The following is a 69,815-nucleotide window of genomic DNA, read 5'->3' as shown; positions in this document are numbered from 1 at the left end:
TATGTTACAGCCTTAAAATTGATTAAATAAATAAAAGTCCTCATCAATCTACACACACCACCCCATAATGACAAAGCGAAAACAGTTTTTTGTACATTTTTGCAAATGTATTAAAAATATAAAACAGAAATACCTTACTTACATAAATGATCAGACCATTTGCTAAGAGACTCGAAATTTGAGCTCTGGTGCATCCTGCTTACATTGATCATGCTTGAGACGCTTTTACAACTTGATTGGAGTCCACCTGTGGTAAAATCAATTGATTGGACATGATTTGGAAAGGCACACACCTATCTATATAAGTTCCCACTTGAGGTCGAAAGGAATTGTCCATAGAGCTCCGAGACAGGATTGTGTCGAGGCACAGATCTGGGGAAGGGTACCAAAAAGTGTCTGCAACATTGAAGGTCCTCAAGAACACAGTGGCCTCCAACATTCTTAAATGGAAGAAGTTTGGAACCACCAAGTCTCTTCCGAGAGCTGTCCGCCAGGCCAACCTGAGCAATCGGGGGAGAAGGGCCTTGGTCAGGGAGGTGACCAAGAACTCAATGGTCACTCTGACAGAGCTCCAGAGTTCCTCTGTGGAGATGGGAGAACCTGACAGAAGGACAACCATCTCTGCAGCACCTTTATGGTAGAGTGACCAGACGGAAGCCACTCCTCAGTAAAAGGGACATGACAGCCCGCTTGGAGTTTGCCAAAAGGCACCTAAAGGACTCCCAGACCATGAGAAACAAGATTATCTGGTCTGATGAAACCAAGATTGAACTCTTTGACCTGAATGCAATGCGTCACATCTGGAGAAAACCAGGCACCACTCATCACCTGGCCAATACCATCCTTATGGTGAAGCATGGTGGTGGCAGCATCATGCTGTGGGGATGTTTTTCATTAGCGGGGACTGGAGGACTAGTCAGGATCGAGGGAAATATGAACGGAGCAAACTACAGAAAGAAGTAAAGGTGATATTTCCATTTTTTGCAAAAATGTCTAAAAACTGTTTTTGTCATTATGGGGTAGTGTGTAGATTGATGAGGGGGGAAAACAATTGAATCCACTTTTGAATATGGCTGTAACGTAACAAAATGTGTAAAAAGTCAAGTGGTCTGAATACTGTAAATGTAGATATTACGACAATTATATGTGCAATGTTAAATGTTGTGCTGCAAAGCTTCTCTCTTTCCCCATGTCACTCTATCCTCCCACATGACTTTGCCTCCCTCCACCCACTATCCACCCTGTCTTAATCACTCCTTCCATCCATCACTCTTCCTCTCCTACCTTGAAGAGTTCGAAGCCTCCCAGCCAGATGCGAGGGCTTTTGGCGTTGTTCTTCATCACCACGCAAAACAGGTTGGCGTTGGCTTGACTGTTATGCACCGACACCAGGTGGCCACCGGGGGCAGCAGACCTGCACTGTGTCTGAGAAGGATGAGAGAGAGAAGAGGAGAATTAGGTGGTGGGAAGAGAAAGAGTGAATTAGTGAGAGAGAAAGAGAGAGTGGGAGGAAGGAGAAAGAGAGAGAGCGAGTAAGCAGGTGCTGACGTAGTGATTTGGAGCCCAAGGCAGAGGCCAGTCAGAGGCCACTCTTATGCACATGCACCATTTCCTTTTCATGGGTAATTAACTCTAAAAATGCATTACCTTTTAATGTGCCATGAACACAACCAATCATGATGTTTTATCTGATTGTTAATTAAACAAATCACTTCAAAAAGAAGGTTACCTTCGCACGTTTATCCAAAATAATTCCAGCGCCTGAGCTGTGCACCTGCCAAATGTCCTTCAATTCGCAAGTGGCCGAAACTATCTCACCGGAGAAGGCATCCAAGCAAGCGAAACAGCGCCACTGTCTTGCTATAATAACCCATGTATGACATGTCATACCAGCATCAGTTATGGGCTACACACATAGATGTCCTCTGCCTCGACGACGATGGCAGTATTATCAGCAGCACCTATCGTTTTACTAAAGTAATGTGAATTGTATCCCCTTCGAGTCAAAAGGCCTCGTCGAAAACCAGGCGTCCCTGGGGAGTGAGGCCTAAGAGGGTTTAATGAATAAGCATCAACCAGTGGGTCTTGCGACAGGTGTACAGAGACAACCAGTTCAGAGAGGAGTATAGAGTGCAGTAACCTATAAGGAGCATTGGTGGAAAATCTGATAGCCTCATGGTAAAGAACATCTAGCCGCGAGAGCACCCTTACTTGCCGTTCTATAAATCTGAATCAGGGTTAGTTTGGCAGCTGGGGTGAAAGACGAGCGATTACGATAGAGGAAACCAAGTCTAGATTTAACTTTAGTCTGCAGCTTTGATATGAGAGATGGACAGTGTACAGTCTAGCTATACTCTCAAGTACTTGTATGAGGTGACTACCTCAAGCTCTAAACCCTCAGAGGTAGTAATCACACCTGTTGGAAGAAGGGAATTCTTCTTACCAAACCACAATACCTTTGTTTTGGATGTGTTCAGAACAAGGCAAAGGGCAGAGAAAGCTTGTTGGACACAAAGAAAGCTTTGTTGTAGAAAGTTTAACACAAAATCTGTGGAGGGGCCAGCTGAGTATAAGACTGTATCATCTGCATATAAATGGATGAGAGAGCTTCCAACTGCCTGAGCTATGTTGTTGATGTAAATTGAGAAGAGTGTGGGGCCTTGGATCGAGCCTTGTGGTACTACTTTGGTGAAGGGCAGTGGCAGAGACAGCAGATGTTCTGACTTTATACACAGCACTCTTTGAGAGAGGTAGTTAGCAAACCAGGCCAAAGACCCCTCAGAGACACCAATACTCCTTAGCCGGCCCACAAGAATGGAATGGTCTAGCGTATCAAAAGCTTTGGCTAAGTTAATAAAAATCGCAGCACAACATTGCTTAGAATCAAGGGCAATGGTGACATCATTGAGGACCTTTAAGGTTGCAGTGACACATCCATAACCTGAGCGGAAGCCAGATGTCAGAGAGAATCCAACCGACATCAAGAAAGCCAGTCAGTTGATTATTTACAAAGTTTTTTCAACACTTTTGATAAAGAGGCCAAAATAGAAATAGGCCTATAGCAGTTAGGATCAGCTTGATCTACCCCTTTAAATAAAGGATGCACTGTGGCTGCCTCCCAAGCAACGGGAACCTCCCCAGAGAGGAGAGACAGGTTAAAAAGGTCAGATGTTGATGATCAAAATAAGTTGATGCATGTCGATTTTGTGTATAGACTTCTGACAAATCAGAATTGCGTTTTTCCTCCAGGTTCTGAAATTTTAAGTATCTGTAATCTGATTACAATATTTTAGCTGGTAACGTAATGGATTACAGTTACTGTTTTTTTTGTAATCTGTTACTCCACAACCCTGGAGGTCGTGACAGCGACTTGATTTGGACGTATGACAACGCGAGATTACTACTAAGCTAACATATGGAATTGTTTTAAGATGGTCATACCAAGGATAATTTAGATATTTGATTTAGAATTTTAGGACCCCTGTAGGTATAATTTTTGGGGTGTTGTTATAATTTGCATTTGGCCTTACTGCTATTAGCCCATAGAAATGCATTGAATAACACATTCATACATGGAAAAACAGATAGTCAACATTAAATTAAAATGAAGATCTGAGAGATATAGGACTAAGAAAGCTCAGGAAAAAATGCTAATCTTTTTTACCATGTTACCGTTTACCGAGTCCCGTGACACTTGTGGGGGGACGAACAGTAGAGCAACCGAAACACCATCGTGTTCGTGAAGCTTTTATGTTTCCATAGAGGGGTCATATACATTTTCTAGGCCAAACCGTTTGGACGCTACAGATGTTTTTGTGAGAAGACCAATTTTCGAGATGTCTCCTGTAGCTTTACCTCAGCCACCTTCCACTGCCGGTGTAGAAGGACAATGTCAGTGGATGAGGTGGATTGAGACAAAGGCAATGCAAAAACACAGAAAGCTCTCGTTTAGACACATTTTGATGCACATTTTGTTATTTACTTTTTTATTTATTATGCCTCAAACAAAGCATGGGGGGGGCCTCAGCGAAGGAATATTTATATATTTTTTATTTTAATTATGCCCAGGTCATGAGGCTTCTTGATTTTTATTTTATTTAACCTTTATTTAACTAGGCAAGTCAGCTAAGAACAAATTCTTATTTACAATGACGGCCTACAAATGATGTGAGGCCTGAGGCAATTGCCTCTTCTGCATAATGGTAAGTCCGCCAGTGGGAGTAAGATGAATACATTAGAAGACACCTCTAATTAACACATTGGATTTAACCTTCACTTCACTGTATTGCCATTGTATTGGAATGAACAGGCTGACTGACTCCAGGTAGAGCAGTAACATGCTTTGATTCATGTTATAATGTCGTTCTCCTGTTATATAGAATGTTGTTTACCTCCGCTTCGGTGAAGTTGAGGGCAGCCTTGAAGTACTTGATGCAGTAGGAGCCCAGCCTGTACCAGTCTTCATAATTCTTCAGGTCACAGGCTTTGGGCATGTCACACGCTGCAGTCTCATCCTGGAGAAACACTGGAGCATCATCGCCACCTAGGGGACAATAATAGAATAACTATTCTCCTGGGACCTTATGCACTGAGAAAACAGCCACAAGCTGAACATTCCGATGACACTCACAGGCCTCAAACAGAACTCTCCCATTCCATAATTCACTAAACTGATCAATGTGCACACCATATAGCCCAGGGGCCTAAGAAATGCCTACCTAAGACCTCTTATTTAACCAGGCAAATCAGTTAAGAACAAATTCTCATTGACAATGACGGCCTAGGAACAGTGTGGTTAACTGCCTTGTTCAGGGGCAGATCAACAGATTTTCACCTTGTTAGCTCAGGCATGGGTTCTAGCAACTTTCGGTTACTGGCCCAACTCTCTAACCACTAGACTGCTACCTGCTGCCTCAATATTGTCATTGTACTATTATTGTTTAGTATATATTGCATATTTTAACATTGTATTATGTTAAAAGTATTGTGTTAGTTTAGGCTTTTACTATTTGATCATAATCTATCATTGTAAATGGGTGTGACATTCAGTCTATGACTGCTAATAACCAATAACATCTACCGCAACAAAAAATACTGTAAGTTACTACATTTGTGTAAAGAATGCATCTCATTTTCATTTGGACATGAAAGAGGAAAGCACATTTTCAGGTTTAAAACAGATGATTTTTTAGAACTTGATAATCACCATGAAAAATGTAAATAAAACTTTCAGCACTATCATCAAAACCAGGGGTGCAACTTTCACTGGGGACGGGGGGGGGGGGGGACGGGGACCCCCCCCCGTCTCCAGTTTTATAATTGGAATGTGATACAAAATGAGGCAACGGTTTGCTTTAGGACCATACGGACACCTCCGAGCTGTCGGGTAGGCTGTTTGGAGTGTTTATCTGACTGTATTTTATTAAAAGTAATGTCTCCCCAAAAGTAATGTCTCCCCACTTCTAAAATCTAAATTGTGCCCCTGATCAAAACACATACTGTAATCAATGCAACTCTCTTACCGGTACTTCTGTGGAATGTCAAAGCCATTTTTGTCCCAAGTAGTGACATCATCACAATCAGGCTGACAAACTTCATCTTGGCTTCCTCTGATTCTGCGTTTCTTTAAAACAAACAACTCAATCAGTTAACGGTTTCCTTTAAATAAATGCATTTATAAATAAATCAATTGTATTGACCTTTATTTCACCAGGTAAATTATCTGAGATCATAGTCTATAGCACTATGCTGTGAATGACATTAAAACAAATCTCTTGTTCTCAAATCGACTGTGTCTGGCGATTTATAAGTACCGAGCCCTGACGGTTTGTTAATTTGAGTGGCTCCGCGCGCTAACCGATTGTAACGTGCCACAGCCTCTGGAACAATCAGCTGTCCCATTTGACAACAAAAGTCCGTCGTTTGGATGGATGCACTATTAGAATGCAATTTTGTGTGCCCCAATAAATAAATATTGTGAAACACTATCATTCCACTATTACCGTAGATGTATTAAAGACATTTTCTGAAATGACAATGCAACAATGATATGTATATAATGTATAGCTCCTTTTAAAAAATGAATGCAAAGGCACAAAAAAAGGAACATTTGCACAATGGAATCTGAAAAATAACCTTACCAGTGTGTGGACTAGGTTGCTTCTCCCTCGCTCTCTCTCCCGCTCTCTCTCTCTCTCTCCCGCTCTCTCTCTCTCTCTCTCTCTCTCTCTCTCTCTCTCTCTCTCTCTCTCTCTCTCTCTCTCTCTCTCTCTCTCTCTCTCTCTCTCTCTCTCTCTCTCTCTCTCTCTCTCTCTCTCTCTCTCTCTCTCTCTCTCTCTCTCTCTCTCTCTCTCTCTCTCTCTCTCTCTCTCTCTCTCTCTCTCTCTCTCTCATTTGGTATTCCCTTCTTTTTTATAGCAAATGTAATCTCACCTCCTCCCTGTAATTCTCACCCCGTCCTTGCAGATACAGATACCCACCCCTCTACTCCTGCGTCCCAAATGGCACCCTATTCCTGTGGGTTGTGGTCCAAAGTAGAGCCCTATATAGGGACTACGGTGCAATTTGAGATGCAGACTTCCTGTTAACACTCTGTTGTTGTGTGGTGACACTAGTACAGTGAAATGCTTACTTTCTAGCACAATGAACTACAGTTAAATTAACGCTGTCTCAGAAGCTGGCTACTGAAAGGTGTTGAAAACTCCCCAACACCTCATAGTAGTCAGATCTCTCACTTCTGACGACCCTCTATCATTTCACCATGCAACACCACATACAGTGGGGCAAAAAAGTATTTAGTCAACCACCAATTGTGCAAATTCTCCCACTTAAAAGTGATTAAAAGTGTTGGTAAGACACTCAATATAGCAGGAGAATAATTTGATCAAAGATATGTCTGCTTATTTCATTACTGTGTGCAGTTGCAGTGTTATCGCTTACACACCTAAAACTGTAAATACCAAAGTTGTAGGGGCTAGGACCTAGAGGTAGGGTGCAGGTTGGGCATAGAGGTAGGGTGCAGGTAGGGCCTAGAGGTAGGGTGCAGGTAGGGCCTAGAGGTAGGATGCAGGTAGGGCTTAGAGGTAGGGTGCAGGTAGGGCCTAGAGGTAGGGTGCAGGTAGGGGCTTGAGGTAGGGTGCAGGTAGGGGCTAGAGGTAGGGTGCAGGTAGGGGCTAGTAGAGGGAGATAGGGGTTACTATTTGATCACCAAGACCTAGTTCTCTTCACTATTTAATTTTCCTCTTGGTTTTGTCTCTCAGGACTGTCATGAACTTGGACAGAGGAGGCTTGGGACTTGAATCAGGCTTTCTGCTGCTTTCAGTGGTCTGAGAGAGAGAGAGAGAGAGAGAGAGAGAGAGAGAGAGAGAGAGAGAGAGAGAGAGAGAGAGAGAGAGAGAGAGAGAGAGAGAGAGAGAGAGAGAGATCCATTTTGAAATCTTTGGAGGACTGAAGTGGTCTCTGCCAATAGCTAGGTTCCCATCCAATTGGCGTCAGATTTCCATGTGAATATTCTAAAATCCGCCTAAAAACAATTTTCCCACCAGAGATGTTTCATTCAAATGGACTTGTTGTGGATAAAAAGCTGTGCGTGATGACATAGTTCACATAAAATAAGTTGTAGTTAAATGCGTTTCCATCGCCTTTTCAACTCCACTGGCGGTTTTGTGAAAACACTTCTTGCTGTATAGTGAATGTGCCCACTCTGGTTTTGGCACGTGCTCTCTAGCCAACAGTTAGATACAGATACAGTGCTGGTTTAGCATACATTATGAGATTATTATGGACAAAAAGAACCAGATTATTTTGATTTGTCAAACCAGGATCAAGCTCATCACTGTGCACTTTCCCCACCAAGTAAAGTTCATCATAATTTATTTCATCCGTAGCCTAATAAACTGCATGTTTTCCCGAGTCATAGTGGGAGGACCACACCACATATCACCTGAATCCAAGTTCACTTTGATATGATGGTTATTATATCAATATCTGCACATAAAGGTGTATTTATTGTCACATGCACAAGTACAGTGAAATGCTTACTTGCTCGTTCAATGAACTACAGTTAAATGAACGCCGTTTCAGAGGCTGGCTACTGAAAAGTGTTGAAAACTCCCCAACACCTCATAATAGTCAGATCTCTCACTTCTTATGACCCTCAATCATTTCACCATACGATACCATATACTTGTACTTTAATTAATCAATTTATTCAAATCTTACAGAATCTCATTCATAGTGAGAGATAAATTGTATTTGTGATTAAAAGTGTTGGTAGACACTCAATATAGCAAGAGAATAATTTGATCAAAGATATGTCTGCTTATTTCATTACTGTGTGCAGCTGCAGCGTTTTCGTTTACACACCTAAAACTGTAAACACCAAATATGTAGGGGCTAGGACCTAGAGGTAGGGTGCAGGTTGGGCCTAGAGGTAGGGTGCAGGTTGGGCCTAGAGGTAGGGTGCAGGTTGGGCCTAGAGGTAGGGTGCAGGTTGGGCCTAGAGGTAGGGTGCAGGTTGGACCTAGAGGTAGGGTGCAGGTTGGGCCTAGAGGTAGGGTGCAGGTTGGGCCTAGAGGTAGGGTGCAGGTTGGGCCTAGAGGTAGGGTGCAGGTTGGGCCTAGAGGTAGGGTGCAAGTAGTGTTTAGAGGTAGGGGCATGAGGTAGGGTGCAGGTAGGGGCTAGAGGTAGGGTGCAGGTAGGGGCTACAGGTAGGGCGCAGGTAGTGTTTAGAGGTAGGGGATAGAGGTGGTCCTTCTGTAGCTCAGTTGGTAGAGCATGGCGCTTGTAACGCCAGGGTAGTGGGTTCGATTCCCGGGACCACCCATACGTAGAATGTATGCACACATGACTGTAAGTTGCTTTGGATAAAAGCGTCTGCTAAATGGCATATATTATATTATTATTATTAGAGGTAGGGTGCAGGTAGGGTGCAGGTAGAGCTTAGAGGTAGGGTGCAGGTAGAGTTTAGAGGTAGGGTACAGGTAGTGTTTAGAGGTAGGGGCTAGAGGTAGGGTGCAGGCAGGGGCTATAGGTAGGGTGCAGGTAGTGTTTAGAGGTAGGGTGCAGGTAGTGTCTAGAGGTAGGGTGCAGGTAGTGTTTAGAGGTAGGGGCTAGAAGTAGGGTGCAGGTAGGGGATAGAGGTAGGGTGCAGGTAGTGCCTAGAGGTAGGGGATAGAGGTAGGGTGCGGGTAGGGGCTAGAGGTAGGGGCTAGAGGTAGGGTGCAGGTATGGGCTAGAGGTATGGGTGCAGGTAGTGCCTATAGGTTGGGTGCAGGTAGTGCCTAGAGGTAGGGTGCCGGTAGTGTTTAGAGGTAGGGGCTAAAGGTAGGGTGCAGGCAGGGGCTAGAGGTAGGGTGCAGGTAGATCCTAGAGGTAGGGGCTAGAGGTAGGGTGCAGGTAGGGGCTAGAGGTATGGGTGCAGGTAGTGCCTATAGGTTGGGTGCAGGTAGTGCCTAGAGGTAGGGGCTAGAGGTAAGGTGCAGGTAGTGTTTTGAGGTAGGGACTAGAGGTAGGGTTCAGGTAGGGGCTAGAGGTAGGGGATAGTGGTAGGGTGCAGGTAGTGCCTAGAGGTAGGGGATAGAGGTAGGGTGCAGGCAGGGACTAGAGGTAGGGTGCAGGTAGGGGCTAGAGGTAGGGTGCAGGTAGGGAATAGAGGTAGTGTGCAGGCAGGGACTAAAGATAGAGGTAGGGTTCAGGTAGGGGCTAGAGGTAGGGTGCAGGCAGTGTTTAGAGGTAGGGGCTAGAGGTAGGGTGCAGGTAGGGGCAAGAGGTAGGGTGCAGGTAGGGGCAAGAGGTAGGGTGCAGGTAGGGGATAGAGGTAGGGTGCAGGAAGGGGATAGAGGTAGGGTGCAGGTAGGGGCTAGAGGTAGGGTGCAGGTAGTGTTTAGAGGTAGGGGCTAGAGGTAGGGTGCAGGTAGGGGCAAGAGGTAGGGTGCAGGTAGGGGATAGAGGTAGGGTGCAAGTAGGGGCTAGAGGTAGGGTGCAGGTAGGGGATAGAGGTAGATTGCAGGTAGGGGATAGAGGTAGGGTGCAGGTAGATCCTAGAGGTAGGGTGCAGGGAGGGGCAAGAGGTAGGGTACAGATAGTGCCTAGAGGTAGGGTGCAGGTAGGGGCTAGAGGTAGGGTGTAGGTAGGGCATAGAGGTAGGGTGCAGGTAGGGCCTAGAGGTAGGATGCAGATAGGACCTAGAGGTAGTGTGCAGGTAGAGCTTAGAGGTAGGGTGCAGGTAGGGGCTAGAGGTAGGGTGCAGGTAGGGGCTAGAGGTAGGGTGCAGGTAGGGCCTAGAGGCAGGGTGCAGGTAGGGGCTAGAGGTAGGGTGCAGGTAGGGGCTAGAGGTAGGGTGCAGGTAGGGCCTAGAGGTAGGGTGCAAGTAGAGCTTAGAGGTAGGGTGCAGGTAGGGCCTAGAGGTAGGGTGCAGGTAGGGGCAAGTAGAAGGAGCTATGGGTTACTATTACACCAAGACCTAGTTCTCTTCACTATTGAATCTTCTTCTTGGTTTTGTCTCTCAGGACTGTCATGAACTTGGACAGAGGCGGCTTAGGACTTGAATCAGGCTTTCTGCTGCATTCAGTGGTCTGAGAGAGAGAGAAGAGAGAGAGAAGAGAGAGAGGGAACCATTTTGAAATCTTTGGAGGACTGAAGTGGTCTCTGCCAATAGCTAGGTTTCCATCCAATTGGTGACAGATGTTCATCTGTTGAAAAATGCTAGAATCTGCATAAAAACAATTTAAGCATTTTCCCACCAGAGATGTTTCATTCATATGGACTTGTTGTGGATAAAAAGCTGTGCGTGATGACATAGTTCACATAAAAATAAGTTGTGGTTAAATGCGTTTCCATCGCCTTTTCAACTCCACTGGCGGTTTTGTGAAAACAGTTCTTGCATTAGACTGTATAGTGAATGTGCCCACTCTGGTTTTGGCACGTGCTCTCTAGCCAACAGTTAGATACAGATACAGTGCTGGTTTAGCATACATTATGAGATTATTATGGACAAAAAGAACCAGATTATTTTGATTTGTCAAACCAGGATCAAGCTCATCACTGTGCACTTTCCCCACCAAGTAAAGTTCATCATAATTTATTTCATCCGTAGCCTAATAAACTGCATGTTTTCCCGAGTCATAGTGGGAGGACCACACCACATATCACCTGAATCCAAGTTCACTTTGATATGATGGTTATTATATCAATATCTGCACATAAAGGTGTATTTATTGTCACATGCACAAGTACAGTGAAATGCTTACTTGCTCGTTCAATGAACTACAGTTAAATGAACGCTGTTTCAGAGGCTGGCTACTGAAAAGTGTTGAAAACTCCCCAACACCTCATAATAGTCAGATCTCTCACTTCTTATGACCCTCAATCATTTCACCATACGATACCATATACTTGTACTTTAATTAATCAATTTATTCAAATCTTACAGAATCTCATTCATAGTGAGCGATAAATTGTATTTGTGATTAAAAGTGTTGGTAGACACTCAATATAGCAAGAGAATAATTTGATCAAAGATATGTCTGCTTATTTCATTACTGTGTGCAGCTGCAGCGTTTTCGTTTACACACCTAAAACTGTAAACACCAAATATGTAGGGGCTAGGACCTAGAGGTAGGGTGCAGGTTGGACCTAGAGGTAGGGTGCAGGTTGGGCCTAGAGGTAGGGTGCAGGTTGGGCCTAGAGGTAGGGTGCAGGTTGGGCCTAGAGGTAGGGTGCAGGTTGGGCCTAGAGGTAGGGTGCAGGTTGGGCCTAGGGGTAGGGTGCAGGTTGGGCCTAGGGGTAGGGTGCAGGTTGGGCCTAGAGGTAGGGTGCAGGTTGGGCCTAGAGGTAGGGTGCAAGTAGTGTTTAGAGGTAGGGGCATGAGGTAGGGTGCAGGTAGGGGCTAGAGGTAGGGTGCAGGTAGGGGCTACAGGTAGGGCGCAGGTAGTGTTTAGAGGTAGGGGATAGAGGTAGGGTGCAGATAGAGCTTAGAGGTAGGGTGCAGGTAGGGGCTAGAGGTAGGGTGCAGGTAGGGGCTACAGGTAGGGTGCAGGTAGTGTTTAGAGGTAGGGGCTAGAGGTAGGGTGCAGGTAGGGGCTAGAGGTAGGGTGCAGGTAGGGGCTAGAGGTAGGGTGCAGGTAGTGTTTAGAGGTAGGGGCTAGAGGTAGGGTGCAGGTAGAGTTTAGAGGTAGGGTGCAGGTAGTGTTTAGAGGTAGGGGCTAGAGGTAGGGTGCAGGCAGGGGCTATAGGTAGGGTGCAGGTAGTGTTTAGAGGTAGGGTGCAGGTAGTGTCTAGAGGTAGGGTGCAGGTAGTGTTTAGAGGTAGGGGCTAGAGGTAGGGTGCAGGTAGGGGATAGAGGTAGGGTGCAGGTAGTGCCTAGAGGTAGGGGATAGAGGTAGGGTGCAGGTAGGGGCTAGAGGTAGGGTGCAGGTATGGGCTAGAGGTAGGGTGCAGGTAGTGTTTAGAGGTAGGGACTAAAGGTAGGGTGCAGGCAGGGGCTAGAGGTAGGGTGCAGGTAGATCCTAGAGGTAGGGGCTAGAGGTAGGGTGCAGGTAGGGGCTAGAGGTATGGGTGTAGGTAGTGCCTATAGGTTGGGTGCAGGTAGTGCCTAGAGGTAGGGGCTAGAGGTAGGGTGCAGGTAGTGTTTTGAGGTAGGGACTAGAGGTAGGGTGCAGGTAGGCGCTAGAGGTAGGGGATAGTGGTAGGGTGCAGGTAGTGCCTAGAGATAGGGAATAGAGGTAGTGTGCAGGCAGGGACTAGAGGTAGGGTGCAGGTAGTGTTTAGAGGTAGGGTGCAGGTCGGGGATAGAGGTAGGGTGCAGGAAGGGGCTAGAGGTAGGATGCAGGTAGGGTGCAAGTAGGGGCTAGAGGTAGGGGATAGAGGTAGGTTGCAGGTAGATCCTAGAGGTAGGGTGCAGGGAGGGGCAAGAGGTAGGGTACCGATAGTGCCTAGAGGTAGGGTGCAGGTAGTGGTGGAAAAACTACTAAATTGTCGTACTTGAGTAAGAGTAGATACCTTAATAGAAAATTACTCACGTAAAAGTTATAGTCACCCAGTAAAATCTGACTTAGTGAAAGTCCAAAGGTATTTGGTTTTAAATATACGTAGGTATCAAAAGAAAATGGAATTGCTCAAATGTACTTAAGAATCAAAAGTAAAAGTATAAACCATTTCGAATTGCTTATATTAAGCAAATCAGACAGCACAGTTGTATTTTTATTTTTATTGACAGATAGCCAGGTACACACTCCAACACTCAGACATCATTTACAAACAAAGCATTTGTGTTTAGTGAGTCTGCCCTATCAGAGGCAGTAGGGATGACCAGGGATGTTCTCTTGATAAGTGTGTGAATTGGACCATTTTCCTGTCAAAATGTAACAGGTACTTTTGGGTGTCAGGGAAAATGTATGGAGTAAAAAGTACATTATTATCTTTAGGAATGTAGTGAAGTAAAATTACAAGTAGGCAAAATATAAATAGTAAAGTAATCTACAGTCATGGCCAACATTTTTGAGAATGACACTAATATTAATTTCACAAAACCTGCTGCCTCAGTTTGAATGGTCAATTTGCATATACTCCAGAATGTTATGAAGAGTGATCAGATGAATTGCAATTAATTGCAAAGTCCCTCTTTGCCATGCAAATGAACTGAATCCCAAAACACTTCCACTGCATTTCAGCACTGCCCCAAAAGGACCAGCTGACATCATGTCAGTGATTCTCTCGTTAACACAGGTGTGAGTGTTGACGAGGACAAGGCTGGAGATCACTCTGTCATGCTGATTGAGTTCGAATAATAGACTGGAAGCTTCAAAAGGAGGGTGGTGCTTGGAATCATTGTTCTTCCTCTGTCAGCCATGGTTACCTGCAAGGAAACATGTGCTGTCATCATTGCTTTGCACAAAAGGGCTTCACGGGCAAGGATATTGCTGCCAGTAAGATTGCACCTAAATCAAATATTTATCGGATCATCAAGAACTTCAAGGAGCGCAGTTCAATTGTTATGAAGAAGGCTTCAGGGCACGCAAGAAAGTCCAGCAAGCGCCAGGACAGTCTTCTAAAGTTGATTCAGCTGCGGGATCGGGGCACCACCAGTACAGAGCTTGCTCAGGAATGGCAGCAGGCAGGTGTGAGTGCATCTGCACGCACAGTGGGGCAAAGACTTCTGGAGGATGGCCTGGTGTCAAGAAGGGCAGTAAAGAAGCCACTTCTCTCCAGGAAAAACATCAGGGACAGACTGATATTCTGCAAAAGGTACAGGGATTGGACTGCAGAGGACTGGGGTAAAGTTATTTTCTCTGATGAATCCCCTTTCCGATTGTTTGGGGCATCTGGAAAAAAAGCTTGTCCTGAGAAGACCAGGTGAGCGCTACCATCAGTCCTGTGTCATGCCAACAGCAAGGTATTCTGAGACCATTCATGTGTGAGGTTTCTTCTCAGCCAAGGGAGTGGGCTCACTCACAATTTTGCCTAAGAACACAGCCATGAATAAAGAATGGTACCAACACATCCTCCGAGAGCAATTTCTCCAAACCATCCAGGAACAGTTTGGTGACGAACAATGCCTTTTCCAGCATGATGGAGCACCTTGCCATATGGAAAAAGTGATAACTAAGTGACTCGGGGAACAAAACATCAATACTTTGGGTCCATGGCCAGGAAACTCCCAGACCTTAATCCCATTGAGAATTTGTGGTCAATCCTCAAGAGGCGGGTGGACAAACAAAAACCCACCATTTCTGACAAACTCCAAGTCTTGATTATACAAGAATGGGCTGCCATCAGTCAGGATGTGGCCCATAAGTTAATTGACAGCATGCCAGGGTGGATTGCAGAGGTCTTGAAAAAGAACACGGCAAATATTGACTCTTTGCATCAACTTCATGTAATTGTCAATAAAAGCATTGAAGCATTGAAGCAGCCAACATTGTAGAAATTAATATTTGTGTCATTCTCAAAACTTTTGGTAGTACTTTTAAAGTATTTTTACACCACTGGGTGCAGGTAGGGGCTAGAGGTAGGGTGGAGGTAGGGCCTAGAGGTAGGGTGCAGGTAGGGGATAGAGGTAGGGGATAGAGGTAGGGTGCAGGTAGGGGCTAGAGGTAGGGTGTAGGTAGGGGCTAGAGGTAGGGTGCAGGTAGGGCATAGAGGTAGGGTGCAGGTAGGGCCTAGAGGTAGGGTGCAGGTAGTGGCTAGAGGTAGGGTGCAGGTAGTGGCTAGAGGTAGGGTGCAGGTAGGGCCTAGAGGTAGGGTGCAGGTAGGGCCTAGAGGTAGGGTGCAGGTAGGGCCTAGAGGTAGGGTGCAGGTAGGGCCTAGAGGTAGGGTACAGGTAGGGGCAAGTAGAAGGAGCTATGGGTTACTATTACACCAAGACCTAGTTCTCTTCACTATTGAATCTTCTTCTTGGTTTTGTCTCTCAGGACTGTCATGAACTTGGACAGAGGCGGCTTAGGACTTGAATCAGGCTTTCTGCTGCTTTCAGTGGTCTGAGAGAGAGAGAAGAGAGAGAGAAGAGAGAGAGGGAACCATTTTGAAATCTTTGGAGGACTGAAGTGGTCTCTGCCAATAGCTAGGTTTCCATCCAATTGGTGACAGATGTTCATCTGTTGAAAAAGGCTAGAATCTGCATAAAAACAATTTAAGCATTTTCCCACCAGAGATGTTTCATTCAAATGGACTTGTTGTGGATAAAAAGCTGTGCGTGATGACATAGTTCACATAAAAATAAGTTGTGGTTAAATGCGCTTCCATGTTTTCCCGAGTCATAGTGGGAGGACCACACCACATATCACCTGAATCCAAGTTCACTTTGATATGATGGTTATTATATCAATATCTGCACATATAGGTGTATTTATTGTCACATGCACAAGTACAGTGAAATGCTTACTTTCTAGCACAATGAACTACAGTTAAATTAACCCTGTCTCAGAGGCTGGCTACTGAAAAGTGTTGAAAACTCCCCAACACCTCATAATAGTCAGATCTCTCACTTCTTATGACCCTCAATCATTTCACCATACGATACCATATACTTGTACGTTAATGAATCAATTTCTTCAGATTTTACAGAATCTCATTCAGACAACACGGATGTTGGTATGATGGTTATAATGTCAATATCTGATGATAAAGGTGCTTCCACTGCCATTTCTCACATTATTCATTTTACAGACACAAAAATATCCCACCTTACCTAGCGTATTTTGTTTTTTGTCGACATTTGGAAAGTGTGTTGTGTCCATCAGGCATGTCCAGACATTTTTGTGCTTTGCTGGCATAACAAGGTTGGATGGAAACCTGGCTAGTGATGCTAATATACATTATTACATTCAGTAATAAGCAACAGTCCGTATGAAATTACACCCTATTCCTGTAGTAGACTAGGGAGTAGAGTGCCATTTCAGACACACTTCAGAGACACATGTTAATGTTACAGTGTTCAAAAATGTTGCCAAGGGTTAAGGGGTCAAATGAACTCTGACCTTAACGGAGAAGTTGCCCTGTGTCGGTGTTGTCCCAGGGTCGTGTTCTTCAGCGGAGGGAGGGATGCTGTAGAAAACAGAGGACGGAAAGACATAGGAGGGAGAAGAGCAGGAAGAGGAGGAAGAAGGGAGGGATGTGGGAGAGAGGGTGGGAGGAGGAGAGGGTTTGAGGAATTTGATTTCCGGGGCTTTGATTGCAGTGCGTCTTATCTTGAAGGTCTCTGTTTCAGGAAAGAAGGAGAGAACAGCAGACATGTTTTTTATATTTCAGCGTCTCAGCTTTTGTCCAACTCCTTTCCAGACGTCTATTTTCACAGAATCTTTCATCTCGTTTTCCAGTCATTCAATCTTACTTCTCGTCTTTAGCCCCGGAAGTCTGTGCTTTCTCTTTTTGCTCAGATGAATTTTATGTTTCTGAGCAGAACTGTCCAGAACTCCAAGTGACTGAGAAAGAGAGAGAGAGAGAGAGAGAGAGAGAGAGAGAGAGAGAGAGAGAGAGAGAGAGAGAGAGAGTAGAGAGAGAGAGAGAGAGAGAGAGAGAGAGAGAGAGAGAGAGAGAGAAAGAAAGAAAGAAAGAAAGAAAGAAAGAAAGAAAGAAAGAAAGAAAGAAAGAAAGAAAGAAAGAAAGAGCGAGAGAGAGAATAAGAACAAGAGAGTGAGAGAGAGAGAGAGAGAGAGAGAGAGAGAGAGAGAGAGAGAGAGAGAGAGAGAGAGAGAGAGAGAGAGAGAGAGAGAGAGAGAATAAGAACAAGAGAGAGAGAGAATAAGAACAAGAGAGAGAGAGAGAATAAGAGAGAGAGAATAAGAGATTGAGATTTTTCAGTGACTGTTTATATACCAGGGCTCTCCAACCCTGTTCCTGCAGAGCTACTGTCCTGTAGGTGTTCAACCCTAATCTAGAGCACCTGCTTTTAATAATTAGCTGGCTGTTAAGATGAAGATGAATCAGGTTAGTTACAACTGGGGTTGGAGCAAAAAACCTACAGGGGGTTATGTCTCCAGGAACAGGGTTGGACAGAGGCCTATAGACTGAGGCCTACAACTGCACTTTAAATGACTACAATGCCCACAATCCCACCGTGTGGCTCACCTTAACACAGGAGAAGTCAAGATGGTCCTTTGATTGGTTCCTTATGGGGGACTTAGAGTCATGGATGTCCTTAGATATGGGTCTGGAGTGGTCCAACTCACTCTCCTCCGCTGCATCATTGTCCAATAGTATCTTCGGTTTGATGACAGCAATTGCATCAGCTCCAGTGTCATTGTTGTTGTCTACTTCCTGTTGTCTGTTGTCCGATTGGTTGTCCACAATCTCATTCGAACTTGATTGGCTGAAGTGAACATCCTCATATAAAGAATGGCCTATGTCCTCGTGTTTATGTTGAACATCGTTGGGGAGGCGCAACTCTGGTTCAGTCTTTAATTGGTCGCCTTTATCACCACCGTGTTGGCTAGCAGCCTCTGATTGGTAAACGGACAGTGAGGAGGCGGGACTATCCTTAATGGACAGGAATGGTGACCACTCCTCTCCTGTTAGAATCTCGTCCACCAAGCTGATGGGACTGAAGTTGAACTTGAAAGAGCTGAAGGAGCTGTAAAATAGAGGCGGAAAAACATTGAAGTCAATGATTTCGTCACAAAATAGCACCCTATTTCCAATATAGAGTATTACATTTGAACAGGGCCCTGATCCAACGTAGTGCACTATACACCATATTCCCTATAAAGTGCACTACATTTGACCTATTAGTGCACTATATAGGGAATAGGGTGCCATTTGGGGAACAACATATATATTATGTCATCTGTCATGGGTTGATGAAACCAGTGGTCACATTTCTTTAAACAAATACATATAATAACACTTTTCACAAGTATGTGGTACATTTTCACAACTCTAGTTTGTAAAAAAAAACTCTAAACATATCATCTAAAAGGCAAGTATTTCAAAACTTTAACACCTTCAATTGACAAAGTACAACACACAAAATTACACGGTCACTTTTTCACCACACTTAATCAGTGTTTAATCTAGAAACACAAGTTTCACGTTGTAATACATGTTCATATAAAGTAATGGCCTTTCACAATGCAGTGTTCACATTACTTTTGACATGATTCTGTTCTCATTTGTTAAAATACATTGTTCTATTACTTAATCCCAACTGCTCTTAATCGATCATCACTTCAACATTTGGTAAACCTATATTCTAATTTTGAGAACGACAGAATAAAAATGTATGTTTGTAAAGTATAAACATATAAAGTATGATATACACTGAGTGTACAAAACATTAGGAGCACCTTAATAATATTGAGTTAAACCTACTTTTGACCCTCAGAACAGCCTCAATTTGTCGGGGCATGGACTTTACAAGGTGTCGAAAGCATTCCACAGGGATGCTGGCCCATGTTGACTCCAATGCTTCCCACAGTTGTGTCAAGTTGGCTGGATGTCCTTCGGGTGGTGGACCATTCTTGATACGCACGGAAAACTGTTGAGCATGAAAAACCCAGCAGCGTTGCAGTTCTTGACACACTCAAACTGGAGCACCTGGCACCTACTACCATGACCCATTCCAAGGCACTTCAATCTTTTGTCTTGCCCATTCACCCTCTGAATGGCACACACACACAATCCATGTCTCGTAAAAATCCTTCTTTCACCTGCCTCCCCTTCGTCTACACTGACTGAAGTGGATTTAACAAGCAACGTCAATAAGGGATCATAGCTTTCACCTGCTCAGTCTATGTCATGGAAAGGGATGCATACTGTGATGTACAATTATGATGAGGACTATAATGATTTTACTCTACAGTAAGTTTAAATATATATATATATATATATATATATATATATATATATATATATCTGTCATTGACAAGAACAAAGATGTACTGTATGCAAAAAATGCATCACCTACACAGTAAGAATGGATCCAGAATAATGTTGTTTTTTGTTATTTTTGCAGGGGGGGGCGGGGCGTTCACACTGGCCCTACAATGCTGCACATCTCATTGAGTTCCTCCTGTCAAGGTGAAGGGATCACCTATGTCGTTGTGTGGGACAATCCACCAAATACTTGTGTAAATAGCACCAAAGCGATTGGAGAAAGAAAAAAAAAACGAGATTGCAAAAATGCCACTTGACTGGACTAACAGCTCGGAGCACAGAATGTGCGTGCGGTGACTTCAGGGCAAGGAAGTCATGACAGCTATGGGGAAGTAGTGTCTGAGTTACTGTAACTTCATCAACATAACACACACACACACAGAGAGAGGCCAAGGAATGTGTGAGCTCTGCTATGGCAAGCACAGTACCTTAAGTAAAGTCAAGGATAAAGAGAGGGTGTGGTGGATGCAAACTCCCCAAGACTCCCTTTCCATCACCACTGAAAACATCTCTCTCCTCCTCCTCCTCTTACTCCATCTCATTCTGTCTCTCACCTCTGAAAACGTGCACGCTGTCCCACAGGCTTCCTCTCCGTCTCAGCTTGGCTGGGCGGCTCCATCGTCGGCGGAGCAGCCTCACTACTCCTCTTCTCCTCTTCGTCCTCCTCTTCCTCTATGACGGACATGTTGGTATGCAACCTAACTGAATGTCGATCTTGACGGAGGTTCACCTGTCAAAAAGAGACCACAGAAGAGAATCACACCGTGGTCACCCTAAACAAAAAGAGACCACAGAATCACACCACCCTAAAACAAAAAGTCAAAACAAAAAGAGACCACAGAAGAGAATCACACCGTGGTCACCCTAAACAAAAAGAGACCACAGAAGAGAATCACACCGTGGTCACCCTAAACAAAAAGAGACCACAGAAGAGAATCACACCGTGGGTCACCCTAAACGAAAAGAGACCACAGAAGAGAATCACACCGTGGTCACCCTAAACAAAAAGAGACCACAGAAGAGAATCACACCGTGGTCACCCTAAACAAAAAGAGACCACAGAAGAGAATCACACCGTGGTCACCCTAAACAAAAAGAGACCACAGAAGAGAATCACACCGTGGTCACCCTAAACGAAAAGAGGGCGACTTCGTTCTTAATCAATGTCAGATAGTCCGACTGGGTGTCGATCTTGGTCGAGGTTCACCTGTTATAACATAACACGGTAAGAGGACAATTGTGCAATATTTGATTCATCATTTAATGTCAGATAGTTCATTGTAGTAAAAGAGAGAATACAAATGCAATGTTGTCGCATTAACTGAGCAAGAAAGACTTACCAGTGGCCTTTCGATCTCCACCTCTTTTTCTCCGTCGTCCTCCTGAATCTCTCCATTCCCTCTCTTCTCCTCTCGACTCTGCTTCCATCTGCTCATCATCTTCTTGGCAAATTTCTTCACCTTTCCTCCCTTCATTGTCTTAATATTCGGGTGTTTCGACCCAAGCACACCCCCACTACCCCATGTTGCAGCGTCCTGATCCGCAACTTCATGTGTGCCTTCTAAATTCCTCCCCCCTTCCATCAAACCGCCCTCCTCTGTGTTACACCGAAACTCGGCAGGGGTTCTGGGGCTCTCGCTCCCATCTGCGATGTGTTCGCTAGGCTCTGGTGGTTCTCTGACTCCCTCCGTCTCTGGAGGTATAGACTGGAGGTCAGGGGGGATGTCCCTCGTTTCAGACCCAGAAGAGGCACTTCCATCTGGACTGTCCTGGGCTCTCCTCTCAGGTCCCTGGGGCAGAGATCTGTTTCTGTGTGGAGGTTTGGGTATAAGCGGCTTGGGTGCGATTGATTCCAAGGGTTTGGGTACACCCATTACCCCCATCCCCACCGGCTCAGAGGCTTTAGGGGGGCGCCCTATATCCTTCCCCCTCAGCTGGGAAGGGTCCTGTGTTGCCACGGACACAGTCGTCTCCAACTGCTGCACCCCCCCACCCCTCTGTGCTGTAGAGTCCAGAGTAGGATCCAGAAGGGGCTGTGAGAATCGGCGTTCTGACTTGAGGATGACAGCTGAGTACATAGACAGCCTATCCCCTGAGGATGACAGCACATCCTCCTCCTGGCCTCCAGGCCCTCTCCCATGCCCTGTAGGCCTCAGCTCACAGCCTGCGCCCTCGCCTACCACTCTCCCCAACACAGGGACACTCTGGCTAGGGTCGAGGGCTGGTGGAGGGGGCGGCGGCGGTGGCCCTGTAGGGTGTAGCGGTGGTTTAGCCTTCCTCTTGGGGGGAACGGGGGGAGGCGGTGGTCTGGCATCGAGGCCAGGGGGACAGGGTAGCAACTGCCTTCTCTCCCATCTGGGAACCACAGCAGGGGGTTCGCTGGTTTCCTCTTTCTCCTTGTCGACCAGTTTTTTCGATCCTGCGTCCAAAAATAGAATGCCGGAATTCCCCTCTTCTCTCTCCTCTGAATCCCTGTCTGATGATTCCAGATTGTTGTCCCTCTCAGTCAGAACTTCCAATTGTGGACCATTATCATCATCAACATGATCACCATTATCATCATCCTCAATCACTGAAACGAGCTTCCCTTGGAATATGAGCTCTGCATTATTGTGGTCCTGGGGGGTCACATAGAATCCCCTGTCTGTTTCCACTGAGGTTCTGAGGTGTTGGGGTGTGTTAGGGTGTGTGTTACGGTGCGTGTTAGGGTGTATGTTAGGAGGTTGATCCGTGTCTTCTGCAGTGCTCAGTCTGAGCAGCATGGACTGGATCAGAGATAAACGTCCAGAGTGACTGTCTGCCTCAGACATCTAGAGAGAGAGAAATACAGAGATGTTTTAATGTGTCCCAAATGGCACTTTATGCCAGGGTAGTGGGTTCGATCCCCGGGACCACCCATACGTAGAATGTATGCACACATGACTGTAAGTCGCTTTGGATAAAAGCGTCTGCTAAATGGCATATATTATATTATTATTATTATTATAGTGCACTACTATTAACTAGGGCCCATTCCAGATAGAGTGCCCACAGGGCTCTGGTCAAAAAGTAGTGCACTACATAAGGAATACGGTGCCATTTTGGAGGCATACAGAGTGTTGTTTCATAACCACATCCCTACAGTAATAATACACTCAGTGTCTGTCTATCTGTCCGTCCGTCCGTCCCTCAACCTGTCTGTCAGCCTGTCTCTGACCAGTGTGTGTCAAAGTCAGCACAGGTCATTGATGGCATCATTTCACAGAAATGTTGACTTAGTTTTATCAACTGAAGCTATTCACAGTTTGGATTCACTCATAATGTCCTATATGGCCCTACAGAAGCTGTACAACAACCCGCTGATGTTACTACATCCTCTCTCTCTCTCAGTGTAATGTTCATGCATTTCAATCACTGCAACTTCACAGTTCTTTACAGATTTATTAGACTTAGGGTTGCAAAAATGTTGGTAAATTCCCAGGTTCTATAGAAATTCTATAATCAGGAGAGGATAAGCAGGGAATCCAGAGATCTCCAACCAGGATTTCTGGAAAACTTTGAGAAAGTTAACAGAATATTACACCCCTAATTAGACTTAGTCAGTAAATTTCTCTTACCACTGTTCTATTCTCTTCCTCCGTGTTTTCTTCCCTTCATCCTCTTCTCCTCAAGCCCTCTTTGCATTGAAAGCTTTCCTCAGCTGCTTTCCTTTAGTCCCTCTCTCTCTCTCTCTTTCCCACATGTGTCCCTAACAGACACAACTCTAACATGTCCGGATGCCTCTCTGGATGCCTCTCTCTTCCCTCCTGCCTTCTCCCTCTGCGTGCTCGTGCATGTGTGTGTGTGTGTGTGTGTGTGTGCGTAATAATATCCTCATTGAAACTGCCAAAACCAGTCCTTCCACATTCCGTGTGTCAGTGACTCAAAGTTTAACATGGCATGGCATGCTATATTAAAACACACAGTTTCGGTGATTGTGGCCCACCTTATCGCAGTGTGTGCATGGTTCCTCACACTCCTTAGCCAAATGTCCTGACTTGCTACAGTTGTAACATTTAGGTCCCTCTCTGTCTTCTCTCTTCAGAGTTCTTTGTCTTTTCTCGCCTCCACCCTTTTCTACCTCTATCCACTTTCTCGATAAGGTTGCTAAATCCTGTACTCCTTTCTGTGCCTTTTCCTCCTTAGAAGCTCCCTTTTTCTTGGCCCCCTCCCTCTCTTTTCCTAGCTTGAGCCAGCCAAATACGAGCGGTGTCGAACCCTTCTGTCCGTTGCTTCTCTACCTTGTCCCCACAAACCCTATTTATTGATTAATCATTGGTTCCAGTTTTTCTATATTTAAAGGTCAGTCAAATTCATACTTCTTCCTCCACTTTAAACAGAAATAGACATTTCTTTTATCCTTTAACTGCATATACCGCTCATCTCCTGTTAATTCCGGAACCTCCTTTGAGGATTTATTGCCCATTGTTACTAAAACCTTGTCGTTACTATGCTTATTCTCATAATCTGTGTGTATGTATTTCTATGATCTATGTATATGCTCTTTTCCCGTTATCCAATTACTATAGTTGCTCTCCTGCCTGACTATGTGCGTGTCTCTATAATCTCTTACTCAATTGCCCTCGACCTTTTCTAATGTGTATATCTCCTTTCCGTTAGTTTACATAGTCTTGGTGGTAGCCACTGATACCTCGTGTCATCACGGACCTGGTTTACATTGGTACTGCAGATACCACGTGTCATTACGGACCTTCTTCTGTTGCCTTGGTGGCTCTACACCCAATTCCTATTTTCCAATTGCCTAGAATACTACCTATATCAGGGTTCTCTACACAAAGTTCTAAAAATAGGTCACCAGGTAAGAATGTCCTGTGGGAATTTTAAAATCAACACCTAAACTACACACAATCAAATATATTTCTGAATGTAGCTCGAGCGTCAATTTCCCAAATTCATGAATAAAGATTTACTGACCTTCGTCGCGTAGACCGGGAAAAGCAATGTAGGTTAGGTCTCGTCAGCACCTGTCGTGTACCAGTCCACCACTGGCCTGAAATAAACCCTCAATTCAGAGGTCAGGTACAGTGCCTTGCGAAAGTATACGGCCCCTTTGAACTTTGCGACCTTTTGCCACATTTCAGGCTTCAAACATAAAGATATAAAACTGTATTTTTTTGTGAAGAATCAACAACAAGTGGGACACAATCATGAAGTGGTACGACATTTATTGGATATTTCAAACTGTTTTTAACAAATCAAACACTGAAAAATTGGGCGTGCAAAATTATTCAGCCCCTTTACTTTCAGTGCAGCAAACTCTCTCCAGAAGTTCAGTGAGGATCTCTGAATGATCCAATGTTGACCTAAATGACTAATGATGATAAATACAATCCCCCTGTGTGTAATCAAATCTCCATATAAATGCACCTGCACTGTGATAGTCTCAGAGGTCCGTTAAAAGCGCAGAGAGCATAATGAAGAACAAGGAACACACCAGGCAGGTCCGAGATGTGGCAAAAGGTTGCAAAGTTCAAGGGGGCCGAATACTTTCGCAAGGCACTGTATTTGTCTTAAGGATCCTGGATCTGCCCGTGCACGGTTTTCAGCAGAGGCAGATATTGAGATCCGGCTCGAAGGACCAAATTGTTACGAGAATTATGTTCTCAATGTTCATAAACCACTTCAATTAAACTACTCTGTCTGCAACCCCAGAATTTGTAAGTTTCTGGTTGAATGAAACAGACGAAGGCCCAGCTACGATAGTCAAAAATTTTATTCATGAGAGGGCTAGTCCGTTGTACAAAACCATTCATTTTATACTCGCTCCTTACGCACTTACATTCACACACAAACAGTAGGTATCCTACGCACATACTGTATCCCTACCCAGCCGACAAAGATTAGGGAGACCGTGGGAAGCACTCCCTGCCCTCTCCCAAATCCCTCAGAGGCCCCTAGCAAGGTCGGCACCGAATTTTGCTCAGACAGTCTGTGTTTAAGATACTATAAAATATATTGTACAGATATATAATTTTACTGACTGAACCTAAACAAAACCATCAGATAATAATTGTATGATTCTAATCAATTTCATACCGTTATAAGGTTTCAGAGTGGAATTATTTCATCCTTATCTTTCAACATTTAAATTACTTTAACACCTATAAATTCATACAGCTAGAAAGTGAGCGGAGTTTGCCGTTCAATATGGGACTACAGCTGTCCTCTCCACTCAGGGGAAAGGTATAAGTCCTAGGTGAGCCATCGAGACATTACTCTATTTGAAAGACAAAAGCAATAAGGAATTTCTCTCATCTCGAATGCGGCCTACCACGTTCATGCTAACCACAGCCAGCCATGGGCTGCAAGCAGTTTTATTTTATAAATACCTTTTTTATTCATTTTATTGTACCTTTATTTAACCAGGTAGGCCAGTTGAGAACAAGTTCTCATTTAGAACTACGACCTGGCCAAGATAAAGCAAAGCAGTGCGTCAAAAACAACAACACAGAGTTACACATAAACAAACGTACAGTCAATAACACAAACTAAAAGAAAATTCAAAAAATCTATGTACAGTGCGTGCAAATGTAGAAGAGTAGGGAGGTAGGCAATAAATAGGACCTAGAGGCGAAAATAATTACAATTTAGCATTAATAATGGAATACCTTAAATTTGTTTGATCTTAATTTGATTCGATTTATTTGCCAATTTAAAAACACAATACATGGACATACACATGGACATAACGCATTTAAAATCTGTGAGGATGACACAAAAAGTGATATACCTAATAATTAGGTTAAGTAGGTTAATTATAAACTCAGCAAAAAAAGAAACGTCCTCTCACTATCAACTTCATTTATTTTCAGCAAACTTAACATTTGTAAATATTTGTATGAACATAACAAGAGTGAATAACTGAGACATAAACTGAACAAGTTCCACAGACATGTGACTAACAGAAATGGAATAATATGTCCATGAAAAAATAGGGGGTCAAAAGTAACAGTCTGTGGTGTGGCCACCAGCTGGCCACCAGCTGCATTAAGCACTGCAGTGCATCTCCTCCTCATGGACTGCACCAGATTTGCCAGTTCTTGCTGTGAGATGTTACCCCACTCTTCCACCAAGGCACCTGCAAGTTCCCGGACATTTCCAGGGGGGAATGGCCCGAGGCCTCACCCTCTGATCCAACAGGTCCCAGACATGCTCAATGGGATTGAGATCCGGGCTTTTCGCTGGCGACGCCAGAACACAGACATTCCTGTCTTGCAGGAAATCACGCACAAAACGAGCAGTATGGATTGAGATTGAGATTGCCTGCAATGACAACAAGCTCAGTTCGATGATGCTATGACACACCGCCCCAGACCATGACGGACCCTCCCCCTCCAAATCGAACACCCGCTCCAGAGTACAGGCCTCGGTGTAACGCTCATTCCTTCGACTATAAGCGCGAATCCGACCATCACCCCTGGAATCAGACCATCACCCCTGAGACAAAACCGTGACTCGTCAGCAAAGAGCACTTTTTGCCAGTCCTGTCTGATCCAGCGATGGTGGTTTTGTGCCCATAGGTGACGTTGTTGCCGGTGATGTCTGGTGAGGACCTGCCTTACAACAGGCCTACAAGCCCTCAGTTCAGCCTCTCTCAGCCTATTGCGGACAGTCTGAGCATTGATGAAGGGATTGTGCGTTCCAAGTGTAACTCGGGCAGTTGTTGTTGCCATCCTCTACCTGTCCCGCAGGTTTGATGTTCGGATATACCGATCCTATGCAGGTGTTGTTACACGTGCTCTGCCACTGCGAGGACGATCAGCTGTCCGTCCTGTCTCCCTGTAGCGCTGTCTTAGGAGTCTCACAGTACGGACATTGCAATTTATTGCCCTAGCCACATCTGCAGTCCTCATGCCTCCTTGTGGCATGCCTAAGGCATGTTCACATAGATCAGCAGGGACCCTGGGCATCTTATTTTGGTGTTTTTCAGAGTCGGTAGAAAGGCCTCTTTAGTGTCCTAAGTTTTCATAACTGTGACCTTAATTGCCCACTGTCTGTAAGCCGTTATTTTCTTAATGACCGTTCCACAGGTGCATGTTCATTCATTGTTTATGGATCAATGAACAAGCATGGGAAACTGTGTTTAAACCCTTTACAATGAAGATCTGTGAAGTTATTTGTATTTTTACAAATTATCTTTGAAAGACAGGGTCCTGAAAAAGGGACCTCCTTTTCCGCAGCAACCAGTGAACAGCATCAATGTCACAGTATAAACTTTACATCCGTCCCCTCGCCCCGACCTGTGCGCGAACCAGGGACGCTCTGCACACGTCAACAGTCATCCTCGAAGCATCGTTACCCATCGCTCCACAAAAGCCGCGGCAACCAGTGATCCGGGTCAACAGCATCAATGTAACAGTATAACTTTAAACCGTCCCCTTGCCCATACCCGGGTGCAAACCAGGGACCCTCTGCACACATCAACAACAGTCACCCACGAAGCATCGTTACCCATCGCTCCACAAAAGCTGCAGCTCTTGCAGAGCAAGGGGAACCACTACTTCAAGGTCTCAGAGCAAGTGACGTCACCGATTGAAACGCTATCAGTGCGCACCACCGCTAACTAGCTAGCCATTTCACATCGGTTACAGCGGCACCGCTTAAACACCGCAGAGGAAGCTGAAAAGTTATCAACGGGAAGTTTTTTTCCCCCATCCTCCATTGAGTTTTCAAACTTGTCTTTGATACTTGAAAGCAGCCAGTAGCTCTGAGGCAGTGAGGAAAATAGTGGATGGAGGGCTAAGGGTGAAGGAGCCTGAGAGGATCCCTGTGAGTAGTAAGCCCAAAAGTTTGTGCTTCAGTAAGGTTGGCTTCTTGATGTTTATTGCTATGGTCATTAATTGTATTGCACAGATGGAAAGGAAATCCCAAAAGATTGAATTGTTAGTAGCAGCAGCAGGGATGTTTTGGGGTCAAGAGATTTTATCGCAGAAGAACTTCAGGGTGTTTTGAGAAAAGGGGTTCCAGCTTCCTAGGCTGACGGCCTGGTGTCGAATCTGTTAGGGCCAAAGTAGTGGGATATGGTTTGTTTGGGATAAAGGTATAGATCTAGGTGCAATTTATATTTTCCCCATTTCCCTTTTCCCTTTACTGTGAACAAAATGTGCAATGCACTTTCTGAACTGTGAAAGGCAGCAATATACAACTAAGTGTCTCGTCTGCCAGAAAACCACACGAAGAAGAAGTAGCCAGTCGCTTTTAGATAGAATACGCCACAGGCTTTTGGAGGTAAAGAACAGTTTAATTGTCTGTATTTATCACCACCTGACGTTTTGAAATACAGAACAACAATACACTAGCTGCACACATTCAATATACAGTGCCTTCAGAAAGTATTCGTACCCCTTTACTTATTCCACATTTACAGCTTGAATTCAAAATAGATTAAATATTTAAAAAATTCTCACCCATCTACACACAATACCGCATAATGACAAAACATGTTTTCAGAAATGTTTGGTAAATGTATTGAAAATGAAATACAGAAATGTCTCGTTTACATAAGTATTCACACCCTTGAGTCAATACTTTGTAGAAGCACTTTTGGCTTCTGGAGTCTTTTGGAGTCTTTCTAGGTATGTCTCTAAGAGCTTTCCACACCTGGATTGTACAATATTTGCCCATTATTATTTTCAAAATTCAGCCACTCAGGAACATTCACTGTCTTCTTGGTAAGCAACTCTGTGTAGATTTGGCCTTGTGTTTAGGTTAGTGTCCTACTGAAAGGTGATTTCATCCCCCAGTGTCTGGTGGAAAGCAGAGCCGGGTTTTCCTGTGCTTAGCTCCACTCCGTTTCTTTTTTATCCTGAAAAACTTCCCAGTCCTTAATGTTCGCATTATACACCCAGACCAACCACCCTACTTTAGTTTTTGCCTTAAGTAGCTATATGTCTTATGTAACCATTCCAAACATAACAAATCATACTAATTTGAGTGTCCCAGATTTACCTTCACTATGTTACGTCTAGTCTGTGAGACCAGGCTGTGCAAATAGGATGCATGTTCTGAAATATTTGTATTCTGTATAGGCTTCCTTCTTTTCACTCCGTCAATTAGGTTAGTGTTGTGGAGTAACTACAATGTTGTTGATCCATCCTCAGTTTTCCCCTATCACAGCCATTAAACTCTAACTGTTTTAAAGTCACCATTGGCCTCATGTTGAAATCCTTGAGCAGTTTCCTTCCTCTCTGGCAACTCAAATCAAATCTTATTGGTCACATACACATGTTTAGCAGATTTTATTGCGGGTGTAGCGAAATGCTTGTGTTTCTAGCTCTGACAGTGGCGCTGTTGCACCTTCTTCACAGCACTGTCTGTGTGGGTGGACCACCTTCCCCAGTCCCAGGACACTTGTATCTTTGTAGTGACTGGGTGTATTGACACACAATTCAAAGTGTAATGAAAAACTTCACTATGCCCAAAGGGAGGCTGTAACACAACAAAATATGGAAAAAGTCAAGAGGTGTGAATATTTTCTGAAGGGACTGTAAATAGATGGAGCACCAATTCGCTAGCCTGGATTTTGGATCATGCATAGTGGGTCATTCAATGGAGTCAATAGACTTCATTTGAAATGTTCAAATATGGAACCAAAGCGTTTTAACATTTTTTGTTCTCATCTGTTCATGCACCAGATTGGAATGCAAAGTTTGTAAGTAAGTAATGTTACAGCTTTCTTCATTTGTGTGTAGTTTTTCTTGTGTAATGCATTCACATAAAACACGATAATAACGCAAGCTAGATAGCTAGTTAACGTTACTTGGTTAGCATGCTAATGTTAGCTACTTAGCTAGCTTGAAACATGAACTTGGCAGTTGCTAGCAAGTTAAATGTTATTACGTTGGCTAGTTTGCTATCCGATTGTGTCCTTGGTAGCCGAGTTATGTAGCTAGCAATCTTGCTAACAACATTGACTAACGTTATATGCACATTCAGAGGAGAAAAACGCCCCTTGATTGATGTTGCAACTCTTGGGTATTCATTTCAATGTGGCGTTATTGTTTCAAACAGGGCCAGGAGAGACACTACAACTGGCCAACGGTGCCAAGTTTGGGCCGCAGACATGAAGGTAAGAACATAACGGTTACCAATTTAAATGTTTTTATAGACTGTCACAATAAATGTATATAAAAAATATAGGGGGTGGGGGAGGGAAATATGTTAACATAGTATGTAATTTCTAATACTTCTCTTGCATTTTGTATCTTAGGTGTCTGGCTGTAATACCAAGTGCCTGAAGTCGAAAGTGTGGCAGATGCTACCTTGCCACGGATGAGGGTCCAGATTCAGGTCACCCGTTACCTGAAAGGGGCCTCCGATTGTGAATGTAGGATCTGGCGGCACACAGGAGAGAGGAATCTGCTGTAGTGAGAGTCAAGTTTCGGACCACCTGTTTCAAAGCCAGCCTCTACCACAATACTGTTCCAACAGTTGAACCCTGGGCTGACTTTTGCAACATACCCCACCCACTCTTACCATTTACTTTTTAATAATATTCTGTACACGCTGAAATGACTTTATAGTGTACAGTATCATAGTATAGTACCCTCAAACACAAATGTCCCACTACACCTCATTTCCCACTAATGCTGATTTATAGGCCTAGCCCACTTCTAGGATAAAGAACAAAACTGTTACTGTCATTCACCAGTGTGAAAAACATTTCTGGGGTTAATTGAAATTGACAACAAAAAAAATGTATACAAATATACTTAATCAAAATGAATTCAAGTAGTTTCAGTGATTTGTTCATTTAATTTTACCCCAACATTTTAGAATAAATCCAATTTAATATGTTGCTCAAAATGTATGTATCTTTATTAGGATAACCAAAGAGAGACTAAATGTAGTGATTCCATTTACTCAATTGTAGTCATATTTCTAAAAAACGTAATTTAAGTTCTTGCAACAACTTGCCAAGTGGCTCCATTTTTCCAGGATTGTGGGTAATTCAAAAATGTTTTACTTTATGATTATTTACATTTTAGTCATTTAGCAGACAGTTATCCAGAGCAGCTTACAGTTAGTGCATTTATCTCAGGCATAGTAAGTACATTTTCCTCAATTAAGTAGTTATCAGCAGTCAAGTGCGAGTGTTAATTCGAAAAAAGGCTAGGGGTGGGGGTGGAGGGGTGCTGTGGGATTATTTAAGATACTCTTTGAAGAGGTAGGGTCTCAGATGTTTTTCGGGAAGATGGGCAGGAACTCTGCTGTCCTAGCATCAGGGTGAAGCTTGTGCTAGGACAGAGAAGAGCTTTGACTGGACTGAGTGGGAGCTGCCCTCCCGTAGAGGTGGGAGGACCAAGAGACCAGAGGTGTCAGAACGGAGTGCTCAGGTTGGGGAGTAGGGTTTGAGCATAGCCTGGAGGTTGGGAGGGACAGTTCCCCTTGCTGCTCTGTAGGCAAGCACCATGGTCTTGTAGTGGATGCGAACTTTGACGAAGCCAGTAGAGTGTGCGGAGGAGTGGGGCGACATGGGAGAACTTGGGATGGTTGAACACCAATCGGGCTGCTGCGTTCTGCATCAGTTGCAGGGTTTTAATGGCACAAGTGGGGAGCCCAGCCAACAGTAAGTCGAGAGAGATGTCTGGATTAGGACCTGCCCCCGCTTCCTGTGTGAGGTAAGGTCGCACTCTATGGATGTTGTAGAGCATGAACCTGCAGGAGCGAGTCACTGCTTTGTTTGCAGAGAACGACAGAGTGCTGTTCAGGATCAAGCCAAGGTTCTTTGCACTCTGGGATGGGGACACAGTGTAGTTGTCAACCATGATGGAGAAGTCTTGGAGCGGGCAGGCCTTCCCTGGGAGGAAGAGCTGCTCCGTCTTGTTGAGGTAGTGGGCCGACATCCAAGCTGAGATGTCCGCCAGGCATGCAGAGATGCGTGTCAGAAGGTTAAAGAAAAGTAATTGAGAGTCGTCCACATAGCAATGATAGGTCAAGACCATGTGAGGATATGACGGAGCCGAGTGACTTGGTGAACAGAGAGAAAAGGAGAGGGCCTAGAACCGAGCCCTGGGGGACACCAGTAGTGAGAGCAGGAGAGGAGGGTCCAATGGTTCACAGTGTCAAAGGCAGCAGATAGATCTAAGAGGATGAGAACAGAGGAGAAATAGTAAGCTTTGGCAGTTTGGAGAGCCTCCATGATGCAGAGGAGAACGATCTCAGGTGAGTGACCCATCTTGATGCCTGACTGGTTAGGGTCAAGAAAATCATTCTGAGAGAGATAAGAGAGTTGGTCATAGACAGCATGCTCAAGTGTTTTGATAAAAGAAAGAAGGGATACCAGTCTATAGTTTTTGACGTCAGAGTGGTTGAGTGTTGGTTTCTTGAGGAGGGGAGCGACTCTGGCCATCTTGAAGTCAGTGGTCAGGGATTTGTTGATGAGGGAAGTGAGGAATGGAAGAAGGTTTCCAGAGAAGGTCTGGAGATGGGGTCGAGCGGGTAGGTACTCGGGCAACCGGACATGACCCATCGCAGGATTTCATCTGGAATGCATGTTTGAAGAAAGAAAGTATATTTCTATATCAGTATTAAGCAGCTTGTTATGCCATGCGGTGTAATGGATCTTGATGAATGAATATCAAAACTGTCAATAATAAAGCTGTATACAAACATGGTCTCTTTCTTGCTTTCTTGAGTAAGGCAGCTCCAAAATGCAGTCAGTCTAGCTCAGTGCTTTCTGTGGTGGAGGGGCAGCCAGCGGAAACGAGGAAGCTGAAAATATTTGGCATGGGCCCTCAGATCCTGAAAAAGTTCTACAGCTGCACCATCGAGAGCATCTTGACTGGCTGTATCAACACTTGGTATGGAACTGCTTGGCATCCAATGCAAGGCACTACAGAGTGTAGTGCGTACGGCCCAGTACATCATTGGGGCCGAGCTCCCTGCTATCCAGGAACTCTATACCATGTGGTGTCTAAAAGGAAGGCTCCATCATTTACGGTGGTACAGCCTCTACAGAAGTCAGGGCACAGAATTTGGGAGCTCAATTTGGCCGCTGTGTGCCTCCGGAGGCTACGCAATTGTGTCACACCCTCCATACGGAGTCTACGACCACATTTTCAGATCAAGTTAAAGTTGGCTCCTACACTGACACCCCAACACACGCATGCATACTGACGCCACACACACACTTTCACACTCACCCCTTATGTTACTGCTACTGTCTATTATATATCCTGTTGCCTAGTCATTTTACCCCTACCTATATGTAGAGTAAATAGCTACTTCAATCAAAAACAAAAAATATACTTTAAAGAAAATGTTTTTATATTTTTTCAAATGTTTTACTTTTATGTTTAGATCAAAATATGTTAAAGTATACATGAAGGTGTCTGTAATAGAATAAACTTGGCAAAAGCAAATGTAGACATAAATAAACGCATATCAAAACTTCCTACATATTTTTCTTAAACGGTGGGGGAGTGCTAAGATGGAGGCACGGGGTCTTCAAAACTGTGCCCATTAGTCATCTAGCGTATAAATCATTGGCGCCATCATGTGATTCCAATCCCGGAAAATAACATAAAAAGTTTGTGTCGCAACTTGCTCTTTGCTCTGTCAAAACGTTTCATTTTCCGATTCTTTCTAAAACAATTATTGTAGGAATGCGTTGGACTATATGATATAATAATGAAGTCTGCATTGTTACACGTTTTAGTGCCCGTTTGTGTTTGTGTCGTTTTGGCAAACACTGGTCTATTCAACAGCGTTTTAGTCGAGATGAGCTATGATCACTACGCCGAGAAGACAGTTGACTACCTACCCTGTTACCTGGCAATGCCATTCAACTCCTTGGTCAATTTGGGATACATTTTCATGGGCATTTACTGGCTACTTCAACGGACGGACGGTAAAAGAGACACTAGGGCAGATTACGTCAAAGACATGTTTGCACTCATGGCCATTGCCTACGCACCTGTGCAGTGGGTGCGCCTCGCGACTCTCCTTCGTGCGCCCGCTGTTTTGGACCAGTGGTTCACGCTTCCCATCTTCGCGTGGGTGCTGGTGTGGTGCGATTTTATCGAGCACGGTTGGCGGCCACGGTACATGTTAACGGTCGAGTTATGCTCCATTCTCAGCTATGGTCTTTCGCTGGTGCACGACCAAGGGTTCGAGGTGGCCCTCGGATGTCATGTGGCATTCGCGGTCATCAAAGGTGTAGGGGTAAACCGTAACCATGGGGACTGCCACTCCCGGAGATACCTGGGTCTTGCGGTACTGTCATGCAGTGGTTTCGTGTTGCTGAAACTGTTGGATCACACCCTGGCCCGGTACCGACCCTTCCAACATCTCACTGGACACTTCTGGTCCAAAGTGTGTGACATTCTGCAGTTCCACTACACTTTCTGCTTTCTCACGCGCTTCACCAAAACGGACTGAATAATAAGTCTGTCCATGGATGATCAATGGCAATAGATCTGAGTCTGTCTGCAACTGTGTGTTAATTCATTCAATTGTCTTCATGGACTTAAGGGAGCAGAAATTGTGTAGAAGAAACATAACCCACTTCAAGGACAAATGACAAAACTGTGTTGGTCATTCATTGAAGTTATAATAATAATAATAATATATGCCATTTAGCAGACGCTTTTATCCAAAGCGACTTACAGTCATGTGTGCATACATTCTACGTATGGGTGGTCCCGGGAATCGAACACACTACTCTGGCGTTACAAGCGCCATGCTCTACCAACTGAGCTACGGAAGGACCACATATATAAATTCTAGATAGTAGGTCAATCACACCTAATTCAGATTTGAAAAGAAATGTAGGTACAGGTAGGCTGGTTTGATAAAATGCAGAGGGGAAAGGGCAGCAAGAACTGAGTCAGCCAATGATTTAAGACTGATGAAGATATATATTTGTTTTTTCTTTGTAATTTTAACCAATGCACAACATCGCGTTTGTTAACATCTAATCTCCTAAGAGATCAACATCAGATCAACAACAACATATATTTCCAACAAATGTGTAAATATGTCAAAACAATCATTGTCATAATATCTCAAATTGGAGGAATTAAAACTGTTTTATGAGAAATCTTTTAGCCACCAACTTTACATAATTTATTTTGTGGTCAATCTTTACAATTCCAACTTTGTCATGCTTGTCAGCACAGGCTCAGAGAATAATAACTTCCTACTGGTCCAGAACAGAGCAAGTCCCGCCTCCCGGAAGTCCTGATTGGCACAGTAGATAATGGGGTTCAACCCGCAGTCTAGGTAGGACATCACTGATGACAGGGTTCTCAGCCAATCAGGTGCAGGGGATAGGTCCAGTCTACCCAGGAGAATCAGCTGTGGGGAAGTGAGGGAGAAAAAAAAACCATTGGCTTCAGGGAGGAGAATGGCAAAATTAATCTGAAGAGAGTGTGTGTCTGTGTCACCTCAGACACAGCGAAGGGAGTGTAGCAGAACAGGTAGAAGGCCACAATCAGAGGAGTGACAGAGGAGAGGTCATTTGGGTCACTATGAAGGAGAGAGGGAAAGAGAGCCGTTACTGAGGAAGGTACTAATCTGTGTGCCTCTCATTCTATGTGAGGTTGCTTTCTCTATTCATCGCCTTTCCATCATCTGCACTGATCTGTAATTTTCGAGTATATGTGAATGGAACCTCAATTTCTAGCTTGAATAAGATACTTTGGTAAAGCAAGAATGGTGTGCATGCATCAGGAAATTGATGTGCAGTTATTTCACATCAATGCAGATGATGTAAACGAGACGAGGGGGAGGTGACCATTTCAGACTATTACAATGCACCCAAATGCTCACAAATCACAACACATACCTGTCGCAGTTCCTCTTGCAGCCAGCAGCGGTGAAGAGAGAGCAGAAGAGGATGAGGATGAAGGGGAGGAAGATGCAGATGGAGAAAGCACAGAGGATATAGACTAGCATGTCAGAGTAACTGCTCTCCCAGAACACTGCACACAGCATCTCTGAAGGGTCGTACCTGAGAGTTAGAGAGAGACAGAGAGTTCAGAGGCAGGGACGGACCGGACCAAATTCGGCCTGGACATTTCTAACAGACCTGCCTATTTTCTTCCTTGAGGGCCTGACACCAGCCCATTTTTTCCCTTGGGCCCCCATTATTGGCCAAATAATTATAATTCTGTGCAAAACCCCTCATTTAGATTGGCTAACTGGGCTAAAGATAGACCAGAGTACATTGATGGAAGAGAAGATAAATTAACAATGACCTAGTCTTCCTCAATGTATGTCTAGTATGACCCAAAAACTACAAGACACCACAACCCTCCCTCACCTGATCCAGTTGTAGACCACAGGGATGCTCCCAAACACCACCCCTGTCAACCAGGAAGCCAGGCAAGCCAGAGCCACGACAACAGAGGCGCCTCTTCCTGTGGAGGCCACGACCTTGGCTCGCTGTACGCAGAGAATCGCTGTGGCGAGTGGAGGATTTTTTAATTTGTTTAAGTAGTGCACTACATAGGCAATAGAGTGCCATTTGGGACACACAATAGATGTAAGTGGATTGAGGATTGTTGAATTGGATGTAAAATATGCATGTGTGAGGAGAGGAGTGGGTGTTTAGAAGTGAATAGTGAGAATGATGAGAATGGAAAGTGTGTGTGTAGAGAAGTTGGTTAGCGCATTACGTGGTCATCAAAGTCAGTCCCGTAATACTATTGTTTCTCCAAGTGAAATGCGGATTCAAAACACCTACAACCTAGGCCCAGGAGTGTCTCACCTATGCTTCCAATAGAGGAAGTGATGAAGGCGAATTTGAGCAAGCTGACGACCTCGCACCATGGTGACCTCTGTCCCTTAGTCAACATAGCCAATAAGGAGCCAGAGATGATGAGCAGGGAGGAGCCAAGGTCGGAGAGGGTCAGACTGACGAACGGGACCCAGTATCTACAGGGAAACCGACCCCTACACTAAGAAAGAGACGGAGAGAGAGATTATTCTATTTCAAGCTTTTTTATACATATATATGGGCTCTGCTCATTGGCATTGCTCAGTGTCTCTTCATCAGCAGAAAGAGCTTGTTTGTACTGTGACATTTTGTAAAAGAGTGCCACCATCAGGCAGGCATATGTAAACTATAACGCACTCACAGAAGTAAGCTACAGTCAGAACACTGGGTTACAAAGAGGATATACGAGTCCTTGGTTAGATCTCCTAAAAGTATGTCAGGGAGAGAAGTGTATGTGTAGTCACACACACACTCAGAGTTAATAACAGTTACCTACCATGATTTTTACCAGTAGTACCAGACAGTTTCCAATGACCCCCAGCACCATCTCCACGCTCAGAACTGCCACCAGCACTGACCTCTCAACCCTTGTCCAAGACCGCTCCAACACTACCGATGTGCTGCTGTTGGCCCAATCGTTCACTGACCGATGGAGAAGAGAAAGAACAGTGATTATAAGTTATAAAGATATAAATGAATGCAGTCAATTACTGTTGGTTAGTCAAATTATACAATCTTGAAAGCCTCATTGCTATTATAGAATAATTCATGTAATTGTAACACAGTACCGTACTTACTTTTAAGACGGCTGGTTAGAGTCCACAACCATGAGGAGATAGAGGGAATTATGGATGGGAGAGTGAAGATTACACAAAGTGAGACCGTCGTCAAAAACCATCTCCAATTAAAACTATCCTGCTTCATTAGCCACTGGCAAATCCCTTACTAAGCATTGTGTGAGTGTGTGTGTGTGTGTGTTTATTTTTATTTATTTATTTTACCTTTATTTAACTAGGCAAGTCAATTAAGAACAAATTCTTATTTTCAATGACGGCCTAGGAACAGTGGGTTAACTGCCTGTTCAGGGGCAGAACGACAGATTTGTTCCTTGTCAGCTCGGGGATTCGAGCTGTGTGTGTGTGTGTGTGTGTGTGTGTGTGTGTGTGTGTGTGTGTGTGTGTGTGTGTGTGTGTGTGTGTGTGTGTGTGTGTGTGTGTGTGTGTGTGTGTGTGTGTGTGTGTGTGTGTGTGTGTGTGTGTGTGTGTGTGTGTGTGTGTGTGTGTGTGTGTGTGTGTGTGTGTGTGTGTGTGTGTGTGTGTGTGTGTGTGTGCATGTGTAAAATATCACTACTAAATACTGAATGAAACTCAATCAATTCAAAACAACAACAATACATTTAATAATTTCACGTAGCACTGTATTTTAGGACAGAAAATCATATTTTCAAACTTTTGACCTTACCACCTGTGCCACAACAAAAAATGGCGACTTTTTGACGTCCAACGCGACATTTCTGTCATAACGTTCTTTCACTTCCTGCCCACGCAAATTGCACTTCTCAAATCGTCCGCTGTTCTGGTTTAGAAGGCCAAATAGCGACACGTCGGTGAGTTTTACGTTATTTTATCAGCTACATACTCATTTGCAATGGTTTTAAAGCTATTTTACAACACATAATATCTTTGTTGATAATTCTACTACCTGTTGGTACTTGTATGACCGCTGCTTTTACAGCTAAAGCTACATAACGTCAGTCATTGGAAAAGTCCTTGAGGATTTTATGGCTAACCGGTTGTTGCTAGCCGGCTCGCCAATGCTTGTTAGTACCTATCTAACAACATGCATTTGTCATAGCGTAAAGCGTTTTGGTAGTAATACATTTTGCTACAATATATCATGTCACGCAGTAAAAATAGCGTTGAACAGGGCCTGGGTCACCTGGGTAGACGGTTGGCTTTTGTTTTCTGGGAAAACATTTGTCTTGCTAGAACACTCATGCCCTCAACTAGCAAGCTAACGTACTAACTAACCTATGCTGTTAAAACTGATTAATTTTAGTGTAGTAACTTCTTCTGTCGTCACAAGGACCAGCAAAGCGCTTGACATAAGGGTCATAATAACAAATACTGTATACCAAACAACGTTAAGGAAGTGCACTTCAACATTTTACATAAGATATATCCATGTAATTCTATGTCTAAATGTGTGGCTATTGATGATATCGGCGTTTTCTGTGAAAAAGGTGAGAATCTGTCTCCCTTGTTCTTTGAATGTAAATTTGTGTCAGAATTTTGGGGAAACCTTGCTAAATACTTATTTACCATTATGAACACTGCCTATGTTTTTGACATGAAAGATATATGTTACTATTGCAATGATAACAAGACCACTGAAATTATTAATTTTTTAAAAATTATTGTTGTCAAATACTTCATACACAAACAAAAAAATCCCAAATTCTATACCAAAATTACAAATTTTTCTGATTGAATTTAATTATCAGATTAAAACATTAACCCTAGTGAATAACAACAAGAATAACATCTTCCTGAATCTTTATAATAATATTTCTTTCAGAGTGAATACAATTGCACTAAAAAAATATAAAAAAATGTATTATTTTATTGCTATTTTTTGTATGTTTGAGTATTTTCTTGTTAATAGCTGTGTTTTGTTTTGTTAGACATGTTTGATGTAGCAATGTAAGCGGCTTTTTGTATTATGAATATATTTTCTTTTAATTAAAAAGTAAAGGGTCATAATGATCATCACACTGACTCAACTCCAGCCACTTTAATAATGGGAATTGATGGGAAATGATGTAAAATATATCACTAGCCACTTTAAACAATGCTACCTAATATAATGTTTACATACCCTACATCATTCATCTCATATGTATACGTATATACTGTACTGTATCATCTACTGCATCTTTATGTAATACATGTATCACTAGCCACTTTAACTATGCCACTTTGTTTACATACTCATCTCATATGTATATACTGTACTCGATACCATCTACTGTATCTTGCCTATGCCGCTCTGTACCATCACTCTATTCATATATCTTTATGTACATATTCTTTATCCCCTTACACTTGTGTCTATAAGGTAGTAGTCTTGGAATTGTTAGCTAGATTACTTGTTGGTTATTACTGCATTGTCGGAACTAGAAGCACAAGCATTTCGCTACACTCGCATTAACATCTGCTAACCATGTGTATGTGACAAATAAATTTGATTTGAGTAACAAGAACACATACTAACCTCTTAGCTATGGAACTTAGTTAGCTATCTACCTATGGTTTGTTTGTTGACAAACAGACAAGTTATTTGGATGATAACATAAGGCACATCTTTACATTATGTCATGACAAACAAAGTAAGACCAATACAGGTTTTCTGAATGAGTGCAATGCATGATCTGGCAACAGGTTTCAATAGGTCAGTGACCTTTAAAAAATATATATATATATATGCCAATTTATATGCACATACCCTGTATTGCACTTGCGTGTCACATGATTAATTGACTTGTTTCTGTTTTTCTTTCTCAACCTCTACCTGTGTTGTTGACGTGTTCCAGACATGTCTGCGGCGTTGCGTGTACTATATTCTGTGTCCCGGCCAGGTAAGACCTCACCTGAGGGAGGGAGGGATGGATATTGATGGTGTGGTGCACTGCTTTGGTGATAGAAAAGTCACTCTGGTCATCAACAGTTCAAGAAGAAATCTAGGCTATACTTAGTTATTTGGGGTAAACAGTAGATACAGATACCCAAAACACATCTCAACTATCTATGAAGATACTGATTGTAGGTCGCTCTGGATAAGAGTGTGTGCTAAATGCTCTCAATGTAATAATTTAAGACGAGTCAATGCTGTTAGCTGTCATTAAAGTCTACTTGCTAATTGTTGACCTCTTGTGGTGAAAACACTTCCCCGGTAGCTCCATTCCATCCTCTGCCTTTTAGGTCATAATTTGACTCCTCCCCCCCACAGGCGCCTTTGCTGCTGGACACAATCTGGTGCGTCCAATCAGTCTGTCGGCCCAGAGAGATGGATTCAGTAAGTACGATCTCTTACCCCGGCTCTCAAGGTGCGTTCGTTTTGCATCACTGGGTGGGCAGCATTCCATTAGTCCTAAAGGGAAATCCCCACCCATCTGGGGCACCTGGGAATTCAAAACGAGCACACCCAGTGTCTCTCATATACACCTGACCACTGTGATCCCCGCACAGCTGCACTTTGTTTGCCTTTGATTAGTATGAATGTTCAGACACTCACTCAACATTAAACTCACTGTCTTTGTCTCTCAACCTCCCTCTCTTTCTCCCTCCCTCTCGCCTTCTCTCTTCCTCTCTCTGTAGAGTACGTGAATGCTCAGGATCTGCCCACAGACATGAAGTCCATAACAGACCGAGCCGCTCAGACTCTGCTGTGGACGGAGCTCTTCAGAGGTCAGTTTTATTCCTGACTCTTCGTGACACCAACCCCCATGTCTGAAACGGTGCTGTATTCCCTATATAGTCCACTACTTTTGACCAGGGCCAGCAGGGTGTCATTTCAGACACAGCCACTGCATAACCTGGTCCCAGGTTATTTTGCAAACTCCTGTGACACATTTCATAGGGGTTGACAAGAGGGCACCAAAAGAGCAGGGATCAGCCTTTCAATGACTGTGATAAAGGCTACATACTGACAAAGTAGAGTTTACCTTAAATCTGTACGGTGCCATTTTGGATGCAGCCAGTGCAGTGTATAACATCACTTCCTGCTTCTTGCTCCCCCAGGATTGGGCATGACCATGAGCTACCTATTCAGAGAGCCGGCCACCATAAACTACCCGTTTGAGAAGGGGCCCCTGTCGCCCCGTTTCCGCGGTGAGCATGCCCTGCGCAGGTACCCCTCTGGAGAGGAGCGCTGCATCGCCTGCAAGCTGTGTGAAGCCATCTGCCCTGCCCAGGTACATAGAAACACACATGTGGCCTGTTGCACCAGTTGGGCGTAAAAACGTGGTCATAAATGCTAGGTCAGGTGTAGCTACGTCAGACTTTGTGATAAGAATTCACACCTGTTTGCACCAATCCAAAATAAGACTTGTCGTAGCTTAGTCCAGTGTAAGCATGAGATTTAATGCTTCATAATGATGGTTGCTTGGCTGCGCCCGTTACTAGGCTGTTGCCATCCTCGTGGCAGTTCTAAACTTTGCAAGGCATGTCACTTCCATAGAGCGAACAGTCCATCCCTTTGCATAGCCCACCACTATGCATGAACCTTTTCTTAACCACAACTAGATGGATCCATAAAGAGTTACTGTGGGAATTAATATATCTTTTTTTAACTTCTATTTAAATCGGGAGCCCATTGAGACAAGGGTCTCATTTTCAATAGTGCCCTGAGGACAACATATTCAACTCCAACATTCCCCCATAAAGTGTGTATATACCCACCTTCGCATTCAAGGGTTTTTCTTTATTTGTACTATTTTCTACATTGTAGAGTAATAGTGAAGACATCAAAACTATGAAATATCACATGGATTATTTATTTATTTTACATTTAACCTTTATTTAATAGGCAAGTCAGTTAAGAACAAATTCTTATTTTACAATGATGGCCCACCGGGGAACAGTGGGTTAACTGCCTTGATCAAAGGCAGAACAACAGGTTTTTACCTTGTCAGCTCGGGGTTTCGATCCAACAACCTTTTGGTTACTGGCACAACGCTCTAACCACTAGGCTAACTGTCAGAATCATGTAGTAACCAAAAACCTATGATGGAAATATCTAAATATATTTTAGGTTCTTCAAAGTAGCCACCAATTGCCTTTATGACAGCTTCGCACACTCTTGGCATTCTCTCAACCAGCTTCACCTGGAATGCTTTTCCAACAGTCTGGAAGGAGTTTCCCCATATACCGAGTACTTGTTTGCTGCTTTTCCTTCACTCTGCGATCCAACTCTTCCCAAAACATCTTAATTGGCTTGAGGTTGGGTGATTGTGGAGGCCAGGTAATCTGATGCAGCACTCTCACTCTCCTTGGTCAAATACCGCTTACACAGCCTGGAAGTGTGGGGTCATTGTCTTGTTGGAAAAACAAATGATAGTCCCACTAAGGGCCAACCAAATGGGATGGCGTATCGCTGCAGAATGCTGTGGTAGCCAAACTGGTTAAGTATGCATTGAATTCTAAATAAATCAGACAGTATCACCAGCAAAGCACCCTCACACCTCCTCCATGCTTCACAGTGGGTACCACTTATAGGGTCATCATCCGTTCACCTACTCTGCATCCCACAAAGACATGGTGGTTGGAACCAACAATCTAAAATTTGGACTCATCAAACCAAAGGACAGATTTCCACCAATCTAATGTCCATTGCTTGTGTTTCTTGGTCCAAGCAAGTCTCTTCTTTATTGGTGTCCTTTAGTAGTGGTTTCTTTTCAGCAATTCGGCCATGAAGGTCTGATTCACACAGTCTCCTCTGAACAGTTGATGTTGATGTGCCTGTTACTTGAACTCTGTGAAGCTTTTTATTTGGGCTGGTAACTCTAATGAACTTATCCTCTGCAGCAGAGGTAACTCTGGGACTTCCTGTTTCGGTCCTCATGAGAGCCAGTTTCATCATAGTGCTTGTTTTTTGTGACTGCACTTGAAGAAACTTTAAATGTACTTGAACTTTTCCATATTGACTGACTTTCAGGTCTTAAATGAATGATGGACTGTCATTTCTCTTTACTTATTTAAGCTGTTCTTGCCATAATATGGACTTGGTCTTTTACCAAATAGGGCTTCTTCTGTATACCACCCCTACCTTATCACAACACAACTGATTGGCTCAAACGCATTAAGGAAATAAATTCCACTAATCAGTCAGATACTTGTATGCTCAGTCAGATTATATGCAACGCAGGACACGCTAGATAATATCTAGTAATATCATCAACCATGTGTAGTTAACTAGTGATTTATGATTGATTGTTTTTTATAAGATAAGTTTAATGCTAGCTTGCAACTTACCTCGGCTTACTGCATACGCGTAACAGGCAGAGTCTCCTTGTGGAGTGCAACGAGAGAGAGGCAGGTGGTTATTGCGTTGCGTTATAAATGTAACGTTGCAAGATTGGATCCCCCGAGCTGACACGGTGAAAATCTGTCGTCCTGCCCCTGAACGAGGCAGTTAACCCACCGTTCCTAGGCCGTCATTGAAAATAAGAATGTGTTAACTGACTTGCCTAGTTAAATAAATAAAAATACCAATTTCCGATTGTTATGAAATCAGCCCTAATTAATCGGCCATTCCGATTAATCTGTCGACCTCTAGTCTAGATGACTCATCTGTTATTTACCACTGATCAGACCATTTTGATAGCATGTTATGTAGCCCACAACAAGTTGATGATTTTGCTGTTTACTCCTGACCAAAAGCCAATGGCTTGTCCGATGTGATTCTGTTTCAACTAATCTCCGTTTGTATATTTGGCCTCTGGCTGGGAAAATAAGTGGAGGTGGCAGCTCATTTATTCATGTTTCTGATCATCTATTCGCTGATCAGAAACTTTTTAGCATGCTATAATGTTGCCCAAATCCACAGTATTATTTTGCTAATGACTCGTGCATAGGCAACTCCAAAAGTCAGCGGAGGTTTTGAAATACGAACGCGAGATTCACATGCTTTTGAAAATGGATGACTGTTATTGCTATCAGTATTGTGAAGACAGTCTGAATCGAACACCCTACGCCGCCTGCTCCCTGCTAGACCGCTCATAGAAGGCTTGCTCCCAGGTGATGCAAGGGTATGCTCCCAGGTGGTTCAACGGGTATAGTTTTTTTGGGTCCGGCGTTGAGCGCATTTTACATCTGACATAGTTACGGCCCAACTGGTGCAACCGGCCCCTGTAGTGTTTACACTCCTGTACTATTCGCATCTGCATATCCCTAACCCTCCCAGGGCATCAAAACACCTGCACTTTGCAACGGAAATACCTCCATGGCTGCGTCCAAAATTGGTGCACGTACATAGACCCCTGCATAGTGCACCCTATAGGCCCTGGTCAAAAGAAGTGCACCGTTTACCGTTTCCTATGTCTGCTATACCACAACACCTTCAGGCTCACTGCCCTAAACGTGATTTACCCACCCCCCATTACATAGGCCATCACCATCGAGGCAGAGCCCCGATCGGACGGCAGCAGGAGGACGACGCGCTATGACATCGACATGACCAAGTGTATTTACTGTGGCTTCTGCCAGGAGGCCTGTCCTGTTGACGCCATCGTGGAGGTGAGCTGGACCTTCTACCTCTCTACTGTGGCCGGTGTCCCAAATGGCACCCTATTCCCTACTTAGTGCGTTACATTTGACCAAAAGGAAATAGGGTGCCATTTGGCACAAAACCCCTCTACCAACCCCTCTTCCTCTGTAGATGTCTGGCTGTTCAGATCCCTGTGACTGAGGTTTGGCTGTTCAGATCCCTGTGACTGAGGTTGGCGTAAAGGACCTGTAAAACTATTTGGTTTGGTGTCTCCACTCTCATGCTTCTTCCACCCTCTCTTTCACCTCTCTCTCCCTTAGGGCCCCAACTTTGAGTTTTCCACAGAGACTCATGAGGAGCTGCTCTACAACAAAGAGAAACTGCTCAATAACGGAGACAAGTGGGAGGCTGAGATTGCTGCCAACATACAAGCTGATTACCTTTATCGATAGACTGACTGGTGCGCAGATACCCACACACCGACTGACCATACTCCGTTGATAACCATGAAACGCACACAGATGCGGTATGACAGACTGGCACACACATTGTATAGATATTCGTCAGCCTCTTTGACACAGACACACGTCCATTCATACTGTACAGTTGATCCAGATCAATGGTTCACACCCAGATGTGTTTCCAGAGATCCAGACAGCACTGTTGATCTATATTGCATATATCTATACTGCATAAATATTGAATGGGACAAATAAACAGCAGGAACCCACAGCTCTCCAGAACCAGTTCTGTGTGGACCACTGTATTAATAAGCTCAGTTCACCCACAGAGAGAAGCACCCTCAGTCTCCTGTACCGGCAGCCCGCCCACATATGCCTATCCTGGGGCACATTCAATAGGGATACATTGTGGAAATTTGCAGAAAGAAATGACATGAATAGAGTTGACATGATTCTTTATTCTACTTGTCAGAGAGGCATGTTTGTTCTACGTACCATATTTCTATCTGAATGTTCCACGGTGCTGTGCCCTACTGAACACGCCCCTTATGTCTTCCCTCAACAGTACTGTTTATCTGATTCGAGGGAAGATATTGCCCCTAACCACAGACCTAGGATCAGATTTAAGTAACCTTAACCATTAGGGGCAAGGAAATAAATCTAACCATGGTTACAGTGGTTAGGGACAACTACCTACTTTGTCCCAAATGGCATCTTACCTGCTATATAGTGCACTACTTTTGACCAGGGCCCATAAGATCCTGGTCAAAAGTAATGCGCTATTTAAGGAATAGGGTGCCATTTGGGATGCAGTCATACTGTTATCATTTGGTCAGAAAGCATTACACAACCAGTTGGTACATGATACTCAGGTTCAATTATAATATCCTCAAACTAGTAGATATATTAGCCTGCTGCAAACACAAAGTTAAATGGGGGTTTGTTGTCATGAGAATTGTACAAAGGTTAAATACTTGTGGACTTCAAATTATGAAGAATAAATATTGTTCTGTCCGAAGTTTTCAAATGGCGTGCAGTGTTGTCTTTTAAAGTCCCAATGCAGTCAAAATGTGATTTCCTGTGTGTTTGTGCTTTTTTTTATACACTTGCTCCAAAAAATAAAGGGAATTTTATTATAACACATCCTACAACTGAATGAATGAAATATTCTTATTAAATACTTTTTTCTTTACATAGTTGAATGTGCTGACAACAAAATCACACAAATGATCAATGGAAATCAAATTTATCAAACCATGGAGGTCTGGATTTGGAGTCACACTCAAAATTAAAGTGGAAAACCGCACTACAGGCTGATCCAACTTTGATGTAATGTCCTCAAAACAAGTCAAAATGAGGCTCAGTAGTGTGTGTGGCCTCCATGTGCCTGTATGACCTCCCTACAACGCCTGGGCATGCTCCTGATGAGGTGGCGGATGGTCTCCTGAGGGATCTCCTCCCAGACCTGGACTTAAGCATCCGCCAACTCCTGGACAGTCTGTGGTGCAACGTGGCGTTGGTGTATGGAGCGGGACATGGTGTCCCAGATGTGCTCAATTGGATTCAGGTCTGGGGAACAGGCGGGCCAGTCCATAGCATCAATGCCTTCCTCTTGCAGAAACTGCTGACACACTCCAGCCACATGAGGTCTAGCATTGTCTTGCATTAGGAGAAACCCAGGGCCAACCGCACCAGCATATGGTCTCACAAGGGGTCTGAGGATCTCATCTCCCTACCTAATGGCAGTCAGGCTACCTCTGACGAGCACATGGAGGGCTGTGCGGCCCCCCCAAAGAAATGCCACCCCACACCATGACTGACCCACCACCAAACCGGTCATGCTGGAGGATATTGCAGGCAGCAGAATGTTCTCCACTGCGTCTCCAGACTCTGTCACGTGCTGAGTGTGAACCTGCTTTCATCTGTGAAGAGCACAGGGCGCCAGTGGCGAATTTGCCAATCTTGGTGTTCTCTGGCAAATGCCAAACGTCCTGCACGTGTTGGGCTGTAAGCACACCCCCACCTGTGGACATCGGGCCCTCATACCACCCTCATGGAGTCTGTTTCTGATCGTTTGAGCAGACACGTGCACATTTGTGGCCTGCTGGAGGTAATTTTGCAGGGCTCTGGCAGTGCTCCTCCTGCTCCTCCTTGCACAAAGGCGGAGGTAGCGGTCCTGCTGCTGGGTTGTTGTCCTCCTCCACGTCTCCTGATGTACTGGCCTGTCTCCTGGTAGCGCCTCCATGCTCTGGACACTACGCTGACAGACACAGCAAACCTTCTTGCCACAGCTCGCATTGAGGTGCCATCCTGGATGAGCTGAACTACCTGAGCCACTTGTGTGGGTTGTAGACTCCGTCTCATGCTACCACTGGAGTGAAAGCACCGCCAGCATTCAAAAGTGACCAAAACATCAGCCAGGAAGCATAGGAACTGAGAAGTGGTCTGTGGTTACCACCTGCAGAACCACTCCTTTATTGGGGGTGTCTTGCTAATTGCCTATAATTTCCACCTCAAGTCTATTCCATTTGCACAACAGCATGTGAAATTTGTCAATCAGTGTTGCTTCCTACGTGGACAGTTTGATTTCACAGAAGTGTGATTGACTTGGAGTTACATTGTGTTGTTTAAATGTTCCCTTAATTTTTTTGAGCAGTGTAATTCTGGCCACATGTTGACTCGGTGGTGCTTCTCCGTGCAGGTCGTGGGACCGGGGAGAGATGCACACTCTGTAAACAGGAATAGGTGCATCACCTGTTACTGAGCTGGCAAACATTAAGCGTGTGCCCTTGGGCCACTACTCTACTACCACATGTCTACAACACAAAATCCTTGTGTGTGCATGTGTCTCTTCACAGTCCCTGCTGTTACGTAAGGTTTATTTTGATCTGTTTTTTTTTAAATCAATTTTACTGCTTGCGTGAGTTACTTGATGTGGAATAGAGTTCCATGTAGTCATGGCTCTATGTACTACTGTGCGCCTCCCATAGTCTGTTTTGTTTAAGTTAGTGTGTAGTCATTAAAATTCTATTGTGCCCATTTTTCAGATCTGCCAACCTGCTCGGTGTGTGACAGGTAACCTTCTTTCCACCAAGCTGTTCCAGGCCTGGAGTGGCAGGCTGGAACTTCCAGCGTCTTGTAGACCTGAAGCAGTGTGATGTGGTCCAGGTATTTATCACACACAGGTATACACACTCACTCAATCAATCACTCTGTTTCGTTGTATAATTATTTCATTTTATTTTATTATTTCAATTTTAAGAAAATTGTTCCTCTCTCTTTTAGATCTGACACCCCTATTAGCTCAACCACAGCCTTCACAGCTGCAGTCGTCTGCCCCTGCATCTGCTACACCGGCCACGACGCGTGATAGAGGTAATTATCACATGCACGTGTACACACATGCACACTCTCCCTCACCTGGGGCTGTATTCAATCACGTCCGTCCGTTTTAGCCGACATCCTCATAGTGGTTGTTTTGGCGGTGTCTGAGGTGGAACTGTGTTAGAGCTGGCAAATCCACAAGCTGCTCCTGGCATTATACCTAAAGCGGACATTGCCATTGGCTGCACGGAGTCGCATTAACAGAAATCTCATGCAGCCCTGTTTACAAGTTAGAACACAGCAATTTGAGATGCAATCTACACCTCAATTAGGCTGGTAGAAATCCCCATTATTTAGTTGAATGATTTTGAATTTGAGTTGCGTTATTTCTATATGACCTACACTTTCTCATTCTGAACTGGTAACGAGAGTAGGGACGGGTGTAGTTTTGTGACAATGATTTGACAGATCCCACGCAGTTACACGTCAGAAATCAGCTTTGCGGGAGTCGGCTTTCGCCAGTTAACGCCTTATCCGATTGAATCTAGGCCTTACACTCATTCAGTCTATTTAGTTGTATGATTATTGTCCGTTATGAAAATTGTGCCTCTGTCTTTTAGATCTGCCCCCCCCCCCCCCCCCTTTGAGGATTCCCACATGGATACAGGTCATTCAGAATTATTTGCATATGCTCACTCACACCACACATGTTCACACAGATATGTTGTTGAGCTGTTTACTTACTGTCACTTTGTGCATCTCTCTTTCAGATCTGCCATGCACTTCACCACCACTGCCACACCCAGAAGTACATACACCGGGCATATCAGGACTGACAAAGCAGAGATGGGGGACTGGCAAGGGAAAATAAAACATGCACTCACACACATTATCCACAATGTAAATCAGTTGTAATAACTTGTTTATTTGATGTATGCTCCATTTTATTTGAGAAAAATATCTGCAATAAAGTACCTTCACAGTTAAAGCAATGTCTTTGGTTTATTAGATATTTCTCTGAATACAATGTGTGACCAGAAGGAAGTTGGCAGACCTGCAAGGACTGTGTGTAGGTTTTGTCATCTTGTAACGGAATTCCTCTTCAGAGGAGGAGTAGCAAGGATCAGACCAATGTGCAGCGTGGTAAGTGTCCATAATGATATATTTAATAAATCAACTGAACAAAATAACAAAAGTACAAACAACCTAAACAGTCCTGCATGGTGAAACCACTAACACAGTATGCAACCACCCACAAAACACAATAGAAAACAGGCTTCCTAAATATGGCTCCCAATCAGAGACAACGACTGACACCTGTCTCTGATTGAGAACCATACTAGGCAAAAACACAGAAATATAACAACAGAACAAAACCTAGAAAAACAACAGAATGGCCACTTCAACTCACGCCCTGACCAACTAAAATAAAGACAGGTCAGAACGTGACACATCTGGGGCTTAAAAATAGAGAGATTGGGAGAGATATAGAGGGAGGGGAGGAAGAGTGCAGTTTAAAGGTTTATCATTAATAACTGACACAATTTTATAATGAATACATATTATAATAATACATAAGAGTGACCAATAGTTACTGTACTGTGATTGTTTATTTACTCAATCAAGTAGTGCCCCGAGGAGGGATCGAACCGTATCTCAAAAGCAGCAGAAAAGGTCAAATAAGGTCACCAAAATATCCGTTACGGCTATACACGACTGGCCATAAGGTAAAAATCTGTCTTCCCCTGAACAAGGCAGCTAACCCGCTGTTCCTAGGTCATCATTGTAAATAAGAATTTGTTCTTAACTTGTTATGGCTGTGGGCAGTATTGAGTAGCTTGGATGAATAAGGTGCCCAGAGTAAACTGTCTGCTACTCAGACCCAGTTGCTAATATATGCATATTTGGATAGAAAACACTCCAAAGTTTCTAAAACTGTTTGATTGTTGTCTGTGAGTATAACAGAACTCATATGGCTGGCAAAAACCTGGGAAAAAATCCAACCAGGAAGTGGGAAATCTGAGGTTTGTAGTTTTTCAACTCATTCCCTATCGAATGCACAGTGTCTATGGGGTCAAATTGCGCTTCCTAAGGCTTCCACTAGATGTCAGTCTTTAGAACCTTGTTTGATGATTCTACTGTGAAATGGGGGCGAATGAGAGGGGAATGAGTCAGGTCTGCCAGAGAGCCACGAGCTGGCCACACACATTCACGTGAGAGTTAGCTTGAGTTCCATTTCTGAAGACAAAGGAATTCTCCGGTTGGAACATTATTGAAGAGTTATGTTAAAAACATCCTAAAGATTGATTCTATACATCGTTTGACATGTTTCTACGGACTGTAATGGATTTTTTTTTACTTTTTGTCTGCACCTAGTGATCGCGCGTCATGAATTTGGATTACTGGGCTAAAAGCGCAAACAAAAAGGAGGTATTTGGACATAAATGATGGACATTATCGAACAAAACAAAAATGTATTGTGGAACTGGGATTCCTGGGAGTGCATTCTGTTGAAAATCATCAAAGGTAAGTGAATATTTATAATGTTATTTCTGACTTCTGTTGACTACACAACATGCCGGATATCTGTTTGGGTTGTTTTGGTCTCGGAGCGCTGTACTCAGATTATACATGGTGTGCTTTTTCGGTAAAGCTTTTTGAAATCTGACACAGTGGTTGCATTAAGGAGAAGCGTATCTATAATTCCATGCATAATAGTTGTATCTTTTATCAATATTTGTTATGAGTATTTCTGTAAATTGATGTGGCTCTCTGCAAAATCACCAGCTGTTTTGGAACTACTGAACGTAACGCGCCAATGTATACTGAGATTGTTTGATATAAATATGAACTTTATCGAAACAAAACATACATGTATTGTGTAACATGAAGTCCTATGAGTGTCATCTGATGAAGATCATCAGGGTAGTGATTAATTTATCTATATTTCTGCTTTTTGTGACTCCTCTCTTTGGCTGGAAAAATGGCTGTGTTTTTCTGTGACTTGGCTCTGACCTAACATAATCGTTTGGTTTGCTTTTGTCGTAAAGCCTTTTTGAAATCGGACACTGTGGTGGGATTAACAAGAAGTGTATCTTTTTAATGGTGTAAAATACTTGTATGTTTGAGGAATTTTAATTACGGGATTTCTGTTGTTTTGAATTTGGCGCCCTGCACTTTCACTGGCTGTTGTCATATCGATCCCGTTAGCGGGATCTCAGCCCAAAGATTTAACTGACTTGCCTAGTTATATTTAATACCAATAGGTGCCCTTCTTTACGAGGCATTGGAAAAACTTCCTGGTCTTTGTGGTTGAGTCTGTGTTTGAAATTCACTGCTCGACTGAGGAACCTTACAGGTAGTCATATTAAACACTACTATTGCACACAGAGTGAGTCCATGCAACGTATTGTGTGACTTGTCAAGTACATTTTTACTCCTGAACTTACTTAGGCTTGCCATAACAAATGGGTTGTATACTTATTGACTCAAGTGATTTCAGCTTTTCATTTTGTATTCATTTGTAAAAAAATAAATAACAATAATAATAATAAAACATCATTCCACTTAGATGCTATGCGGTATTGTGTAGCCCAGTGACACAAAATCTGTATTGAATCAATTCAAAATTCAGACTGTACCACAATTTCAAAGGGTGTGAATACTTTCTGAAGGCACTGCAGGTGGGAGGGGCTTACAGGCTGTCGCCAATTTATTAGAACGTTTGCATTGAATACATATTCGTCGATGTCAACAGAATCACAGGACAAGTTAATGGTAACATGGCTATTGTTACAACGAGGAGATACGTCCTTTATTGTCCAAATAAAAGCTGGCTGGCTCGTGTGCGTCCACACAGACAAATCAAATAAAGTTGTGGTAGTCACATACACGTATTTAGAAGATGCTATTGCGGGTGTAGTGACATGCTTTGTGTTGCTAGCTCCAACAGTGCAGTAGTATCGAACGACACACCAATCGCAAAGTGAAAGAATGGAATTAAGAAACAAATATTAGGTTGAGCAATGTCGGAGTGGAATTGATTAGAATACACAGTATATACATATTAAATGAGTAGATCAGTATGTAAACATGATTAAAGTGATTAAAGTGACCAGTGATTCCATGTCTATGTACATAGGGCAGCAGCCCTGCGGTGTCTTCTTTTAAAGGCCTAGTGCAGTAAAACCATTTATTATGCTGTATTTCATATATATTTCCGCACTATGAGGTTGGAATAATAATGTGAAATTGTGGCTAATTCCCTTTAAGTATCAGTCAAAAACTGATTTTTCAGATTTTGAGAGAGTTTCACTAAGATCAGCAATCTTATCGATAATTTCAGTCATATTCTTAAGAGTCAGGGAGGAGCATAACAATTTTCAGGACCCAATAATACCGAGTACGTTACAGTGTCCTCCTTCCTTCGCCAAAAGACAACTCATGGCGGCTGACGACTGCTTTCAGATTTTGGACATCTAATGAGTTGGCCAAATTCTCAGACCGTTAAATTCATATGGGCCTGTAAAGAGTAGGTTAAATTGTTTACCCACTTTCCTAGGACAGCCACACCCCAGGAGGGTATGATTGACATACCAAAAATCCCACCCGGGTGTAGGACATGACCATAGGCTTCCTGATTGTCTGGGATGAGTCATTTGGCACACTTCAGTACCCCAGAGTTGGTTTTACCCGTTTCATTGAAAAGATCGGTGACCAGAATTCTTAACATGTACATTTCTGATATACCCCTTGTCACTGCATGCCCACATCCATCCAAAAGGTGCTCCCATGCCTTCCCCTATCCTGGAAATGTTTACACCTGTCACCTGTTACTCTAAGTCTAACACACTAAAATCCCCTTTAGCATAGTTTCTCCTATCACTATACTCTTCTCTCAGTTGACCCATATATTTATGAAAAGCTCTAGTATATCCCGTATCTTCTCTCTACCACATTAGAGGTAAGTTTGCTCCCTTCTTGTGACCACCCCAACATACATGTGTCCCATAATCCCCAAATGTTCAACAGTCTTTCTAGCCAAGCACTTTATTATACATAAATCAAAAGAAAAACACAGTAGTCCTACCAGGAGCGGAACAATCATGGCAGACCTGGACATCATTACCTTACCCACATCACGTTTCCAAATACACCATTAAACCAGTGTCCAATTTGGTCAAAGATGGGGTTGTCAGCTTTTCACAGAGCACCTCCTAACTTAGCCAGATCATTAATTATAGCTGTCATGTTGTCAGAGGAGTCAGGAAGTAACATGACACAGTAATCCTCATCGTTTATTCCAAGGGACCTGTCTTTAGCCAATATGTGCCATTTAGTCTCTGGTCACTACTGCCTTAAAATTCTGCACATTTAGTGACAACTGAGTAAAACCCTGTTTTATCAAATTAGTAAGGGCCTGCATGGAGTATGTCAAATTCTGAATCCATATACCCATTACTACAACTTCCCATGCTGCTTCCTTCGTCCTTTGACCAACATCAGAATAGTATAATTGCTTTTTCTTTGTCGAAACCTAGTATTGTTCCTTTTCATAAAATGGAGTAATAATCTACATCCAAAATCATTCTTTCCAATTGGTACTGCCTGGGTTCCCCACCGAAATGCTGTGGAGGTGGGTTTCTGGAAAATAATGACCCGTGTGCCAGATGTGTTCCCCCTCCCCTGTAATCCTATGCATGTCACTGCTTTCACCCATGTATCATTCTCCACATCCCCATCCACCAAGGGAACGGGTAAGATTTGGAGAGCAATAAATACCCTGCATGTGTTTCCATGGTTGCGATTTTCTTGTTTCACCAACCATAGTGTGTATGATGGTTTCCTCGACATCTGATGACTCTTCAGGTTCTGTGGCTGAACCTTGTTGGTTCTTCTGTCCTTTGTCTCAGGACCTTCCTTCCTCCTTCAGATGTTCCCGGGGCCCTGCTTTCCCTCCCTCCAGTCGCTCACCCATGGCTTCCACTCTGGGAGGTGCTTGCAGTGGGAGAGATGATGCCAGCCGGACCGCTCCGTTGCCCGCAGGACCGTTGGCGTTACCACGGTTACCTGGAACACACCCATCCATCGTGGTTGGTTCCATATTCGCTTTTGGACCCCGAGTTTCACTCATTCTCCAACGTTTATGGGTAGCTGCTCAGGGTCTTCACCTGGGATTGGTTCTGCTGCTTTCCTAGTGTGGAGAAATTTTACAACAGAAGGTAGTTCCTTCATGTACTCAAGATGGTCACACTATGTCTCAGTTATGTCTATCTGTCGGTCATAGGTCTCACCCCTGGGGTGTTCATTGGCCGTCTCGCTAACATTTCACAAGGTGTACACCCAATACCTTTGTTAAGGCTGCTATGCATTTTCATGGGGACAAGAGGTAATCCTTCTACTCATGTCATAACTGTGGAATGGCATAGTTTGACAAGGGAGAATAACATGTTCTTATTAGCCCTCAGTAACTCTCGTTACTCCGCGGTTGATAGATGGACACAAACTTTTGGTCAACACCCATCATCCTTGGCCATTTGGGTAACCACATATCTTATGTGATGGGTCCCATTGTCTGCAGACAAACCTCAGGCACTCCGAACCGGAGTATCATTTTCCTAACTAGCCATTTTAACAACTGTTAGAGCAACGCAATTGGATGTTTTCACCCGCCTGGTAAACCTGTCAGTTATCACCAGGCAGCATCTTTCTTTTGGCTCTAGCATGTCTATAAAATCCATAGCTATGTTGACAAAATATCCTTTTGGAGTGGAGGAACTTCCCTGGTTGCAGTGGAGTTCCCTTGTCTATATTACATAACAAACATGTCGCGCAACGATAAATGAACTGTTTAACGTGCGGATTCAAATCTTCAAACACTCTCCTCCTCCATTCTCCTCTCACATCCCCCTTTTGACGAATGGCTCACTCCATGAGCCAATCGGCAAGTAATAAAGAACATTGTAGTTGGTACACAGGACATGCCATACAAAAGATATATCAAGCCTGCTGCTGTTTCTCAAGAACAGTAGTTTCAAATGATACAAACGACTTAAAAAAAAATACAAATGCATGTGTTTGACAAAGGGAAAACAGACAATTTGGCCGCCTCATCAGCTATGCTGTTACCAATTCTAGCATTATCACTCCAGCCCGTGTGTGCCTCAACCTTAACAATAGCCAATGTGTTAGGTGTTCACATAGCTTCAAACAACTGTTCAACAAAAGGTATGTTTTTAATAGGAGTGCCCGTGGTAGTAGTAAACTCTCTTGCTAGTCTGAGTAGCCAGTAAAGTCACAAGCTGTGGTCAGAGCTAATAAATCTGTCTGTTGCGCTGATAAATGGTCTGGTAGGGGCCGTATCACCTCAATATCACATCTACGTCGGATAATCCGACAATGCGTCTACCCTGTGCTTTGATCTATACAGGCAGAACCATCAACGAACAGCACCATGTCAGAGTCAAGCAGAGGTACGGCAAACAAGGCTTTGTAACAAGGCTTTGTAACAAGGCTTTGTAACAAGGCTTTGTAACAAGGCTTTGTACACATTCCTGGGCTATCCAGAGGTCCTGTTACTGTTACTGATGATTTGCTCAGGGAAGCCCAAACAACTTGTCCAGGTTCGTCTAAACAGGAACAGGGAGCTCCAGTGTCTATTAGAAATGGTAGGTCAGGTCCATTGACGTTTAAGAGTAACCATTGGCTCTTCTCTTCCATCAATGATTTCATAATGGAGCAGGGGAGTCGGGCACCTTCATTGTTGATTCCGAGGGAAATGGGAACTGTTGGTGTTCTGATCTCCCATGGCTGTCCTCTGTCATTAGCAAAGTGTCCTCCTTTCAGGCCTAAATTTTCCTCGGCCTCTGTTGTAACCTCTTCCATTTTCCCCATTGCAAACTCACATGCCCCAACTGCCCACAGGTCCAGCATTGAGTGTTGTTCCGTTCACGAAGGGCTCTGGCGGGCACATATCCTCTCCCAATCCATGTTTGTGGTCACCATAATGTTGAGTGGTGAAAAGCACATACCCTTCAGGCACATGGTTCACCGATATGACTGTGGGGGAGCTGCAGGCTGTGGTTGTGGTGAGCCTGTAGAAATGTCTTTTTGTCTTCCAGTCTGTTCCTTTTTGTAGAGCGAGTCGGGGTGGAGAGGGAAAACTCTCTCCAGGAACTGTGCCTCCTTTTCCGTCCAGCACCATCATCCCCAATCACAGTTTCTGATACAAGGGCACTTCATCTTCATCCCCTTCTCCTTGTCCATTCTTCCCGTCTGAATTATCTCCTTGACTAAATCCAAACTCGTCTTGTTGAATGAACCAGCTATTGGATATCTACTTTCTCCCGCCATCTCAGTCCATACATGCCATTTCTTAAGTGTCTGTAAATTCCACAGCAGGAAACTTATTTTGCATATATTCAACAGGTGTGACAGGCTTCATTGCTCCAATCTCCTCATTCTGATTTGACTGTGTCATGATAGTCCGTTTTTTATTTAGAGAGTCTGCGTGTAATGTGTCCTCTAACCTCTATATGGGTATCCCAAAGTGGATGTAATGTGTATGAATATGCCTATAAAAATTCCTCTCTATCTCCTTTCAGTGTGTTAAATAACAGTGGTTGAGAGTAGAATTAGGATTGCAGTCCCACTTAATCCAGGCTATAGTAATTGGTTCTACTAAATTCAAACATAATTCCCACACGGGCCTCACAAAGAAACCCGCATGCCAAACGACTTTAATTTCTAACGTTTTATCTTAATTGTGTAGAGTAACAGTAATATGGTATACACCAGTGCCCCCTGGTGGTGATACAAAAGTACCTTTTTTTAATGAAAATGTTTCCAATACTGTCCTATGGTAGGAAAGTGTCACCAACAAATACGTTCAACTTTTATTTACATAATTTCTAAATATTTATTCCACCATTGGACCATTACCCAATAACTCCCGCCATAATACACAGACAGACAAACAATGAAAAACATACAACCGCAACTTTCATAACCAACTCAACTCATTCATTGGGTACCACTACAAAATAAACTCCACAAAATAAAAAATAACTAGAATTGTCCCGAGTGTTACAACCCAAATAACAAATAATATGAAAACCGGACAAGTGTCGCTCTGAATTGTCTCTAACAAATACAATTAAAATCTTCAAACTTTAATTTCATTCATCCTATATTGACCTCATGAATTTCACCAATAGTCTGATACGTAATTTCTCCAAACTAAAATCTAACGATGTCATATTCAATGCGTATGTCTATGATTTAGATTGAGTGATGTGCCGCTTACTTGTTAGAGGGGAACCACACCAGTAAATGCCATTTCATTACAGACTTAGATTAAACGGGTGTCTGCTTACCTTATTTAATTTTGAGCTCTGGCTACATGGTGTGGAATCTCTACCAACCGGGGTGACACTCGCCAAATGTTAGGGTTCGTTCCTACTTCGTCCTTGTCAATCATTGGTGAAATTAGCACTATGACAATATCTTTAAATCATTCAAAAACTTTTATTAATCCAATTTCAGACAGAAGTTGACAATCAGGAACATAGCACGCATGTTTTCGAGTAAGTTCTGCATCAAACAAAAGGTCTCAAGTTGTTTTATTGAAGAGAAGACCCGCCTTAGTGTTGTCACTGACTACGTCATTACCTTTTTACTCTTGAGACCAAAACCCTGCATTAAATGTCCACTCCCCAAAGTTGATTTATTATGGAATGTATGACTAGTCTCTTATCTCCCACACTCCCCTGCAGAGTTTTCTCAGTCACACATTTCTAAGAGGGGTCTTCTTTATGAGAGAGAGAGAGAGAGAGAGAGAGAGAGAGAGAGAGAGAGAGAGAGAGAGAGAGAGAGAGAGAGAGAGAGAGCAAACAACTGTGGAACAATTCTAATACGATATAATGAATATATATATTGTAAATCTGTAGTCTAGGACCCTATAAATGTAAGGAGGGAGGGGTCTTATAACCCCTCCCCTTCTATGCATTTAACATAAGCATAATCAATTATTCTAATACATCAAACATTTGTACAGCCCCAAATCATGACCCCTAGGTGAATCCTGACACTAGGTAAAGCTCCACCTTATCTCAGCTCACTGGTCACTATAGCAACACCCACCCGTAGCACACGCTCCAGCAGGTATATCTCCCCAAAGCCAACACCTCGTTTGGCCGCCTTCCCTTCCAGTTCTCTGCTGCCAATGACTGGAATGAATTGCAAAAATGACTGAAGCTGGAGACTTATAATCTCCCTCACTAACTTTATGCATCAGCTGTCAGAGCAGCTTACCGATCACTGTACCTGTACACAGGCCATCTGTAAATAGCACTCCCAACTACCTCATCCCAATACTGTTGTTATTTTTTTTGCACCCTAGTAGCTCTACTTGCCTGTATGTTTGTTTATCCCTTGTGTAACTCTGCTGTTGTTTATGTTGCACCGCTTTGCTTTATCTTGGCCAGGTCGTCGTTGTAAATGAGAACTTGTTCTCAACTTGCCAACCTGGTTAAATAAGGGTTAAATAAAAATCTATTTTTTTCAAAAAAATAATGATGTATTTGAGAGACCAGTGCTCATTGACTATAGTGTACAAAATATTAGGAACACCTTCCTTATGAGTTTGACCCCCTTTTCCCTCAGAACAGCCTCAATTCATTGGGCATGGACTCTACAAGGTGTCGAAAGCTTTCCACAGAAATGTTGGCCGATGTTGACTCCAATAATTCCCACAGTTGTGTCAAATTGGCTGGATGTCCTTCGGGTGGTGGAGCGTTCTGAATACACACAGGAAGCTGTTTGAGCGTGAAAATCCAGCAGCATTGCAGTTCTTGACATACTCAAACCAGTGTGCCTGGCACCTACTACCATGCCCTGTTCAAAGACCCTTAAATATTTTCTATTGCACATTCACACTCTGAATGGCACACATACACAAACCATGTTTAACCTGCCCTACTTCCTTTCATCTACACTGATTGAAGTGGATTTAACAGGTGACATCAATAAGGGATCATAGCTTTCACCTGGATAGTCTGTAATCGGAAGAGGTGTTCCGGATGTTTTGTACACTCACTCGGTGTAGTTTACATGCTGTCCTCAATCTAACCCAACCCCGTCTGTTTTGCCTCATAGTCGTGCACCTGTCAGTTTTCTTGCTAAACAAACCAACCCGTCTATTGGAGAAGCAGTTTCTATATTCGTATTGTAATGTCTTTGATTTTTTTTAAACTCAACAACCTTTTCTCACAAACATGTCAGAGATCACGTGATACAGGCAACAACCAAAAAACGTCACATACATTAACCAAATTCATCGAAGGTGCTTGAAGGCCCAAAGCACCTTTAGCGCCTAGCTAGGTATTCCATCCGACACCGTGGGGGTAAGTGTGGATTTAAGAGTTTAGAAAATATGATCCATTTACTCTGCCATGTCAAAACACAGACATATATTCAAATATCTGAATACAGGGATTAGAGTTATTGTATTGACACATGCCTCGTCCTAAACAAAGTTTAGATGTCTAATATTAGCTAGCTAACGTTTGATAGCTTGTTAGCATAGTAGGAAGACATTGGTTCTCAGTGGCGCGAGCTAGAGAGCTATAGCATATCAACACTCGAGCTGCAATTTCAGTGTGTCCATGTAGAGTTGTAAAACGCAACAGTTTTTTTTTTTTTTTTGGTACATTTTCGTACAAATCAATTATTAGCTACTGGACCATGTGTAACGCGAAGCCTCATGGAAAAAGTACTGTATCTCGTTAAATATGTGGGTAGACTGGACTTCCAATTGCATTGCACATGTGCTGAAACTATAGCACGCTATAACTGCAGCAATACGGTGTGTACAATTGGATCCCTTTCATTAAGGCAGGTTTCCATTGGCCCAGGTTTATTCGACAACGCAATGTCGCAAATAAAGTAATTGCAACATGTAATGGAAACGGTAGATATAATGGATATTTTCTAAATATCGACAACATTTGTATTCGTATATAGACAAATCCACACGTCAATCTAAATTTCTGTATTGGTGGGGTCAAGGTGTTATAAACATTGACTGATTTACTTATATGAAAATCGTTGACATTCTTTCATGTTGCCTTCATATTTTTGTAAAGTATATTCTCTATGTGAACTATAATTGTTGACAAAAAGACACCATGACGTGTTTCTGCACGTGAGTTTAGCTAGCCAACGTCGCCATGACATCGCCTAAAAGCGTCATCTGGGATTTCTATTGGAAAAGCAGTTTCTGACTGTCTTGGATACTCGGCTTCGTCATTGTTTTTCAACCTGGACTCTGGCGTAGACGTAACATAGTAAATGTACATTTGTCTCCTTCCCTGTGGTAGGATATGTTACATTTCGTAAGGGAAGGAAATGAATTTGTGGATGTCCGTCATCCATTTCGCATGACATGTTATAAATTACAATTTGTATATGTCATTTGCAATACGTATATCCTACAAATTGCAATGTATTGTGGCTAACTTTATCTAGGTGGCTAACGTTAGTTAAATGGCTAACATTAGTTAGGTTAGGGGTTTATGGTTAGGGTTAAGTTTAGGCATAAGGTTTAAATATATATAACATGCAAAGTAGAAAGCGTTTCTAAAATGCTAAATTTGTCCACGATGAGATTCAAAAGCTCAACTTTTGGGTTGCTAGACTTTTATGTTATGCGCCTACCATCCACCCCGACCAACCAACCTCCTTTCGTGTTTGCCTTAAGTAACTTTGTCTTATTAACCATGCCTAACATATCACACTAATTTGAGTGTCCTGGATTTAATTTTACTATGTTACGCGTAGTCTGAGACCAGGCTGGTTTTCAGCCTAGTCACTTTTGGCAGGTATTGTTCTGAAGCCACATCACACCAGCAGCACCTCTTGTGGCTTCTTCTATATTGATGATTGATACTGTATTTTGATCAGAGCTCTGGTCTCTTGTCAAAAGTAGTGCTCTGTAAAGTTGAACGGGTGCCATTTGGGACACAAACACTGCCCATTATTAACCTGTTTTTCTCCTCTTGTTATTTCAGCGTATAATCACCAACACAGAGAACATACTGCTATGGCAGAACCAGATGTGCAATTTAAGGTGAGTCTTTGACTGTGTCTTATGGCACCCTACTCCCTATACAGTGCACAACTTTTGACTAGGGCCCATAGGGCTTTGGCCCCATTAAGCATTGCCTGATGTGAACTATTCCTTGAAGAAAAGAGATCTCAGAAGACCTAAGATTAATAATTGATGACTTGGATAAAGCTGGAAAGGGCTACAAAAGTATCTCTAAAAGCCTTGATATTCATCAATCCATGGTTGGACAAATTGTCTATAAATAGAGAAAGTTCAGCACTGTTGCTACTTTCCCTAGGAATGGACGTCCTACAAAGATGACTGCAAGAGCACAGCGCAGAATGCTTAATGAGGTTAGGAAGAATCCTTGAGTGTTAGCTAAAGACTTACAGAAATCTCTGGAACATGCTAACATCTGTCATCAAAAAGGAGGACCAAGGCACTCTTCATATAATTAATTAAAATGCCTTTATTGGTATGGCATGTTCAATAGACACTATTTTTTTTTTAAACCGACGCGTTTCAGCTGCATGGCATTCACCAAGGAGTACAAAAAAAAGAATACAATGTCCTCTTTTGAACAGCTTTTCCAATTAGCCCTAATTGGAAGAGGGAGTGGTTGCAAAATTGATTACACACCTAGTAAGCAATACTATACACATTAAAAGGTGAAATACTGTAGCTATGTTATCATAAAAATACAACTCCAATCTAGAAGTATCAGAACACTTAGAAAGGTAGTTCTAACCTTAAATGTGACTGGGAGAAGTGTCAAGAATAAGAAAACAATATATTCCATAGTACACAAGAACACAGAAAAACATGAACAACAACAACAGTCTAAACATAGCTGAGGGCAATTGAGCAAAATGTCCACTAGATGACAGCAAATAGACCCATCACGACCCTACAGGAAGGGTGCGAAATCCATATCTTCATTTAAACCAAGGTATTTAGTGGCCTGTAGTTTGTAAATCCATATCTTCATTTAAACCAAGGTATTTAGTGGCCTGTAGTTTGTAAATCCATATCTTCATTTAAACCAAGGTATTTAGTGGCCTGTAGTTTGTAAATCCATATCTTCATTTAAACCAAGGTATTTAGTGGCCTGTAGTTTGTAAATCCATATCTTCATTTAAACCAATGTATTTAGTGGCCTGTAGTTTGTAAATCCATATCTTCATTTAAACCAAGGTATTTAGTGGCCTGTAGTTTGTAAATCCATATCTTCATTTAAACCAAGGTATTTAGTGGCTTGTAGTTTGTAAATCCCAAAACTTTCCCTTTGGTTTAACTGTTTAAGGCGTCCCCTTTTCTAATAGAGGCCGGAATATGATCAATACCCATAGCTTGTCGGGAGGCAGGGTTGCCATGGTGTAAGGACTTCTAGTGCCTTGCCATGGGGTAGTCTTCATTGCCTACCCGTATGGCATACTTGTGTTCTGCAAAGCGGTCTTGAAGGTGTCTCTTTGTCCGTCCAATGTAGAACACCTTGCACTGTGGACATTCCAATCTATAGATGACATGAGTGGTTTTGCAGTTAATGAAATGCTTGACTTAAAACTCAATTTTGGAAGCTGCGTCAACAAAATACTTCTTCTGTGCAATATTTCTGCAATGGTTGCAATGGTTACATTTAAAAGAGCCCTTGGGTTTGTGGTCAAGCCAAGTTCTTTTTGAGAGTCACCCGGAAGATAACTGTGGACTAATTTGTCATTTAGGGTCGTACATCTCTTAAAGCTTATGACTAGTGGCTCAGGAAAGACTTGGCGTAGTAGCGTATCACTTTGTATGATTCCCCAATTATTTTTAATGATTCTTTTAATGTTCTCTGCTTCAGTGCTGTATTTTGTACTAAAAAGAAAAATACACTCTCTTGATGTATCACGAGGCTCTCCCCTTCGCAACAAGTTCTCTCTGTCAAGTAATCCAGCCCTTATACCTGCATCTTTCAGGACCTGAACGCTGTAGCCCCGATTCAAGAAGCGATTCTCCAATTCAGCAGATTTGACACTGTAGTCTGTTTCCTGATCGCAAATTCTGCGGACTCTTTAGAATTGGCCATATGGAATATTCTCTTTTAGCCTTTTGGGGTGAAAGCTGTCTGCCCTCAGAATGGTTTTCCCGTCTGTACGCTTCCTAAAGATTGATGTGTGCAAACAACCTTTGTCATTTTTACTAATGTCGAGGTCAAAAAAAATGAATGTTATCCTTGCTGTCCTCCATAGGTAGTTTGATGTCAGGGTTAATGTTGTTAAGGTATTGGTGGAAGGAAATAAGTTCATCTTCTGAGCCGGACCAAAACAGGCAAACATCATCAATATAGCGTCCCCACCATATAATCCGGTCAAAGAAATGGTTATTAGAAGGATCCAAAATGAAGTCATTTACCCAAGTTCAAACCAACATAGGAAGGGCTGTAGCTCCCACGGCACATCCTTTAACCTGTTAAAAATACAATCCTGAAAGATAAAGATGTTGGTGGATGTCATAAGGTGAATGCACCAATTTGTAAGTCGCTCTGGATAAGAGCGTCTGCTAAATGACTTAAATGTAAATGTATGAATAAGAGTCCGTTCAGTCAGTGAGACAATGAATTCTGTAGGAGGCATCTCAGTTTCAGGTCGGGTACTCAAGAAATGGTGCACAGCTGCCAAACCTTGTTCATTCATGTTCAATGGTGGTGTATAGAGACTCCACATCCATGGGGACTAAAAAGGAAGCTGTACCAATATTGTTCAATTCTTTCATTTTGTTCAACACGTCTGTGGTATCTTGAAGATGGGCTGTGAGTGACATCAGAAAAGTGTTAATAAAGTAATCAATGTACTTAGAGATGGGTTCTGTCAGACTTTCATTACCACTAATGACTGGTCTGCTGGGGGATTTACAAGATTTTTGTGGACTTTTGGAAGAAGGTTAAAAGAAGCCATACGCGGACTGCCATTGTAAATCAATTTGAACTCATTGTCTGAAATGTAGCCATTCTCTTTATCATCTGTGAGGATCCCTTTAACTTCAGTTTTTAGGTCCTCAGTAGGGTTGAAGGTAAGAGCTTGGTAGAATTCATCATTGTCTAATTGACGGTCTTTACTCCACACTACTGTAGCACCACCTTTGTCTGCTTTTTTAACCACAATCTCTTCATTTTTGGACAGTGATTCAACTGCATCCCTCTCTGTTTTAGAAAGATTACATCATGTTTGGTTGGAGTCAATTTTACCCTTAAACTGATTCTCCACATCAAATTTCACTTTCTTGGCAAGTGTATTTATATTTAGTGTGGCATTCTGGACGATGGGACAAAAAGTGGACTTGGGCTTAAAAGGTGTTTTTGAGGCAACAGAAACTGCCTGACCTCTCCAACTACAGACGCCAGTGTCTCAGATGTTTTGCTTGTACCAGGCCTTCAGATGTAGAAACTGGTCAATCTTTGTATTAAATTCTTTATTTAGAACTACCTTTCTAAGTGTTCTGATACTTCTAGCCTGGAGTTGTATTTTTATGATAACATAGCTACAGCATTTCACCTTTTAATGTGTATAGTATTGCTTACTAGGTGTCTAATCAATTTTGCAACCACTCCCTCTTCCAATTAGGGCTATTTGGAAAAGCTGTTCAAAAGAGGACATTGTATTCTTTTTTTTGTACTCCCTGATGAAGGCCATGCAGCTGAAATGTGTTGTTTAAAAAAAAAAAAAAGTTGTTTCTATTGAACATGCCATACTAATAAAGGCATTTTAATTCATTATATGAAGAGTGCCTTGGTCCTCCTTTCTTTTTGATGACCAATTTACCCTTTTTACCAAAGAGCACCGTCTATCTACCAAAATGTACTATTGTGTACCTTAGTCGCGCTTCCCTTCCTCCTCTTTCTACTATGCTAACATCTGTGTTGACGAGTCTACGATACTTAAAACACTAAACAAGAATGATTTTCATGGGAGGACACCACGGAAGAAGCCACTGCTGTCCAGAAAAAAACATTGCTGCAAGTCTTAAGTTTGCAAAAGAGCACTTGGATGTTCCACGGCGCTACTGGCAAAATATTCTGTGGACAGCTGAAACTAAAGTTCAGTTGTTTGGAAGGAAGGAATACACAACACTGTCTGGAGAAAAAAAGGCACTCCCACAACATCAACACCTCATCCCAACTGTAAAATATAGGTGGAGGGAGCATCATGGTTTGGGGCTGCTTTGCTACCTCAGGGCTTGGACAGCTTGCTATTGTTGACGGAAAAAGGAATTCCCGTGTTTATCAAGACATTTTGTAGGAGAATGTAAGGCTCTGTCCGCCAATTGAAGCACAGCAGAAGTTGGGTGACGCAACAGGACAACGACCCAAAACACAGAAATAAATCAACAGAAGAAAATACGCCTTCTGGAGTGACCCAGTCATAGTCCTGACCTCAACCGGATTGAGATGCTGTGGCATGACCTCGAGTGGTTCACACCAGACATCCCAAGAATATTGCTGAACTGAAAAAGTTTTGTAAAGAGGAATGGTCCAAAATTCCTCCTGACCATTGTGCAGGTCTGATCCGCAACTACAGAAAACATTTGGTTGAGGTTATTGCTGCCATAGAAAGGTCAACCAGTTATTAAATCCAAGGGTTCACATACTTTTCCCACCCTGCACTGTGAATGTTTACACGGTGTGTTCAACAAAGACATGAAAATCTATAATTGTTTATTAGTTCAGCAGAAATGTGTTTGTCTATTTTTGTGACTTAGATGTAGAGCAGATCAAATTTTATGACCAATTTATGCAGAAATTTAGGTAATTCCAAAGGGTTCACATACTTTTTCTTGCCACTGTATATAGGTGTCATTTGGGATGCACACTTTGGTTTGGAATTGCTCCTTCGTCTAGCAAATACCAGTACTACATTGGTGTTTAGTTGCTATTCCTTTTGACCAATGTGTTCTTTTAATTACTACCCGTGTTTCAGCTAGTGTTGTGCGGAGATGGAGGCACAGGAAAAACCACCTTCGTGAAGAGGCATTTAACGGGAGAGTTTGAAAAGAAATACGTTGGTGAGTTTCTCAAAGTCCAGACGGTCCTCTGTCCCCCTTCTCTCTCTCAGCTTTTACGTACCTCTTCTTTTTCGTCTTCTGCTTCTCCTTCATAACACCACCATACCTTCCATCAATAATCAGACTTCATTCTCTCCTGAGGGAATATTAGTTTGCAGGCAAACTTTATAATTGTAGACTTAAAAAGACTCAATGATGCGCAGAAACACATGAATTTAGCTCGGCAACGTGGAAAAGCCGTTTCTGACTGTCTTGGATACTAGGCTTCATTGTTTTTCAACCTGGACTCTGGGGTAGACGTAACATAGTAAATGCACATTTGTCTCCTTCCCTTTGGTAGGCTATGTTAAGGGAAGGACATTTATTTGTGGATGTCCCTCATCCATTTTGCATGATATGTCATGAATTACAATTCATATATGTAATTTCCAATACTTCTATGTAAGAATTACAATTTATTGTGGCTAACTTTAGCTAGGTGGGTAGCGTGATCCAAAAACAATAAAAATGCAATCCATAAAAGAGTATAAACCATTCTAGATCCCTGAACCATGGCTGACCTGCCCCTCGCTCACCCTTCTCTTCCCCCTGTAGCGACTCTGGGAGTAGAGGTGCACCCCTTGGTCTTCCACACCACTCGAGGGACCATCAAGTACAATGTCTGGGACACAGCCGGCCAGGAGAAGTTTGGGGGGCTCAGAGATGGCTACTACATACAGGGTACGTCACATTTGTGTGGGTCACATGTCTGTGTGTTGTATTGTAGTAGAAACAGAGTAGGTCACATCCTGTCCTCAGATCTCTACACAATCTACGGACTCCACATATTTAACGATTATCTGATATACTCGATTACTCTCTCCCCTATCTATCTCCAGCCCAGTGTGCGATCATCATGTTCGACGTCACATCTCGCGTCACCTATAAGAACGTGCCCAACTGGCACCGCGACCTGGTGCGCGTCTGCGAGAACATACCCATAGTCCTGTGCGGCAACAAGGTGGACATCAAGGACAGAAAGGTCAAAGCCAAGAGCATCGTGTTCCACCGTAAGAAGAACCTTCAGGTAACTGTGGCAACGCCAGCCCGACGCACATGTTAAGATAGGTGTGTTAGTTAACAGGTAAAAAAAAACACTGTCTCCAAGTATATACAGTTGAAGTCGGAAGTTTACATACACTTAGTTTGGAGTCATTAAAACTCGCTTTTTAACCACTCCACACATTTTTTTTGTTAACAAACTATAGTTTTGGCAAGTCGGTTAGGATGTCAACTTTGTGCATGACACAAGTAATTTTTCCAACAATTGTTTACAGACAGATTATTTCACTTATAAGTCACTGTATCACAATTCCAGTGGGTCAGAAGTTTACATACACTTAAGTTGACTGTGCCTTTAAACAGCTTGGAAAATTCCAGAAAATTATGTTGAGGCTTTAGAAGCTTCTGATAGGGAAATGTACATTATTTGACTCAATTGGAGGTGTGCTTGTGGATGTATTTCAAGGCCTACCTTCAAACTCAGTGCCTCTTTGCATGACGTTATGGGAAAATCAAAATAAATCAGTGAAGACCTCAGAAAAACAATTGTAGACCTTCACAAGTCTGGTTCGTCCTTGGGAGCATATTCCAAATGCCTGAAGGTACCACGTTCATCTGTACAAACAATAGTACGCAAATATAAACACCATGGGACCACACAGCCAACATACCCCTCAGGAAGGAGATGTGTTCTGTCTCCTAGAGATGAACGTACTTTGGTGTGAAAAGTGCAAATCAATCCCAGAACAACAGCAAAGGACCTTGTGAAGATGCTAGAGGAAACGGGTACAAAACTATCTATATCCACAGTAAAACAAGCCCTATATCAACATAACCTGAAAGGGCCTCTCAGCAAGGAAGAAGTCACTGCTCCAAAACCGCCATTAAAAAAGCCAGACTACGGTATTCAACTGCACATGGGGACAAAGACTGTACTTTTTAGAGAAATGTCCTGGGGGTCTGATGAAACACAAATAGAACTTTTTGGCCATAATGACCATCATTATGTTTGGAGGAAAAAGGAGGAGACTTGCAAGCTGAAGAACACCAACCCAACTGTGGAGCACGGGGGTGGCAGTATCATTTTGTGGGGGTGCTTTGCTGCAGGAGGGACTGGTGCACTTCGCAAAATAGATGGCGTCATAAGGAAGGACAATTGTGGGTATATTGAAGCAACATCTCAAGACATCAGTCAGGAAGTTAAAGCTTGGTTGCAAATGGGTCTTCCTAATGTACAATGACCCCAAGCACACTTCCAAAGTTGTGTCAAAATGGCATACGGGCAACGCGGTCAAGGTATTGGAGTGGCCATCACAAAGCCCTGACCTCAATCCCACATAAAATGTATGGGCAGAACTGAAAATGTGTGTGCGAGCAAGCAGGCAAACAAACCTGACTGTTACACCAGCCCTGTCAGGAGTAATGGGCCAAAATTCACCCAACTTATTGTGGG

General features: G+C 43.2%; 6 protein-coding genes and 1 long non-coding RNA gene across 9 annotated transcripts in view; 4 read left to right on the top strand and 3 right to left on the bottom strand.

The window, feature by feature from the left end:
* Positions 1-6,676, bottom strand: part of LOC124013402 (lectin-like) — a 7,587-nt gene extending 911 nt beyond the window's left edge. The window contains exons 1-4 of one of the 2 annotated variants that reach the window (XM_046327733.1): positions 6,433-6,676; positions 5,523-5,623; positions 4,392-4,543; positions 1,285-1,425 (exon numbers count right to left, since the gene is read on the bottom strand). In XM_046327733.1, coding sequence (XP_046183689.1) covers positions 1,285-1,425; positions 4,392-4,543; positions 5,523-5,598 — 369 coding nt within the window. In that variant the 5' untranslated portion in view covers positions 5,599-5,623; positions 6,433-6,676. Of the gene's footprint in view, positions 1-1,284; positions 1,426-4,391; positions 4,544-5,522; positions 5,624-6,140; positions 6,218-6,432 lie in introns of those variants that run through there. The other variant, XM_046327732.1, reaches the window with a different exon arrangement.
* Positions 6,677-14,771: 8,095 nt separating this feature from the next.
* On the bottom strand, positions 14,772-23,151 carry si:dkey-9i23.6. The gene is made up of 7 exons (XM_046327110.1): positions 22,965-23,151; positions 20,709-22,178; positions 19,923-20,098; positions 17,566-18,067; positions 16,829-16,919; positions 16,476-16,696; positions 14,772-15,476 (listed from the first exon to the last, which is right to left on the bottom strand). Exons 2-7 carry the CDS (start codon positions 22,176-22,178, stop codon positions 15,378-15,380), a joined length of 2,559 nt encoding a protein of 852 aa, XP_046183066.1. The 5' UTR covers positions 22,965-23,151; the 3' UTR covers positions 14,772-15,377.
* A 6,544-nt stretch (positions 23,152-29,695) lies between these two features.
* Positions 29,696-31,264, top strand: LOC124012752. Its single transcript, XR_006834765.1, has 3 exons — positions 29,696-30,062; positions 30,418-30,475; positions 30,617-31,264. It is a non-coding gene; the product is annotated as an uncharacterized LOC124012752 (long non-coding RNA).
* A 2,647-nt stretch (positions 31,265-33,911) lies between these two features.
* On the top strand, positions 33,912-35,456 carry tmem187 (transmembrane protein 187). Its single transcript, XM_046326773.1, has one exon. The coding sequence runs from the start codon at positions 34,039-34,041 to the stop codon at positions 34,786-34,788; it is 750 nt and encodes a 249-aa protein (XP_046182729.1). The 5' UTR covers positions 33,912-34,038; the 3' UTR covers positions 34,789-35,456.
* si:dkey-9i23.8 (melanopsin) lies at positions 34,890-37,947 on the bottom strand. Its single transcript, XM_046326775.1, has 6 exons — positions 37,927-37,947; positions 37,626-37,771; positions 37,121-37,310; positions 36,674-36,812; positions 36,197-36,361; positions 34,890-35,706 (listed from the first exon to the last, which is right to left on the bottom strand). Coding segments are annotated over exons 1-6 (645 nt in total). The 5' UTR covers positions 37,928-37,947; the 3' UTR covers positions 34,890-35,702.
* A 704-nt stretch (positions 37,948-38,651) lies between these two features.
* ndufs8a (NADH:ubiquinone oxidoreductase core subunit S8a) lies at positions 38,652-46,873 on the top strand. The gene is made up of 7 exons (XM_046326976.1): positions 38,652-38,735; positions 40,722-40,766; positions 41,138-41,203; positions 41,506-41,595; positions 41,929-42,101; positions 45,295-45,423; positions 45,715-46,873. Exons 2-7 carry the CDS (start codon positions 40,724-40,726, stop codon positions 45,844-45,846), a joined length of 633 nt encoding a protein of 210 aa, XP_046182932.1. The 5' UTR covers positions 38,652-38,735; positions 40,722-40,723; the 3' UTR covers positions 45,847-46,873.
* A 13,381-nt stretch (positions 46,874-60,254) lies between these two features.
* LOC124013307 (GTP-binding nuclear protein Ran-like) overlaps positions 60,255-69,815 on the top strand; it is an 11,457-nt gene continuing 1,896 nt past the window's right edge. Inside the window, exons 1-6 of one of the 2 annotated variants that reach the window (XM_046327571.1) lie at positions 60,267-60,581; positions 62,247-62,305; positions 62,583-62,637; positions 67,237-67,321; positions 67,916-68,041; positions 68,200-68,387. In XM_046327571.1, coding sequence (XP_046183527.1) covers positions 62,292-62,305; positions 62,583-62,637; positions 67,237-67,321; positions 67,916-68,041; positions 68,200-68,387 — 468 coding nt within the window. In that variant the 5' untranslated portion in view covers positions 60,267-60,581; positions 62,247-62,291. Of the gene's footprint in view, positions 60,582-62,246; positions 62,306-62,582; positions 62,638-67,236; positions 67,322-67,915; positions 68,042-68,199; positions 68,388-69,815 lie in introns of both variants that reach the window. The other variant, XM_046327573.1, reaches the window with a different exon arrangement.

This window comes from Oncorhynchus gorbuscha, linkage group LG24 (assembly GCF_021184085.1).
Source record: "Oncorhynchus gorbuscha isolate QuinsamMale2020 ecotype Even-year linkage group LG24, OgorEven_v1.0, whole genome shotgun sequence".
Taxonomy (NCBI): domain Eukaryota; kingdom Metazoa; phylum Chordata; class Actinopteri; order Salmoniformes; family Salmonidae; genus Oncorhynchus; species Oncorhynchus gorbuscha.
This window is presented reverse-complemented; position numbering and strand designations above follow the sequence as displayed.

What these genes read in the sequence shown, in the direction of transcription:
- si:dkey-9i23.6 (XM_046327110.1), bottom strand. Translation starts at nt 22,178, where the DNA reads ATGTCTGAGGCAGACAGTCACTCTGGACGTTTATCTCTGATCCAGTCC. An exon ending in TTGACTTCTCCTGTGTTAAG is followed by an intron (nt 16,920 to 17,565) that starts GTGAGCCACACG and finishes TCTCTTTCTCAG; the next exon opens with TCACTTGGAGTTCTGGACAG. An exon ending in AGGGCAACTTCTCCGTTAAG is followed by an intron (nt 15,477 to 16,475) that starts GTCAGAGTTCAT and finishes TCTCTCTCTCAG; the next exon opens with ACCACTGAAAGCAGCAGAAA.
- tmem187 (XM_046326773.1), top strand. Translation starts at nt 34,039, where the DNA reads ATGAAGTCTGCATTGTTACACGTTTTAGTGCCCGTTTGTGTTTGTGTC.
- si:dkey-9i23.8 (XM_046326775.1), bottom strand. An exon ending in TACTACTGGTAAAAATCATG is followed by an intron (nt 37,311 to 37,625) that starts GTAGGTAACTGT and finishes TCTCTTTCTTAG; the next exon opens with TGTAGGGGTCGGTTTCCCTG. An exon ending in TTCCTCTATTGGAAGCATAG is followed by an intron (nt 36,813 to 37,120) that starts GTGAGACACTCC and finishes CACTCGCCACAG; the next exon opens with CGATTCTCTGCGTACAGCGA.
- ndufs8a (XM_046326976.1), top strand. Translation starts at nt 40,724, where the DNA reads ATGTCTGCGGCGTTGCGTGTACTATATTCTGTGTCCCGGCCAG. An exon ending in GTGGACGGAGCTCTTCAGAG is followed by an intron (nt 41,596 to 41,928) that starts GTCAGTTTTATT and finishes TTGCTCCCCCAG; the next exon opens with GATTGGGCATGACCATGAGC. An exon ending in CTGTTGACGCCATCGTGGAG is followed by an intron (nt 45,424 to 45,714) that starts GTGAGCTGGACC and finishes TCTCTCCCTTAG; the next exon opens with GGCCCCAACTTTGAGTTTTC.